We start from the raw sequence: 70,990 nt of genomic DNA, 5'->3' as shown, positions 1-70,990 counted from the left end.
AGGACGATCCATGACAGCAGAAAGACGAAGGCCTTGTGGCAGCAGTAGAGGGCAGAGACATCAGTGGCGGTCAGTTTCTTCAAGGCTAGGAGGTACAGGTAGTTGGTCAGTGTCCACAGGATTGAGAAGGGTGCTGTCCTCTTTACGAAAAGCTTGAGAGTCATCCCATCCTCCCCAAAGAGCTTGCTGCACTCCCTGTTAGAGAGAAACACCAAGGCCATAAAAGTTTTCAGAGATCCAGTTGGGGAGATGTTGTACTTTTCTTGAGTAACTGTGGTCATCTGTTTTCAAATTAAAGATTTATTTCAGAGGTTCACCTAAATTTCTGTATGGGCGTCTGCTTCTCCCGTGTTGTAACTACATGTCCCGAGTAGTATATGGGGAAGAAGAGGATGTTCCAGTTGCTGCTGAACCAGGAGATGAAGAACGGGCAGGAGAATGACTGGAAGGTCAGCTTCACCACCTGAGTGGTACCCACCCAGGAGGAGGAGACGCACAGCACCACCAGCAGACCACCCAGGACCTTCAGAACTGTGTTGGTGCATGTCTGGTAGGACCGGCTCTCTCCGCTGGTCTCGCTGCCTGGTGTCTCTGTCTGAGACTCTGAACCATCTTCTCCTGATGAGAGGTGAGAGAAAATCAATTGAAATCCACTGTAGCATCTGCTTTATGTGGGTTTTACTTCCAGCTTAAACTTCAATGAGGAATATATAACTATTTACCAACATGGCTTTATCACCTATAAGTTTGAATTGCTTCATCAAAGTAATGTAACGTATTCAATTTTATAACTTTTTAGATTTCTTTCCTAACGAATGTTTAAAACTGCGCTATAATGCTGAAAAGTCTTAAAATGTGAATTTAAACGAGGCCATGAAAATCACAAAACAGAAATCAACACTAATTACTGTCAAACCTTTATTAAAAGTTCTAGACTTGAATTGAGATTGGAATACTTTGATTTTAAAGCACAACCAGCAAAACAAATCACAAGTATGTAGATCACAACTGACTGCAGTGAAGAACATTTTTTCCCATAACCTCAAACCAAGTCTATATTCAGGGGAAACTGAGAGATGAGAGAACTATCAACTGAGCTCGGTACTGTTCACAATTGTTTTTTTAATGCTAGTTTCTGGTTGACTCTTTTTAAATATCTTTTATATATTTTATTCAACAACATGGCCAACCACCTTGGCATGGTTGCTTCAAACAAGAGAAACCAATCAAAAACGTAGATAGAAAGCATTTCTGCAAAGATACATAATGAATCTTATATTCTACATATTTTCCCGAAAAGAAACATTTTAAATAGTAGCTGTAATTTAATTACATATTTCTTAAGAAACTGCAAATGATTATAATTACATTTGTTTTGTAATTCAATTACATGTAGTGACAGTTCACTCCCCAACCCTGACTGTGACTCCCCGGATGTGGTCCAGCACATAAACTATTGATCAAATCGTCCTTTGTGATCACTACTTCAGTTTGCAATTCTTGTTGTAAAGGCACTCGCGAAGAAGCTTTGTTTAAAATGTGTCGGGTTAGCATGGTGGCTGTGCATGTCAGAAATAGCTTCGTCGCCTCATGATGCAGCATGTACTGCTCACCCGTTGTATGCAGGTGTGCACAGAAATCTGATGCCTAGAGAGCGAGAGTAAACCTAACCACATGACATTCCACTCGAAAGTCAAGTCAACCTTGGTACCGGTGGTACCGTTGTTGGTACCTTCCTGCTATGAAAAGGCTTCCTGCGGGTTATACTGGAACATACAAATAAGAATAGATGGAGCCTTTACTTTAATCTTGTGTCAGTGACGCATTGGTACATCTGGCCCTGTGCCCTAATGGACTGCGGGAGTAAGTGGCTTCTGGGCCTTAACTGTGCGGTATATGTGAAGTGCTGTGTGTGTGAGCATTTCCTGAGAGAGCTCAGATCCGTTCTTTACCTTTCAACAGTGTGATCAATTTACACCAGGGCAGGAATAAAAGATGACATGTGCTGGGTGTTTGCTGCCTGTGCTCTTTTTGCTAGCTCAGCACGTGACGCTCTGCCATTTCCACCATGGCTACAGACACTGGAGCTCCTGCAAATACTTTACCTTGTACTAGTTGTATCTCTGCAGTAGCAGTGCACCTCAGGGGTTCTCATTATTGTATCTTTTGTTTGCGATTTCAAAGAGACCTCAGCAGGATGTCATGACAAGTAGTGTCAGTGATGTGTAATGAAAGTGGATTGTGCCTTCAAGTAAATAGTTCTTTCTTACATCCAAAGACACCTCTTAACAAAATGTGTGTGGAGAGAGGAAAATGAAAAAAGTAAATTAATAAAAGAACTCCAGAGTCCAAACTTACTTTAAAAGCTTAATGAATGCATGTGATCATTGCTGGCACCCAGTAAGAGTACTGAAGAAAGGGGATGGTGGTAATTGTACCCAAATGATAATAAAATAACAGATTAGAGTCGCGTCAGTGCTGAGATGGGAGAAGTACTCACATCCTCCTCTGAAGTAAAAGTACCAATAACACAATGTAAAAGTGCTCTATTGCAAGTAAAAGTCCTGTATTTGAGATCTTACTTAAATAATAAGTGCATATTTATGATCAGCCTAATGTACTAAAAGTAGGCATTTTGCTGAAAATTCCCTGTAACTGATTTGGTATAAATTTTTTTGTTACGATTCATCAGTGTGTCCGTAGCATTTTATGCAGTAAAACCGTGGGTTAGTGGGTTTTGAATACTGTGTATTCTACTTTGTACACTGTGGTGCACTGAGATGATAAATATGATCTAATATTTGCTTAATTATGATATATTTGATCATTTTATACAAATGATGATTTCATTACATTACATGAGAGGAAATTGTTGCTTGTTGGAGCCACTAACAGGTTACAGACATCTGAAATATGACAAGTTTTTATGTGAAGCCTTGAGCTGGAACATAACCAGTAATCATAACTGCCAGATAACTGTAGCGGTGTAAAAAGTAATGACATGCAGCACAGTACAAAGTGCCACAAAAGTGAAATACTCTAAAGTACAATTACCTCAATTTGTACTTAAGTAAATGTACTTTCCAGCTTTGCACTGCAGCACTGGCCTTGAGTCTGTCCAAAGTGCTGACCTGAAAAATCCCACTTACTAAACTAAAAGAAGTGAAAACCTTCAGCATAAATAATGATTACTCCAACCGATAAAGTCAGACAGATAAAGTTCTTCAGTTCAGTTGATTACAGACAGTGAAAATTCTCAGAAAATAACCTCAGATAACATGTTTCACCTCACAGCTGGGAGCAGGTTTACAGTATGTGGTGAAACCAAAATGTTCAACAGCGACACAGTTTTGTTTCTGCAGGATCATCGAGGGATTTGGTCTAATTACATTCTGTCACAGCAAGGATTCTCAATCAACCTAATGAGCCTGGTGGTTGCTAACTGGAAAACTGAGATCTGATATTTCTGCAAGAGAGAGGCAGCTCTTTCGTTCCTTTTTTTTTTTTTTCTTTATGGCTACTTTTTTTCATCTACCAAGCAAGATGGTTTGTGTTTCATAGCACCGACAAAACCTAAAGCTTTTAGTGTTGGATGCGAGCTCTTCTGTCCTGAGGTAACAGCCACTACTGGCTGATCTTGTGCCAAGATGCAGTAATATTATAACTCCACTATTCCCCTGCCTCATAAAAGTAGCTTTCATGGCCAAAATTGTATTCTCATAGCAGACAGTGTTATTGCTGACGAGTGTCGGCGCTAAAAAGATGCAAGTGAAGCAATAATCTCTGTCACACACAGGCTGACAACACAATATTGAAAAATATACTTTACCAAAGCAGAAAAAGTACTATTTGAGCTCAATTTCAGTAGACTCAGAGTACTGGGTAACATATTTGGAAAACAAATATTACTCTTTAAAGTAATTAAGCACCAGCTGTCACAAATAATTTGCTGCAAAATTACAACTCCTGAAAGGTAACATTAAGAATACCTGTTTAGCTGCACAGTAAATTCCAAAGGTGTCTGTTTTTGAAGTGTGATTACATAAAAGTATTACATAAAAGTATGAGTAAATGCAACAGAGACAAGCTCCTTTCCACCTCTGTCAGAGAAGCACCCAGTGCATTTTAAGACTATCCTGTATATAGACTACAATGTTATATAATACAATATGTAACCCTTTAGAAAATATGGACATATCACTCAGGGCAGAACAGGTGTCGTTGGAAGTGTTACCATTTCATTATAGAAAACACTGTGCTGCATAGGATCACTCACTACTGGCACCTTTTTACAGACCTTATCTACTCAGTGTGACGCAGTATGCTACTCGAACCTCACGTTTCAATCCACTCTATGTTTTCTCCCCGCCACTGACGCTGCATGCCGGTGACACTGATTGATGGAGCCCTGCTGAATCCAATAAGAAGCTCACAGTTATGTCTGCAGTGGCAGTCAGGCTCACTACGAGTCAAACGCATCAAGTCTTCATCCAAATCAGCTCAGAAGATGCGGCATGGATATGGTGATGCTGATGAAAAGTTGATTAGCGGTATCATTCTTTCGCCTCCGTTGCAAAAGTTAAAGGTGGAGGGCTTTTATGAAGCTGTTGTAGAGTGGAGAGCAGAGGTGATGAGACGAGAACAGGCGAGCACAATTAACAGATGTAAAGGCAGCTAACTCGGGCCTACCACACGTCCTGCCAATGCATTTAGCTTCCAAACGCTAACAGGAATCTGAAATGATCCAAATTTGTTTTTACAACGTCCAGAGTAAAACTGTTAGATCGTCAGTTCAAAGGCAGCTCTGCTTTGCCAACTCTAAAGACACTAATTTCTCATCTCACACGATCCAAGTAAATGCAGCACACACTTCAGTAGGAAGCATCCATATCACGGCATCTGTATGGCACAGCATACTCTCTGTATGGCACTGGTGCATGTGATGCCTTCTGGGAAACCATATAATGTCACCTGTGGCCATGGCCATGAAGATAAAAGTACTTCATAGTTTTAAGCAGCCTATCTGAGCTAAGTCCATGCTAACACACACATAACACATACACAGTAGAGTATAAATGGCACATTGGACCCTCCCTGTTACCTTCAGAGATGGGGCAGGTCAGGACCTGAGTGCTGTATGAGCTGAGAGGAGCCACTCGGGCCGAGTGCTTCTTCATCCTCCACTGGGGGCACCACACACTGTCCTCCCCTGAAAGGTGTGTGTGTGTGTGTGTGTGTGTGTGTGTGTGTGTGTGTGTGTGTGTGTGTGTGTGTGTGTGTGTGTGTGTGTGTGTGTGTGTGTGTGTGTGTGTGTGTGTGTGTGTGTGTGTGTGTGTGTATGAGTGTAGAAGTGTGCCTGGGATGCTGGTGCTGCACGCTCAGCAGCTCCTCCTGCTCGCTCCGTGCATCCTCAGACTCCTGACTCCTCCGCGTCTTCTTCACCCTCTTGACTGCCCCCTCCTCCCTGATCTCTGTCAACTCTTCTGTCTTCTTTTCCTTCTACTCCAGTCCAGACTCTCCGTTCCTCTCCGGCCCAGCGCTCTCACTTTTACTGGTGCTCTCTCTCTCTCTCTCTCTCGCTCTCTATGTCTGTCTGGATAGTGACACAGCTCAGTGGAGATGGCTCAGTGGAAGGGCAGCGAAGTGGAGACTCTACTGTTGCACTGTCATGCCGTGATCCAGCACTGCCACTGTCTCCAAGGGAGACTGAGCTTCAAGTGTGTGTGGCATGGTGCAATCACTCCCCTCATCTCTTTCTGTCCTCCCCCTCCTCTATTCTCTCTGTCTCCCTCGCTTTTCTCCTCCTCTTATTTAGCTCCACAAATCAGCAGCTTTGTTTGGAAGGTAACCAAGCAGCCCAGGCTAATTATGCTGTGTTAGCTGCGCCCCCTCCTTTCCTACTTCCTCCCGCCCTCCCCTTTCTACCTGACCAGACTCTCCTCACTTCTTCTGTCCCCGTATACTCGTCCTCTGCCTTCTAATGACTCTCTCTCTTCTTGGCACATCTTCCTGCTCTTGACTACCCCTTGAGAGTCAGATTATTTGTCGAGCTCTCTCTCGTTGCCTCCAACAATGTCACATTAATCAATTGAACAATATGAAAATGACAAAAAACCATGTGCACATGAATACACGACAATCCCATAGATAGGTAATTTTAGTGCTCTCGGTATTTAGAAGGACAAGAGGCCTCTCTACCCACATAATCCTCACATCACTACTGCATGTCTACACATCCCTATGCTGCCCGCATGATATTTCCATATTCCACCCATACAACAAAGCAAAACCTCTACAAAACTTGTGTTTGTAGTGTACTTTAAGCTTAACAAGAACATTTACAACTTTCAATCAAGAATATTGATATGGACTTACTTCTTATAGAAACTATGAAATATAAGCAGAGCAGGAATGTTACTTTTCCAAAAGAGTTCAAACTAACCAAAAATAGTTTTAGAAAAGCAGTCACCCACAACATTAAAGCACTGCTTACTGCGTCAGCACCTTGACACTAGGAAATGTAATGCTTGTAGAGAGTTCAGTCAGCGATATTTATGTAACTGACCATTTATAGAAAGTGGTTGTCAAACTGGATTTGGCTGCAAAGGTGCTATAGGAGAGTTCTTGAGAAACGCTATATGTTTTCTTTTACATTAAATATTTACATTGTGGTGCTGATACTTTAATATAGCATTTCAATACTTTTTCCATCACTGTTACACGGTCAAGGGAAAGACTCCCATCAGCAGCCATGTGGACTTGAGGAGGGTCAGTCTGGGTGATGTGAGTGAGCCTCAGGACTGTGGTCAGGAGTTTCCATTTCAAGGAAAGCCCTCCGGTCATTCTATCTCTCGCTGTGGTTTATCTATCTTGAGATTTAATGGACCTAAATGTTGTTTGGACCTCTACAACAATAACATATCAATGCACAGTGCATGCAGTCGGACACCAGGCTTTGCAGACAGTAATATAATCTTAATATAGCCGATGTTATGCAGTGTTCACCAATAAAGTCTATAAAATTGAAGCAGGAGCACTGTGACCTGAAAAACAGAAAGTACTCGAGGTAAACATGCAGTACAGTAAGTGTGATAGCCTTTTGTCTAAGCTGGTTGGTTAAGAAGACTACTGGAGTGCTATTTTGCAGTACGTTTGCTCCAGGATTTCTGTTATTATAACAGCATCACCCTGAACCCCTCCCTTCCTGTCTGTCTCTGCTTTCCAATGCTCATCAGCCAAAGTTCTGGTAAAACTACAAAGCGCACAGCAGATCAGAGTATTTTTCTGTGCATTCCTCAGGCCTGTGAGAGAACAGAAAACAGCACAGTTACTGTTTGGCTGTTTGTTACAATGGAAAGAAATTTGGGGCCACGTTTGAGTAACACCATTTGTTTGAATGCAGAATTCAGTACTGGAGAAACACTTTGAAAAACCAACTCTCTGTTGTCATTTTTTTTAGGACAACGCCACGGCGCATACACATTTATTCCCTGCGGGCACTCGGTGTTACAAAACAGAATGAGTGTAACACCAATGCAAATGCAGTAGGCGATTACATGAGACTCAACAATGTTTGTGCATTAAATGTGTGACAAGCATGGCTGAATAATGTTTGCTCAGGTGTAAGCAGGGGATAAGCTGGGGGTATGGATCCCCCAAGGAGGGTTAAACTTAAAAATAGCCCTGCTGATGAGCGGAGCCAACAACTAGACGAGGAGGGGGCAGAAAAACGATGGAGTCAGCAGAGCCCAGGATGCTAATCGCTATCGGATTAAAAGAAATACCTGGAGCACTGGCACTACAGGAGGGCACATTTCAATCTCAAATATTAGACCAGGGACTAAAAGTTTTAAGGGGATTATTTCTCTCTCTATCCTGTCTTTCTACACTGTTCTGCATATACTAAAAACATCACAAGTTCAATTCCAACTAATGGGTTCACTTGTATATTTTATTGTCTTTCTGTTTTCTTTCTTACAAATCTGATCTCACGTCTGATAAAAGGAGAAGAGTATTGATCATTCATTAAAATGAAACACTTCTCTCTCTCATTGACAGTTCTGCAGCCAAACAGCGTCATATCCAACACAAACAAATGCACATCTCTACTGAACACAACAGAATCACAAACGGCAACTCCAAAATAACCGTCAAGTTTAATCAATACTTCTACTGAACAGTTTCAAAAAATTACTACCTTTAGGTGAAACTAATAAACTTAATTTTATTTATTAAACAAAATGGTCTGCATGCATTATAGATCAAAGCACAATATAGTACAGCATCCTCGCTCTTTACCTCCATAGCAACAGCGCATCTCCTGTGCACACTGACGCACTCAACCCATTCAGGCTCTTTTGTCATTTAGATTAACCAAAGCTCCTCAGTTTATAGTAGAAGGCTCTTTGTCTTTTGCATCTCTCTGTTACTCATCACATCTCGACAGGACCAGAAACAGAAAAGACCGACGCAGGATGCCGAATTTAGCTGAAATGGGGACTGGACAACCTCTTATTTCTGGCTGTCAGGTGTGTTTCCAGTCACTGTACCTCACACCATCAACTCAGCCCAAAGTAGGAAGAACACTGGAAGATGAGGACATCTAGTGGTAAATAGGATGGATTGCATCACAGTTGCAACAGAAGTGAGGTCTGTCAAGGGGAGGCTTTGCTCAAACCATTAAAGGGTCAGTTCGCCCAAATTAATGTGCCAAAGTTTTGAGAAAACTGCTCTTCAGCCATCGCCACGATTCAATCAAAGTTAATGGAATTTAATGTGTGGCACTGAAAACAACCCATCAAGTAGTTTTTGAATGGTGTCGAAGAATATTTAAAATCAGATACAGCCAGAAAGAACGTTTTTTCTGGTCATTTTTTGTGTTTTTGGGTAACCTGACCTTTTAATTTATGAAAAGTATTTTTATTAAAAGAACAGATGCACTGATTTTATATGCCGAGCACCAATTCTGACTTTATTAAGTAGATCACATCAGCCATCACATGACTGACCCACTTTAGTTTCTACACCGGTGTATGAGCATAGCATGCATAGTGTTAGTTAATGAGATGTTTGGCAGATATATATTGAGTCAGTTGATCTTTCCAGTATTCTGCATTAATTTGGCACTTTTTGTATTGTAAAACTAAACAATTTCTTTTTCAAAATAAAACATAACCTGAGTGATTCAGCTGTTCGTTATCTTTATTAATTCATATACAGCTGCATCAGCAGAGCGAAAGCAATTCCTGCCCTCATAGTGCGTCAAATAAAAATGGTCTCGATAACTTCCATGGAGTGGAGTACACAGATTTAAAGTTAGAAATGAAAAAAAAACAGCACTAGTATGGTATCACTGCTCGGTATTTCACTGATGGATGTGAAAGGTTTACTGTTGTTATTAGCTTTACAGACCACAAGGGGGAAGTGTTCGGTTGCTGAAGTGACTGCTGCTGTGGAGCAGCACTCAGTAAAACAGAAAGGCTGCTGCAAGCTGTACACATACTGCATTCTTATATTATGCAATATTACTTTTTGATTAGAGCAGGTTTATTGCAGGACACATGAATTGCTGCAGCCAACCAACATATTGAATCACCTGACACACAGTATGACCAGATCTGGCCAAAGGCACTGTGGCATGAGCACAGGTCAGCAGTTCTCCTGTAGAGAAATATTGCATCCATTACTTGCACGGCGTTTCAGCTAATTCCCAGGAGCACGTAAGACTAACAGCACTCCAGGAGTAATTCAGGCAAAGCTCATATCCCATTCGTCAGGCAGGTTATAAATAGCGCAGAGTGAGCAAGCATGGGAACGGGGCAGTCCAAAAAAATAAAGTATGTGCACGTACAGAATGTTTGAGGCCACGTTAGAGGAAGATTCACCTGCAGTAAATTGTGTCTGTACATGGTTTCAAAACTGCAAAGTGAACTACCAGGATCGGCACGAGCAAGTATGGATTCAAAAGCATCTTCAAATTGTATTTTTATGTCTCTGGACTTTCTTTGTGGACAGAAGTGCACATTAGACTCATTGCACTGTGATGACTGGTTACCTTTCCTGTCCTGCCCACATGATTTCCCTCAGTGTGCTTTGGGTGTGCTGCTGTCTTGCTGTGATGCCAGCGGTGAACAACACAGGCTCAGTGCTGAGTGGGACTGCCACTACCAGTACCTGTCATTTCTCCTGCACAGTGCCTAGTCACCCACCGGGGAGCACGCAAGCACTGTACACTTTTTGGAAATTAGCAATTCGAAGCAACACACTTCAAAATTGCTGTAATGTTTTTCTGGAGATGCAGGTAGAAGCATTTCCTGCACGTACCATTGTTGTCTCCTCCAACCAGGAGCCTTTAGTGAGCGCCGTTACAATATACTCATCCTTTCTTTATCTTATTTAAATTCAATTCCATTTGAACCTTCCCCTTGAGCACATTTTGTTGTTGTGCAATTATCTACGTAAAGTGGTGCGATGGGAAATATTGCACCTTGCTTGTTCAGAATTCAATTTGTATTCTAATATTCAAGTTTTGTCACCGCATATAAGCCATGATATCATAACTTTACTGTATGTATCACAGCCGAGACCCCAATGTAGCCCAAAATCTCCCTCAGAGGCATATTCTAATTCAACACAGATGGCAAGTGGTGATGATAACAAACTGGCAACAAATCTTACTAAATATATCATCACCCTGTAGGCTTGGCAGGATCAGCCTACTGTTTTATTTACGTACACCTGTGTCTTATTCTTTATGGAAAATGATGCTCACCAGCTTGAGTAACATGTGACTCTTGACTCAAAGTGTAAACAAAGCAAAGTACAATAATGTGATGTTTTCAGGCAGACGGAAGTTGTCAAGAAAGTGACTTTTTAAAATCCCAATTCTGAGAACTAACACACTTAAGAGGACGATGGTGTTGTGCATGAGCAGGTCAGTCAGACTCCCTCAGTGACAGCTCTAGCAACAGCGTGTTTACTAGTTATGCAAGCAGGAAAGATGTTGACAAGTGTACTGCCCTGAGGAATACCTTCTGTTGACTCTGGCATTCACACAATTCAGTTGATGGCGAGATGGAAAAACACAGGGCTACAGATGGCATATTTTATCAGAGAAATGGGAAACGTCTCCAATCAAATAACTCCTCAGCTCCCAGACACAGTAGGTTTTATGAGTTCAGAATGGCTATTACAATCCACACCTGCTCCTTATGCCTGAAATTACATCACACATGACACCCCGTCTTTTTATTTCTCCTGCTATGGTATACAGTAGAAAATAAGATGGGACAGAAAAGACTTGTAAACGAGAGCTCAAACTAACAGTTGTTGTTAATTATCGATTAATCTGCAGTTCCTTTTTTTCAACTAATTGATTAAACATTTAATTGGAATTTAGTAAAAAATGAGGGATATAATTTCCTACAGCTCAAAGAGATGCATTCAGATGTTTTGATTTGTCAGACTAACTGCTCATACTCAAACTTTCCAATAAAAAGCCTTTCAATAAAACAAGTAAACATTTAAATGATTGAAAAGTACCAGTGAACAACAGCTGAGTATTGATTCTGTCACACTTTGTGGGCGTGTTTTCAACTGGCCTCCATATTTAACATGACTGACAAACTGCACACATTCACCAGAACACATATCCTAATTTTCATTTTCATTGTTAGAGCCAAAAATTCAGTACTGATGACACAATAACCAATGAACTATTTAACCGGCTCAATTTTACATTATGGCTCCACATTTTCTTCCATAGATTAATGTGGACAAGTTGATAGGCTAAATTCTCAAATGAAATGTTTGATTGGATTCATGGTTAATCTGCTGCAGCTGACACTCCTGATAAACAGGAGGCCGTCAATGAGAGACGAGCTCATTTCCCTTCTCCTCAGCTGCTTTCTAAAAATCCATTGAGGTGCTCTGGGCTCGTGCGAAAGAGCGTCAGCTGGATAAGTTCTTGACTGAATGAGAGCTGATCTGCATACCCGCATTTTCTCGGAGATTTCAAACAGGTCTGTCAGAGTAATGCATGATGTCACAGAGGGCCACATTTTAGCAGTAGGTTCGCGGGGGAAAGTTATAACCTTGTGAGTATGTCTCTCTCCTACGGGGAACTTACATGACAAATTCAGTTCAGCTGAGGTGGAGGGTATATCAGCAAGGGAATCTCAAGACACAAACATTTTTTTATTTATTTCAGAAAAGTGCCAGGTCATTACTACTTTTAATAACAAATTATCAAACAATACAATGGATAGGTCAATTATGTGGCACAGAGGTGAGACTTTTATTCTGCTCTAATGCTTCATGCCTTGTCAAATCCTGCTCTGCACTCCTTGCCCCATTACTATAAAGACTTTTGTGACACTGCCAACTGTCTTTTTACAGTTTGGTTGTAATCCCGGCAGCGCTGCCAATACTTTTACAGAACTAGAAGGGCAAGTTTTTAGAGATCATCTCTGAACAAATTGCACCATCAGCTCTCTCTTCCAATCGCAGCCTTTATCTCAGCGTCAGCAGAATTCACCATATTGCACCACCAATCAAAACCACGTCGACAATTGAAAATTATAGAGAGGCTTAAAGTATTAAAGTGCTGCTATATCTCAAGCATGCCAGGAGATAGCTGGCAGTTATCGCACCCATCACAGGAGGAGCTGTGCTGTTTGCCATTTTGGAAATTTATTGATTTAATTACATATTTGGAATAAACAATTGATTTGCGATGTAAGTGACTTCGCCAACATGAGTGTCTGATGTTAACAACATTAGGCAACAGTTCAAACAATAAAACTCAAGATATTGAATTTGAAAATGGCAGCATAATTTGTGCATGACACTTTGCTGTGTAGTTGTATTGCCAGATTGAGTGAGATTAGTTCTCTCTCTCTCACATTGTGTCTGATAGATGGATGGTCCAGCAGATCATCAGCCTCCAGCTGATGGTGACAGTGATTGACATCACGCTGCTCCTTAATGACCATAATTAAAACCCAGTTAGCTGAGCTGGCAATAGCAGATTTTGTAATCGCCTTATTAAATGGAAAACTAATTTGCAAGGAAAGAAGATGCATTGTTTCTTCCACACACACTCCTGCCACAGCACCGAACAGCATCGTCTGTATTTCTATACAATCTTTTGAAACACTTTTCTTTTCTTTTTGACCACAATCATAAAATGCCGTCTCTTTCATCCTCACACATGGTCAAGAAAGGCGTGAAACTATCACATCTACTAATGGTTCATCAATTTACTTTGTTTTCACTCACTTCTGTGACTGGAGTATCCCGGGTTGTAGCCGTAGTAGCCGGTGATCCTCAGGATCCGGTCCTCTATGTCGTGCAGTCCGTTGGCCGTCACTTTGGGGATGCTGTCCGTCAAGACAGCGCTGCTGCCGCCGGTCGGCGTCGCCTTGCCCGGCAAGTGCGTGTTCTTCAGGGGCTCCAGGCGGATGCAAGGCTGGTCTCCGCTCTCCGAAACACTCTCTGTGCTTATCATTGTCGGGTCCGAGCGGGCAGACATCAGAAGAGACCGGGGACGAGCCCTGATCACCATGCGAGAGACCCTCGGGGCGGCATCAACAATTAGCAGCGAGAGGAGGACATCCAAATCCACATTCACATTCCTTTAGTGATGCTCCCGGTCGCAGTGCAAGGTTATCAATCTCCAGCAGGCTGGCAGACATGAAACACTAGGGGGCGTGTCACTACTATCACATGCTTTGTAGGTGTACTCAATTAAATAGAGAGAAAAACTTGGCTGCAGTCAGCAGTGAAGTAGAGGAGCCAACACTCATAACAGCTTTCATAAAAACAAGCTCCCAGTTCACAGCATCTCTATAACATTCAGTAAAATATCTTTATGTGGGTTTAATAATGAGTTACTCTTGGCTATATTGTATATTATTACTTATTATTACTATAATATCTGTCATTTTCCAGATTGTGATTATTACTTGAGTTTATTGAGGCAGTTGTAGTTTCAATCTTTTGTGGTGGCTCTTGCAGCACTCTGACATGCTGTTCTGATCTTCTGACCTTTAAGTGGCCTTTGGTAATATTCCTCAATGTAAGAGCCAAAATACGTCGCTGGAATAACCGCAATTTAATTGCTATTCAATGTTTGTACATTAGATGTCGCTGTACTAACATCCAGAGCTTAGGTGACCAGGTAGAAAGGTGTTGTTTTCAGTTGTTTATGACACCTGAAGGGCACGTGCTTTTTGACCGCTGTTGCGCAAAAGTTTGTTATGTTGTGACGCACGTTGCGTTTGGATTTATTGCAGGAAACTGGACACTGGACGTTTATGCACTGTGGAAACTATAAAAAACAACAACCCAAAAAACAGGGATTATTGTCATTCTGCAACCAAAAGAAACAGCCTGCTGATTCTTTCCTCAACACAACACAAGCAGCTCATAACGTCATCCAAAGAGGTCCTGACATCTCAGCAGCTCCAAAAGTACGCTATACAGTTACATGACCTTTACTGAATGAAAAACAAGCCTCTTTTTCTGTGCTTTCTCATCTCAAAAATCAATCACTGAAAGAATCAGTCTTAAATAATCAACTGTTTTTTGGAGCGACACATCAGAACAGTGACAGATTAAATAAATCCTAATTGAAGATTTAACCCATCTCACAAAAATAACCAGAAAGATCACCAATCATTTATTTTTAAGACTCTATTTACAGCATCTATTCACTGCTTCCTCCTGCTCGCTGATATTTGTGGACCTCTGATGTTTCCATTTGTTTTTCACAATGAAATATGTATGTGTGTTTGGGACACAAATGTGGCTCAGGTTTGTCTCACATGCTGGTTCACAGCTATTGACTCCTCTCCACACTTGAATGTGGGCCACAGTGTTGTTTTTAGTTTCAGACTATAAAAAAAAAAAAAAAAAAAGGTTTTCTGAAAGTATAATAGCTTTTAGGTTATGGAGTTTGTGCATGTTGCTTTATGCAATACCAAATGAAGTTTTTTTTTTCTCACTATTTTCAAGCACTTATTATGAAGGTAAACCCCAGAACAATCTCTTTTCCTCAGCTGGCCACACGTTCTCTTGCTGGCTCAGGGAAGCTCCACTTGACTGGATCCCCCAGCTTGCAGATGCATGGAAAAAAAAAAATGTAGAAAATTGGGCTCTAAATCCAATAACACAAGATGCAGTATTTCAGTAGCTCTCCGATACGCCTCTTTCCAAGTCCTCCCCTCTCTGTGTGAAATCGATTCTCAGTGTGTGGAGAATTTGTGCCCCTATTGGCATTGTTGTGCAGACACATGCCGGGGTTTATGATGCCCTTGGACGCCAGAAGTGCTTCCTCCCCCTGTCTTACTTACTAAACCAATCTCCACCTCATGTTCTTTTGTTTCAGTTTGTTTGTGTTCCAAAGCACTTATCTCACACATTCAGTTCAGGGACAGCTTTGTGGTTACAACAATGAAATGCCAATGCCCAGAAACTTTCTCCACGCTTTTTGAGAATTGCTAATTTATTATTGGACACTTTCTTACAAGTCTGTGCAGCTGCACTCCAAAAAAAAGTTTTCTTCATTTGTCTACTTTTGTTGTGGCGTCTACTTTTGTCTCAGTTCTGCAGTGCATAATGTAAGCAGTTACATTAGCACATTGTGCATCGGTTGCTCTCTTTCGTGTCTAAGGTGCCCGTCAAAGTTGCTGTTTTCTATCAGCTGCTAATGCATTGAAAAGAATTGAGCTCAAAAGGGAGAGTTGCTCTCTGACAGCAGTGGGCTCATTAAAAGTCTTTTCAGCTTTAACCCACATTAAAAAGGCTTTTTATGCATGAGCCGTGACAGTGCAAGTCCTGGCTTTTCAGATTTTTAAATGCTCATATACAGCACTGTGATATATTAAATTGTCATTGCAAAGAGATCTCCAAAGATCAATCCTCGTAGCAATAACTCAAGAGCTGAAGAGATGATACTCATATCTTCTTTAATATATCGCTAATTGTCCCCCAGAAACGAGGCTGACTTCAATCTCAGACAACATGATTATCATTCAGAGCGTCCCCAGATGCAAATATTCTGTGCATGATGAACATTGTCTCACCTTCCTTTCCTCTCTGCACTACTATTTAAGAAGAATAAATCAAAGTGCCTGAGTCTAAAACTCCAATTATCGTGTTCATTAGCTCCTCGAACATTCTCACTGTTTGCCTTGGCTGTGGTGTGACGAGGGATTTTACTGTTCCTATACAGCCGTGCTTATTCAGTGCAAAGAGTGGTGTGTGCAAAGAGTGTGGCTTTTATTTTTAGATCCCCGGGTCTCATTTATGATGCTGAGAGATGTATTGTTGTGTGAATCCCTGGCTGTGAATCTAATGACAGTTTGACCATATTCTCACTGTAATTGTTCACTGACTCTTCTCCTCGGTGCTTGCTGTTGGCACTTTACCATAAAACATAATCCTTTGCCTAAGTGGACTAAAAGGACATACTGAGGAGACAATATGTCCCATGTGACTTCATCCCAGGCCAACCCCAGCACACCAGCACCCCCCACAGTGGCTCGGCAAGTCACCTTTGAGATCAGTGACCAACTCCCTAGCCACCTGCTGTATAAATATTCAATGTGCACTAAAGATAACCTGGCTCGTGCACTGCGGAGAGAGAAAGAGGGCTCTACGGCAGAAGAAGGAGTCGTCATTTGGATATAGTGAGCTCAACTGTGGTTACATGGCACGTTGGCCTGCAAAGGTCACGTTTGAAAGCCATAAATATTTAGTCACTTTGATCACCAGGTCTCTCTGGTAATGTTTGGCCGTAAAGAGAGAATAGAATGTCAATACAATGAGGACTCAATTGTTTTATTAGAGCAGATTTACAGTTTGAAAAACATTTTTAGCCAATGAGTGTGTGATAATGCCAGTAAAAATGTGTATTTCTCCTCTTATTATAGAGATCACAAGAACAGAGAGTGTGGGTTTCTCTCTTTGCCTATTGTGGCTATTGTGGCTGTTTGCAAGATAAATGATGTCCTTTGAAGCCTCATATGACCTTACTTTGTTGTCTCCATGCAAAGAAAACACAATTACTGGCTTATGAGAAGCACCGGACAGCCTATAAGATTTCCTCCTCCTCCTCCTCCTCCTCCTCCTCCTCCTCGTGTCTCTTCAGCAGTAATAGTTGATTTGCCCCGAGAAGGCAATTGGCGAACAAGTCTGCTTGCTCTCATTTAAGGATGCCAGTCCACATATTAATAAAATATACAATGACCAGACTGCATTTTTAAAAATAGACGATGCACAGAGCTTAGCCTCAACCTCCTGCCAATCCCCTCTCCGCTACTGTTGTTTCATGCCTGTTTGAACATGCTTTTAGTGGGAGACAGAGAAGTTCTTACAGTACACACTGCAAACTCTACTTCACAGCAGCGCCTCAAGTCACCCCTGTCACATGTACCTCAGCAGGCAATCTGCCTCAATATCACATGTCAGATACATTCAACCAGAAGGGTGTTGACACATGCAATTTTAATTAGCGATTGTCTAGGTATCCACTTTACTGAAGGTCATTGTGTCCGTATGTGGCCATGCATTGTAAAGCATGTACACGTGATTTATTGTTGCCTGCCAGGGGACAGGGGACACACGTCACTGAGACAGTCAGCAAAATGGAAATCACAATATGTCTTAAACATGTGGCTTGTACATAAGAAAGCACTTAGTCTTTGACCTTATACTATACAGTTAAAGGACAATCGATATACCAATCCAAATGAGTGTGAATGTTGCAGTGAGTACTTCCATCTCATTAGACGGAGGCTGTCAATAAGAGGTATGGGAATGTTGCACGAGCTTTGTGATTATTCATTGTTGAGCTGGGCAAGATATAGATATTATACTGATATCAGGACTTGATGTCATCATGGAGTTTGGATATCATAATATCATGATATGGCATTCGTTTTGTCCTTACCTTGGTTTAAAGGTTGCAATACAGTGAAGTGAAACATATTGTTAAGTATGATTTTGTTAATACAGCCCAGCCTTAATTTGTGAATTATATATTATCATACTATATTATATTATCATATGTAACAGTCTGTGTGTCTGTGACTCAAATACAAGAGATATTCTTGAAGATGTTTGTGTTGTCTAGTTGATGTGAACACTATAAGGAGAAAGGAGCTTAGGTCAGGATTTTCCAGGATGAAAGGGAAATAACACACAACATTTTCGACATGTATAAATAAAATTGTCCATTTGAGATTTGCTGAAATGGTTTCTGGCCATTAAGGAACACTCCTTGTCAAATTGAGAAGCTGATTGCATCATTCTTTCAACCTTTAATAGCACAATTTATCTTTGAGGTCTCTTATGGACATAAAAACTATACCGTAGGTATCATAAAGCCAGTATCATAAACCTCTAAGTGTGGAAAAGAAGTGCAATATCACTGTGGTGCCATGCCCATGTGCATTTCTACCAAACTAGATAGCACTTTTTCTCATTGATATCTATACATGCCTTAGGTCACGTGTTCAATGATACATTTATGGTACAACGGCGGTCATTTCATATAACTGCATGAATGCTGGGTTCCTGCGCTTGAAGCTTAACTTGATGTCACCTGCTGGGAGGTGACCCCAGAAGATTCATGGCCTCTGTAGGTTACGAAGTTAAATCCCTCAGTGTAGCTTTTCTGCATGCTCCATCCCTCCTCACTGCAGTCAAGATGATGGATTGGGGGGGTTGAAGAGCAGCGGCTGGACCACAACAGCAAGGAAGGGACATTTAATGTGATTGACCGGACGGGATTGTGAGTAATGTTCACATCGATATTGGCCTCGGGGCTGTCTCACTCTCCCCCTCTCTGAATGTAGATCGTTTCAGGATGTTTTCTTACAACAGATGCTGCTCAACAGATTGCAGATCTACAGACATTTTTAATTTCAGTTGCTCCACTGGGGCTACACGACACGACTACATAAAAGGGCTGTTTTGAACTAAAATAGAAATATGGTATTTCCTAATGAAGGTGTCCTTGTACTGGTTTTGAAGATAGCTTGATTACCTAATTTATTAATGCTTATAAAATTATCCCTCTAATTCTTCCACGATGCGAAAAATGTCTTCACCTGCTCCTGTTTGGTGGTACATAGATGTAAATGTTGGTCATCCATTATTAAATGCTTAGGTATTGGTATTCTGCTAATGCATAAAGTCTTCAGTTATTTGTCTTAAATAATTAACTAAGAATGAGCTTTTAATCTATGGAGTCTGCATTCTGTCTGGTTGTTCACAAATAGATTTTTCCAACCAGTCAAAGGGATTTTTCACAACCTGCCGACCTCTGAGCGCTTATATGGCTTATAACTGATCTGTAAAGCCTCGCTACATTATTTTCAGCTCCTTTTGAGAGCACACCGACCTAGTGACATGTTCAATATCTTAGTTTATCACAGCCACATTTGCTAATTAGTACAGCTGAGGCTGATGGGAAAGTCATAGTTTTCTGTTTTTACAAACCAAAGCATTATACAAATTGAAACGTCGATGCAGCTGAAGGACTCAGGGATGACCAAAGTTGGTCACCAAGTCACAAGATCCTATGGGTCCCAAGGGATTATCGCCATGAATTTCTGAAAAAACCTAATGGCAGTCCATTCAATAAGTTTCAGGACCAAGCCATTCTTTCAGTCCAGCTGTAAATGTAGCTAGAAAAAGATGGCATCTTTAGACAGAATTAATTTATCAATATCGGAGGGGAAATCAGCCAGAAACTGGATGTGTTGTAACTCGGCAGGCCATCAATCAGGCCTCTAACCTCAATCCAATACACAGCAGCCATTGAACCAGAGCTGACTAAACTATCGAAGGTCAGTGTTTTGATTTTGTGACGTTAACGCTGTAGTATCCTCCATCAGCTCCAGCTCCAGTTGATATATATATATATATATATATATATATATATATATATATATCTCTCTCTCTCTCTCTCTCTCTCTCTCTCTCTCTCTCTCTCTCTCTCTCTCTCTCTCTCTCTATATATATATATATATATATGTAGATATATATCTCTCTTCTGCTCCACAGGCAGATTAATGGCCCCATTGAACTCGCAGCCTAAATCTCTTTGTTGCTCATTAAGTACGATCCAGTAACGGAAATAGAAGGTCAATTTTCAGAGTCAAACTCGTTGAACTGTGATCCAACAGAAGCACAGTGATTTCGAGGTCGTGATGGGTATTGACTGGAGGGGTTTCGGTACTCTCCATGGAGCCCTCTGTACCCGCCACTCTTATTTGTCCTTAATAAAGAATAGTGAGGGAGGCTGCCGCTGTTGTCTCCCGTGGCTGGTGCCCAGGGTGAGTATGTGGAGACACGTGCCCGTAATCCTCCTTTCCAAGTAGCTCCAGCTGTTACACCATGTCGACTGTCGCTCTATAAACTTACAAACACACACAAGAAATAAGTGTTGTCAAGAAGTGCTCATCAGCACACACTGTAATGGAACAAGACAGTTTTCTTTCAGCATACAACTCCTAGTTTCCCCTTTTTTCCACTCTTAATGACAAGCGAAGCTAACCGGCTGCTGACAGAAACTGGCCGTTCAAACATGGGTGGTATCGATCTTCTCATCCAACTCTAAGCTTATTTCACAAAATGTCAGACCATTCCTTTAATCTTTTAATCTTGGAACATAAACTTTTTCTGTGCAAATTATTTTACAACTGGTAAGTGAGCCAGAGTTGCACATCTGCATGGGAAGTTCCAATGGTTTGCTTGTGGGCTCTGCAGGTTCCAGATTACCCTCTGAAACCTTGATCTTCATCCCCCTCTGTCCCTGTGCACCCTTGAACATCACCCATAACAGCCTTTTGCTTATCAAAGCTCCAGATTGATTAACCCTCTTAGGTTATCAAGCTGCGTAGATGCAGGGTCACACGCTCTCTCTCACGCTAAATGTTATAGCAGAGAGAACTTTACAGAGAATCAATGCTCGCAAAGTCCCAAAGGAGTTTTAATAAACAGGAAATGGTCATGAAAAAAAAAATCAACCACTTGGCAGTCAGTAACCGACCAATAACGCTTCATGTTGATGAGCTTCTTGATAGATGACTTGTTTTGGCTGTGAGCTTGTGTTTCATCAACACTGACTATGATGCATGTTCGGAGAGTCAGTGTGTAAACTGGAGGTCTGACTAATCAATGCATATTTCCCAGCGAGCAAAGCTGCGAGCAGGAGACACTGATGCTTTTGAGGAATAATGTCACAACATCATATTTTTATTAAGATTTAAGATTTTGAGTGTAATACATGAAGACATTAAAGGAAATTAACAATATAATTTACAAAAGTTACTTTTGGCTACTGTAAACAATGACAACAGTGCATGAGATGTACACTTACACGGTGAATGTTCAAGTTCCAGTTCAAGAAGTTCTTTTTCTAGTTCAACATTAACACAATAAATCAACATTAAAATTTCACGAGAGCAAATGCAGCCATTACCATGTGACACCACATTAACTTTAATGAATAATAGCTTTTCTTTTCACAAAAGCACTGGATTGAAAAGTATGATGGACGCTGGTATTTTATATCATATCATATCAGTGTCATGTATGTGTACTTTTCTTACTTTGAAGATTACACTGCAGGTGTACTCAAAACATATATACGTTATTATATTTATATTGTATTGATGTGTTAACAGTCTGAGGATGTCTTTATTTTGATCTATTCAACTTTGACTGCAGTTGAATGATGGATTTGAAAATGCCTGAAACCAAGATGCTCTAAACGCATCAGTCGCTTTCTCTCTTGTTCCTGTAGTTTACCATGTAAATTAGACAGATGTCCATCTTATTCTGAGAAACCAAGTTGTTGTTTTTTATACACACCTTGGGTCCATAATGAGTGAGTATAATGTATTTGCTTCTGTATACTTAGCCACCCTCCTTATACAAGATTATGTTGGTTACCACTATTTGACTGCTGTTACCATAGTGCCACCCTCTGGTCAACCTGCTAATGTCACGAACAAGACTGCTCAGAGATGCTGCAGAAAATACACAGAGGGAAAGGTTTCAGAGTTTGTATTTAAGATGCAGGATGCAGAGGAAGCTCAGCCTTGTTTTGGTTTTGCTTTAATGGCTTCCAAAACCCGCTGTCTTTAATTCCTAGTTACCTTTCATTTGTAGATTGTACATTTTCTAAGATGACACTTTCGTTGTCACTTGAAGACAGTGGCAGAGCAACAGAGAAACCATTGTGAGCAATTCATTATATTTATCTCCACTAAGTGCAACATTATTTATGCACATCTTTTGCTTAGAATTGAAGAAAGAAAATACATAACTGTCTTGTTAAAAAGACTTTACTATCTTTGTGAGACAGCATTTTTGTCTTTTCTACACAAACGTCTCTTCTCTGAAAAATGTGTCATTTTGTGATGGCATGCATTTGTGTTTCAGGCCTGTAAATATGTCAAAGACTTGAGATATGTGCAGTAATCGGGTATACAAACACTAAATCTCCTAAAACTGTCTAATTCTTCCACTTTTAAATTCTGAGTCTACCCACAATTTGCTGCAACGCAGAGATTATATCAATCCCACTTGCTGAAGTTCTGGGACAATCAGTGCTGTAATTAACTCATGAACACACCACACAGCTTTCTATGTAAATGATATGCATGGGGAGTCCAGTGCAAGATTATCTACGACTGGCTTCATGAGACAGTTGCATTGCCCAATTTTAAACTTGTCAAGGCTTGAATTAATCATTCATTTCAATCATCACAATCAGCTCCAAGCATTTCCATTCATTTTAAATGCATGTCTTACACAAACTGTTTCTCTTGAATTAAGTGCTTCAGCGTGGGCTGATATATTCATAAAGTTATATTTCAGTCCACTCTGGAACAACAACAAAAATTCTAACTGTGTTAATAGTTTGAGCTATGCTGCCCAAAAATTATATGTTTCAATAGTGTTGTGTAATTTAGACTGAAGATGGACACACCTGCTTTACAAAGAGACAGATTTATGATCCTGCTGAAACATAAATAACTTTGTCCACATGATTAGAATATTACTGCACAAAGAGGGTTTTAAAGTTTCACATGTACAACAGGACAACCGCATGTGTTATTTAATCCTATACGACATGTTGTACGCAATAATGATATTCCCATGTCATAAATAAAACTGTCATCATCACTGTCACAGTCACACTGTCTCCTGAAACAACTTTTTATGGAATGGCAGATTCACTCTGGAAGACAGAGAGGACTCCTTTGGGGGACTTGGATTTAAAGCTTCCATTTTTATTGTATGAACAGGAATGAGAGATGCTCTAACTGCTAAAAAGACAGAGCACAGAGGGCACATAAAACACGGCCATGAAGATTGGATTCAAAGTTAATTCCTAGACTTTTATCCTTAAAAGAGCATCTTCTTCTTGCATCAACGATTAAGAAGCTTTATTCTTATCTTTCTCAGATATGTGCAAATATTTGCCAGTAGGTGTCTGTTCTAGTAGACTGAATTCAATTAATTCTGAACCCTATGACATTGTTTTCGAGGGCAGTTGAACCTTTATCAGACTTGCATAATCAGGAGCCTCATGACTGTGTCATCCGAGAGAGCAACGCTGACTCTCACCTCTCGGCCTGCAGCGTCAGTGCTCACTCTGAATTGACCAGAATTCCCTATGCGTGCCAAAAGTTATCGCATTGGCACCTCATGGAAAACATAATTTGCTGGCTGAACGAGTCGGTTTGCTCCAACTGTGGAGCAGGACGACATTTCTCAACTGCTTTCTGGGAGCTGAGATTAGGGGTAATTTCAGATGTTACAGTGATTGCCAGGTCTCCCAGAGCTGAATTGAATCCAAACTCCAATTTAAATGGAGATGAAAATCTGTCTATAAAGCATGGAAGAGGCCGATCAGTTCCACATGATCAATATTACTTATGACAGGCTGGGACAATTACCTTTAATATAGTACAGTCTGTTTTAGCAAGTACAAGTGACCCAGAAATACTCAAGTTTAACAATGTTAGCTAGATTGAGGCTATAATTATCATTGATAGCACAATTTCTCAAATCTCATTTGGTGATTTAAGTGTAATGCATTTTGAATATATCCTGGCTTCAATGCATGTACTTTATTTATGTACAGTACATAAAATCTCACTGCAGTACAAAAGATAGTATAACATCAGCTTTTTTTGCTTCTACTTGTTCAATAGCACAACATTGTGAACTGCTGAACCAAAAAAAATCTCTTCTGTCCCTAATGGCTCATTTTGTATTCTGTTAATAACTGTTGACGTATGATTGTTCGCTCCATTGAAACAAAGAAAAGTGTTTCACCAGTCTGATAAGGCCACCATAAGATTTTATGATTTCACAGCTGCTGGCTTTCAAAGGCTTTTGAATTCTTTGAACTACTGCGACACCATTGTTATTTTGGTTCAGACAGATGCTTGTGATATATCCTTTTTATAAGAACTATAAATGCTTCATTGAAGCTTTAACAGAGATTTTCTTCAAAGTAAAAACACAAAAACAAGACCATCAATGAGACACCAATCTTGTTTTCCACTTGCGCTCCAAAATCCAGTGTTCATGGTGTAATGTAACATCCAGTATGTTTCTCATTATGAAATCCAGTAAAGAACTACACAGTGTACATTTTCTGTTTGTCATCAAAGAGAAATCAATTCCTCAAAAAGAAACAGACACAGTGATGTCAGCTGATTTCCAAACTGACAGCTGAAAACTGCCCTAAATTGTGTAACATCTAAGCCAGTTCACAGGAAGGACAATTTTTTCCTGTTAATTTGAGCTTCTTCACTTACTTTACATTTCTCAAGAGGCCAGCTCTTGGCATGCATGCATCACATCATATAAGATACCATCTGCTTTGGTTCAGACAATGAGTAGTATTTTAGCTGCTATCTGCCTGCATCTTTAAAATGAACAAGCGCTCTCGTCTCCTTCCCCTGCTCCACTTCCCTCAGCTTCCATCTCATTTCCATCGCAGGAAATAAATATGCAATGTATCAAATGTCAGTTGTGTCTTTTCCAGGGTTAGAATATTGACATAAATAAGACCGGATTGCTTCCACCACTTTTCTCCATTCAGAAATCCATTTTTTCCCCATGTCATTTTAACGATTCATGCAGTAGCAGTCTGTCTCTCAGGCTGTTACATGTAAAATTCAGCAGTCTCAACTGTCCACTATATTTCACTGTTACTTATTTCCCATGCTGTAGTTTATGATGTCGCCCAGCTGTTCAACATCTGCAGAGCTGTGTTTCCTGCCCAGAGTAAAAAGGTCTGTCGATTCATGAGCATGTTTCCCAAGCGTGCATGCTTAGCCGGTTCCTGTTGCGTCTATGCTCTGTGCTGTGTTTGCATGGCCTGTAACCTGATCTTGTAGTACACCATCCACAATGCCACAAGGCACCCTGTCTAATAGTTACAAGACATGTCCCCCCCCCCAGCACCGGCAGACCAAATCCCCTGTCACTGTCGACTGAAGATGAACAGCAGTGTGCAGGCTCTTCAAGTTAAGCTGGCATTTCCTTCAGTGACTTCTTCACATTGATAAGAGCTTTCCCAGGAGACACTGGGAGCAGAAGGTGGGGGCGGAGGTGGGGAGGGGGACATATAATTGCTGTTATCATGCGAGTGTGTAAAACCCGCTTGCCAGAACCCATGTCAGAGTTTATCTGTTATGTGGAGAACTGCAGAAAGATGGGACAGTGGTAGAAAAGGAGTCTGTCCCTCAGGACGGCGACCCCCTCTTCGCCCCCGGCAGAGCGGGGTATCTCTGTGGTAAAAGTGGACAAAGTCAGGACAGAAAAGACCCGGATTCCTTCTGGTCACAGTGTGGGAATATTGTCCTCTCAGGAGGAAGCAGGAATAATAAAAAAAAAAAAAAAAAGAGGAGGGAAACCACAGGGAGGAGGTCAAGAGGGAGGGGGGAGCCACTTGTAACTGCACCATCAAAAGCGGCAGATGTGGGACTTCTCTTTCCCCTCAGTTCCCCTGGTTGAGAGGAAGAGGGAACCCCCTCTGAATTGAAACCTAGCATTGAATTTCAAATAATGGCCCATTTAGTCCCCTGCTGTAGTGTTTCAGGCTATCCCGCATATACATTTCTGTGTTATGACCACAGTGTCACAGTTTCCCATAAATCACCAGCATTCATCTGCAGTGTGATTAATCTCTCCATCTGCAGCGTGCTGGATGTGCAGGTGCCTGTGGGCTGGTGTTTCTTTACAGCCAGGTGTAGTGGAGTGCAGACGGAGAGAGCCCAGAGGTTACAGTGGAACATTAGAGCAGAGTGGCAATTGTTCGCTTCCAAAATATGTCAAAATGATAGATGAGCTCACTACTAAGTGCTTGCTTTTGTATGTTGGGACAATACAGGATCAGGTGTGAACAATAGGCTGTGATCCTTTTCTGATCACTTGCACAAAGACACTTGATGATTTTCAGGCTTTTTTAACTCCAGTTTCTCAGTTTAAAGTGTTTTAATTTGATATTTCTTTCATTACATTCTCACAGACATTTACTTGGATTGATAGGTCTTTTCAGTACTTTATAATTAATCGTTAAATCCTCCCCATAGTGAATGGTTAATGTCATCTGTCAGGAGACCAGTCTTATTTCTAAGGCTCCAACCTGTTAGTCTGTTTCTTTTATTCTGTATTACCAGTTTAACAATCAGGGTCGAACCCAACCACAGATACATGTTTAATGTCCCATTAAATATCTCTAAAATCAGAACTATCCCTGATGTCCCACAGCTACAATTTTGAAACCACAGCACTCTATCTTATAAAAAATGTCATATTATTGGTTTGGGGACCTATTTTATTCGTGTAGGAATCTGCCATTGCTCAATACTGGTGCTCATCCTTATTTATAAGTAGTATCTGTCAAATTCACACCACATTTCTGCATTTAGGATCTTTTACTTTGATTACTGATGTCAAAATGTATTGTCTGAAAGGAACAGGAATCACTGATGTAATCACAAGCTTGTTGTCCTGTGTGTAGCACATTTCTGCACTTTTACTGAGCTCATGAGGTGTGAGAGGAGATAATGTGACTTTCCTTGTAAACCAAGTTCCATTAGTCGGTTTTATTTTGACTGAAAATGTTTTTCTGTGAAGTTTACCTGGTTGTAAATGTTCTGGGTTTTGGACTGTATTTACAAACTGATAAGTCTAATTAATGAGGGATCTTGTCTGCGGCTGATGTAGACATGCAGCCCTGCTGATATGAAAGCACTCACATTGGCATCAGTCTGTCATATGTATGTGTGTGTGTGTGTGTGTGTGTGTGTGTGTGTGTGTGTGTGTGTGTGTGTGTGTGTGTGTGTGTGTGTGTGTGTGTGTGTGTGTGTGTGTGTGTGTGTGTGTGTGTGTGTGTGTGTGTCTGTCTGCCATAAAGCTACCGCAAGCCTCCTTTTAATCCCAGGTCATTCAGGTCTACTTAAACACAGAGCCACAGAATGTAAACACAGCCTTATTAACACGGCCAGACTTGGTAATCTTCCTCCATAACCTTCAAGCATGACTCCAGCTTTAGCCTCAGATGTGCTTTCCTCATTACAGCAACATAGTGAAGTTTATAGTCGATGTTTTTAAAAGATTTGATTGGTTTCATTTTTAACACTTCACAGTGTGCCGTGTTAAACTGTCATTAAAAAACTTGAAACATTTGTTTTTCAAAAGTAGATATGGATGATGTGCATTAGTGAAGAGATAGTTGAAGAGTATTTACATACTGTGTGATGGAATGTAAGCGCGGACCACTTTGTGCACAGATGCCGATAAGGGTTATAAATAGGGTCCCTAGCAAACAACTCCAAACACTATCTATAACGGTGTAAACCAACAAGTTGACATATCAGATGTTCCCTGATGCTTTGCTAAACGTGCGGACTGTTATTCAAAATGCCCGCCAGCGATTTTTCTCACAAGTTCATGCCATGATTGTTTTCAATATGCTGACCCCTTTAACCCGTGAGACCCCGGTATCAGGACCAAACTGTATCTGTTTGCAAAAAAAAAATAAAATCAAAAGGCATTCTTCTAAAGGCTGACAAGCACGCCTGTTGCTACTATACCTGAAATGGATGCAGCATTTCTGGTGCTTCATTTGTGTTGCATCAAATTTGGTCGTTGATAATCTTTAGAACTGATTCAATGAAACTGACTCATTGTTTTAAGGCTGTTATTTAGTCTCTTATTTACATTTTTCATTAGGTAGAAGTAAAAATGTCAATAATTTAGTTTTTCAAATATCATGCTGTCCTGGTGATGAGGATTTACTGTATTTATCATTTCTGTCAAGGAGCTTCTATCCATAGAGCTCTCCGGTTCTGGAGCTGTAACTAACCCAATTTGGGGATGTTTTTTGAGGTGGAACTTTCAAACAAACAGTCAAGGGCTTAAAGGCTTAAATGAGCCCTTCACTCAATTTATTGTCCGAATTGATTCAGCAGATCCAAAGATGTCATCTTTTTTTATACCACAATGTATACATCCTTCTCAAAATTTGGTGTCAAAACAGTCCGCAAAGCAAATTGATCTCCAACATGGTGTTCAGAGATCCGAGTGTGTTAATCTTATAGTTAATGTAGCCTTCAGATGCATTGATGGAGGCTAAGTCCAGATGTAGCCTAAAGATAGCCTCGAGCATAAATTAGGAGCAGGCTACAGAAGTCTGGGAACTCCACACCCCCAGATTGTTGTCAACTCACAAAATTGTGTAGAATTGGTGGAGTTGCCCTTCAATTACATCAGCTTTTGTTGATCGTCAGCGTTTGTACTGGTCAGGGTATTTGTTCATTTATCGCCGAAGAGTCTTCTCAAACTGCAGGGTCAGCTAAAGAGCAGCCTCCTGGATGCTCAATGTCCTGCTCAAAGACACTTCAGCTGCCAAATATTTGTTAACTTGGGGGCTTTAACCTTAGAGCTTTGGTTGAAGGATGACCTTTCTAACCACTAGGCCACCCTGCAAACCTAGCTAGCTAAACAATCTCATACCAAAAATCCTTATCTTGGATGATGGCACGGCAACTCAGACATTTAGCAGGCAGCCGTAAGCCATATATCTTTTTCCTTTGCTCTCCCGCCTCAGGATAGTCAGCTCGTCTCATCTCCACTGGGAGCTCCTGTTCCTCCTCCTGCCGATCTGTTTACAGACCACAACCATACACCCGGTGACTGGCCCACAGTTCGTCTCTGTGTTTACGCTGCGAGCCACAGTACGCACGTCAGACCGGAGCCACAGGAGCCAAGGAGCTGGACTCTAGGGAAGCTGGAGATAGGGCCTAAGGGAGTGGCAGGTGCATTTGGCAGAGCCAGAGAGGATTTATTGTAAAACTAATGGCTCCAGAGGCACGATGAGAAGAGGGGGAGTGGACCAGACTCTCCTTTCTGATGTCCATAAGTCCTCTTCCCAGCAGAAGTCAGGGGTCACCCTGAATCAGCACTGGGAACAAAATAGTGAAGTCAAAGTAACTCCAGTTCACCTAGCGAGAGCCGGCTAGCCAGCAGCTGTCCATCTAAAGTGGGAGTTGTCAGAGCATGACGTTTTTAGCAAATCGTCCTGTTTGCCTTTTTCCATGAGAAAGTTACGAGCTCTTGGACCGGCTCCATGTGCTCACGTCTTTGTACCTAAAGGCAGTGCCTCCCACAAAAAAGGCTCCTTCGTCATATGATTGGGCTCAAGGACAGCTGCCCTTCCCATGGTGCTCATGTTCCTCCCCCATCCCTGGGGGGAAGGAGGACCAGGTTTGACTGCACGAGGGATGGAGACAGCGAGACAGAGTCTGTGTGACAGCGAGACAGTGAGACCGAAAAAAGAGAGACATCTGCTTCTCATCTCTATGGGAAATTTCCCTCAATCCTGGAGATTGGGACGGAGTCCCCCAGACAGAGTACACTGGCTCCTCTGAGGCTCACCATTTGTAAGCAGACTCCCTCAGGCCTCGTTGGCTTTAATCCAAAGTAATCCATTTGAGTGAACGAGCCTCTGCCCCCAACACGCCACTGATATACACAAAATCATGCAAGTCATATTTGGTCCAGTTGTATTCATGCTTCCACACACATTTCATCTTATTTTGTGGGGAAATGGTCATATTCTTCTATTTCCAAGAGGCAAAACATGTTAGAAACTTGGGTTGACTGTGTCTCATGATGTCCAGGCTACCCTACCCTGCACTCGTTCCTCTTGTTACCGTGATGCCCGAGGGTGCAGCTCTGTTTATTTTCACCTGATTAGCACTGCACATTTTCACTCCTTCTCGGCTCAGGGTTTGGGGAGACGGTCGGTGGTCTGTGTTCATTCAACACCAGTTCTTTCCACCGTGGTTCAAAGCTTATCACAACACCTTCTCACCCCTCCCCTCAACAACTCTCTCAGATCTGCTCCTGCACACCCAGACGAGACCCATGTAGTGAACGTTGTTGATCTTTTACCGCCGGCAGTCGTTTGGTTTCAGTTTTCAATCATTTTCCAAGCAGATCATTGAGGGCATAAAACAACATTTACCACTGGTAGCACAGTTTTGTATAGTCTGAAATGAACCATGCATGTAGTCACACTTGATATTTCTGGGGTATCACAGCCTTACAGACAGGATGGATGCTCTGTTCTCCATCAAAGATGTATATTGGAACCTCACGGTCGGGTTTTTAGAGAAAAGGGTCTCCGCTCTGCGATAGATCCGTCAGCTGAGCACAGTGGATTAATCCAATGCAGGAGTTGAATGGTCTTACGGTGTAATGTAAGAAATGTAAAGGTCTCATATATCATATTAATGCTCAGCTTCTGTCTGGGTATGGAATCCAGCTTAAAAACAATGAAATTTAATCACCAAATCAATCATATTATTAATCATCTCTCAAGCATTTCCAAATATTTGAGGGATATGTGTGGATTAGTTGAAGGCTTGTTCCTGTACGATAGAGATTAAATCAGAAACTGCAGAGCAAGAAAATAATTACTTGTAACCTCCTTTCTCACAGCCCCAGCCTCACCATCCTGGAACTTGTGTGTTTATTTGCTTATTTTCTTTTTTAGGGCGATGGAAAATTGCACTTCAGCCTCTGAAAATGTTTCCCTTAAAATGGGAAGTCGTACCAGTTTTGTCACAGAGTTCGCAATCGAGCAAAGTTAGAAAATCAGTCAAGACGCGCTGGTCAAGCTTCTTTACGTTTGCTCTAACTTTAGTTAATATAGTGCTCGTTCATCCTGTCGACCCTGTGTCACTGTCTGGCTGTTTCATCCACCATGGTGGTCCTCATTTATCTGTCCCCTCAGGGCATAGCGCCATCTGAGATTGGTTGTCTCCACCAAATCCCTGACGGCAACACTTCATGACCAGACACTTAATCGCAGGAGTAAAACAACAAACGTGCATTGTCCAGAGTAATTAAAAATGTCCCAGAAAGTGTACGGTAGCTGTGGCTCGACGAGGTGCTCCATTTTTATGAAGCAACGTGAATCATTTGATAAATTGCACCGCTGCCAAATTCCCATCAGTCGGATGTATTATTTATTTTTTCAAGTTATTAACTTTCCCTAGCTCTTTGACCTCCACCCACCCTCTCGCTGCTCAGCTCCCATTTCCTTGTTCCTTGTTCGACAAGCTAATGCTATTTGAGTAAATGTATTTCTCTACACATAAATAAATCTCGGTGTGCAATTTTGCTTGGCTACAGTTTGTGTAAACACTTGCGCACAGATGAACTTCACCTAACACTTGCTCAGGCCATGGCCTGCTTCTGTACTCTTCCTCTTCGGGTTTCGGTCATTTATACCTCAAAGTAACTGCCTTTAAAAATGAGTCTCTGTGGGTTTGTTTTTTATTAACTTTTTTAGATCGCTGTGTGTAATCGTGATTATCTGTCACTAGTCCTTTAATCTGAATCCAAGCATGTATTCACTTATTGGATGAGTTTGGCAGATTGGAAAAGTGTTCCTCATGTTGTGTCTTTTTTTTGTTTTTATTAAACACACAAGATATTACATTTTGATTTGTGAAAAGATGGATGTAGTCAACTCAGGACAAAGCCGGGCAGCTTTTCCCCCTGATTCTAGTCTTCATGTTAATTTAAGCAAATAGGCGGCTGGCTTTAGTTATCTTCAGATTTAGAAGTGAGAGTGGAATTGATTATCCTGTCCAACTCTGAACAGGAAAGCAAATAAGTGTATTTTCTAAAAATCTTGATATATTGCTGGAATAAATGTGTCCAGGGATGAATCTTCAGTCAGACTATTTGGAGACTAACTAGGATTGGTTAGTTGTTTGGTTAGTTGTTTGGTTGGTCATTCATTTATTTATTTATTTAAATAGATCCTTTTAGCATCCACGTTGGCCACACGTGACATGCAGTCTGTTTATGAGTTTTTGAAACAACTATGAAGCTGTCCCTTTCATCCCTATTCTCAGTTTGAACTCATTAACCAGGAGCTAAGGGACATTGTGCTGAAGTGCCATCTGAGTGGTTAACTGTTGTAGTTAAAAGCGGAACCAACACATAGTTTTATTTTTGCCTGTATGAATGTAGCCTATGTATTCATGGCATGTGGAGGATAAACCTGGTATCACATCTAAGCATGTCATATACCCTTTAGTCCACCAGAAGGTTCCATGTCAGTGTCACGCTGTGCCTCATGTTAACTGAGGTGTTTTAGGTCGAGACACCAAAAACCACGTGTTTGGTTTAGCAATATGGTTTTGGTTGAATGCTATGTGTTATAAATTATGAGGTTTTTTTTGGCACAAAAACGACTTTATTAAGGTTATAAAAGATCATGGTGTGGTTTAGTAGCTCTACGTACAGTAAATAACGTTACACACTTGGTTTACTGAAAAGAAATCTGCATCAATTTTCATTTTCACGTTGACTTTAAGGACAGTTTCCCATGTGAAAGTCCTGTGTTTGTTCTGTTGCTTCATCACATGACCTCTGTCACACAATCTCCTTCTTCAACCCTGGTCATACATGCGTCTATTCTTCACGCCTAGGCGAGGTAAAGTGTGACACTGACACGGTATCCCATATAGAAATAGTCATTACACATTACAGTCATTACACAACGAGCTGCCACTTTCCTTACGTTTGCTTTATAAATGTGGCTGATGTGTGTTTTCTGAGAAAACCTTTTAAAAACTCTCACATAGACGCTGAGGGCGATAAACTAATTTGAGGTTTAAAAAAACAAAACACTGTACCCCGAAAAAATAAACTGCAGCACTCGTGTGATTCAAGTCCAGTAAGCCTTGCTGCCTGATTGAATTCATGTTTACTTTAGTGTCTCCCACTTCTAGAAATAAGTCTAATCTCCCTGCCAGTCAATCTCAATGCAACATTTACTATTAAAAGGTATATTCCATTAGCCTCTGCCTACTTTATCTCTTTTAATAACATGTCAGATAGCTGAAAAAAAAAATCTTGTAAGTTTACAGGGAAGCATGTTTACTGAGTAATCTGCGGCTCGGAGCAGGACACCTGCTGCAGCTCGCAGAAGCGAACATTATATTTACAAAAAACATCATGTTGGGCTTATTTGAACAGTGTTTTAACATGCGAGAGATGTTAAAAACATCTCATTTATCTGTTTAATGGTTCAGGCTGAACCACCACCAACCGCATCAACCCATGAACTCCTGAATGTGCTGCACATGTGGGACCCCTTAATGTAGTTTAGAGTATCACTAGAGGCCTGAGTTATAACCTGCTCTCTGACTGCGGGACCACTTCCGCACAGTTTCCACTGCTTGCTCTTTATTTATCAAGCCAACAGCTTTAACAACTGGCAATGACAGAAGCCATGATAACTCACTCTCAGTGTTGTTTTTTCCCATTCTATATCACGGCAGCCCCCTCTTCCCCTGCAGCTTCTGGAGGTGATGAAATTTTATCTTAGACAAACACTCAGTTTCCTTTCAGAGTGCTGATGCTTCTGCTGCTGTGCTCCTTTCTGTCTGTGGATGGTGGTGAATATGAAACCAGTCTTTGTCTTATATATGAAGACAAAGTAAATGCATATTACTTCAAATGTGCTGTGCTGACGAGATATCATTCAGAAATAACATTTTGTGCATAACAAGTCTCTGGGAGGAAGTTACCTGCTGTAGCGAGTTTATCTGTCCACCATTTTTACCACCACTAGCGCTCCGGCGCCTAACCCCCTGTAAAGCCACGGCCTTTCATTTCTTCTGTCATTTCTGTTTAAACAAGTATATACAATACTTTATAGGCCTCCTGTTGCTGGTTTTTTTCAAACTGGGCTTGGCTAACCAGCTTACACCTTTATATGGAGCTCCTACTTACAGGACCAGTGTGTAGGATATAGGGGGATGTATTGTCAGAAATGGAATATAATATTAATAATTGTGTTTTCATTAGTGTATAGTCAACTAAAACTAAGAAGTGTTTGGACTGTCATGTTCCTACAGAAGCCCAAACACTGGCTCCAGAGAAAACCTTCTGCGTTGTGCAGTCATTGTAGATTTTCATACACACATTTCGATGGGTGATGGTTTGAGGCGAAGGGTGTTCAATCGCTTACAATCTGCAACCTCACCGTTAGATGCCACTCAAACCTACAAAATGTTCCTTTAAAGCACAAACATCAGAGTGGTATCAGTCTTGCCATCTGACTCTCAGAAAGAAAGCAAATATTTCCCAAAATGCCAACAGCGGATTTGAGCACAGATTTCTCGAAGCTTGTTTCGTCCTGGTATTTCTCCCACTGGAAGCTTTTGTTCGTGAGTGAGTGAATGCTGTATGGTTAGCAGTGATTGCACCTCAAATTAAACAGAATAACAGAGTCATATTTTCTCCTGACATGAAGAATGAAATTATCATTTAGCCTGTGGCTGCCACAGCCAACTCACACAGCGATGTCCAACACACTGCTGTATAAAGTTAAACAGCATCTGGAGATTTCGGCAATGACTGATTCATGAGATATTCAGACTAAAATAACTTCCAGTGGTCTGTTAGCACGTTGACTGGTTTCCGAACGAAATGAAACAATGCTCACGAGAACGGACTGGCAATGAAAACAGGATGACACCTGACAACCTTGGAGCAAAAATGTGTCTGGAACAAAAATATGTCAATGTAACAGGGAAGCATAAACAGGATTTGACATGTCCGAAATAAAAGAACTTGTTATCGTGCTAATCACCTTAGGAGAAGGTAAGCAGCTTGTTACTCATAGCTGAAACACTTCTTATTTACCAGTCATTTCAAATATAGTTTTTCTTCACAATAATACAGTTGGTGCAGGAACAAAACATCCACAGTTCGTCACAGCCAGTAAAATGACAGGAAGAAAATGTTTTGTCAAATATTTCTGTATCCTGTTTGGGGCAGCTGTCCAGGTGGTCCATCATCAGTAAAATCATATTACATCATCTCCCCCTTGTCAGGTTGTCTTCTCCTCTTCTCTTCTTCTTTTTTGTTAGGGTTTTAGATTTTAAGACAAGTGTTCAGAAACATTCACAGGTTTGAGCAACATGAGTTAAATAGGAAATGATCTATACAAAATGAGTTAGTTAATGCGATTTACAGTGACACTGTGATTAACTTCTGTCTTCAGCAGAATTGTTGGTCTCTCAGTAGGCCTCTAACTAATGTTAATAAGATCCTTCAAAGTTAGGGGCGCTCTGGCTCTCCACCTTCCCCTTAAAGGCCCCACTGTGGAGGAAACCGAAGCCGCCCCAACAATGATGAATGGACATCATTAATGTTGTTCATCTGTTTACCTTTTTCTCTGCAATCTGGGAAAATGAGGGGTCAACCGCAAAAGGGAAATGTTAGTGAATTTTGCACTCCAGTTCCTGAGAGCCACCCATTTGGTCCCCACAACAATAAGAGACACCGCAGACTGCGAAAGATTTATTTATTCGACCAGCTGACCTTCCTTCAATCAAAAGGCCTTATCACAAAACCCAATTAAAGAGGAGGTATAGCTGACATTTTGCCCTCTATATTCCTGAATCAGGTGAACCAGTTTCAATATTTATGAGCAATATTTCTGTAAGTCTGTTTTGTCTTTGACCATAATGAGCCCATATATCTGTACAGTAAGGCAGGAAACAGTAGCCTATGTCTTTTTCTTTTTTTTTAAAGCTTGATTTCATTAAATCATTTAATGGAAAGTGTCCCTTCAGAATACATCTTTAAAAGAGTGAATATTAAATCTCAGTGGGAATGGCCCTTTTTCTTTTCCAGACACATTATTTGACACAGAACAAGGAGAAATGTGGTTAACACCATCGATATCTGGTTTTAACAGAAAGCAACGAGGGTTTTTCCACCGTGTGACAGCAGAGCGATCCATCCCCCCTGGAGAAGCGCACGTTATCACTCAAACTAGGTTTGCTTGTCTTATCAACATGTATTTATAGTGGAGGCAATCTGAGTGATCTTATTGGGCACTATCAGTTGGTGCTCCTTTAAAGACACAGATAGATCACTGAGTAGATGGCGAGACAGTTGTGAGAGTCTGTCTCTGTCCTACGGGCAAACAACGTCTGTGTGGCTGCTGCAGCTGGGAGGAGAAGCAATCGTCTTTAGCTCTTTTATTAAAAATATCTTTAGAACAAAACATGTAACTCACTTGCACTCTATCATTATAACATTACATAACCATCTAAATGTGGACGTATCAATTTCACAATTTAAATTTCTTCTGGGGCAGCTTTGGTTCATCTGCCCTTGCAATACTGCAGCAATAGGATGGATAATTAGACAGTCAGAAAAAGAAGATTGATATTGCTGCCGAAACTTTCACTATCCAGACAATGGCAGTGCATTGAGAAAGCCAGAGCAAAGACTAAAACAAAAATAATTGTAGAGTCCAGTTCCCTGAATAATCACTTTGCCTTCATTCTGTACTCTTTCTGAATTTTGAAGAGCATCCATCATTGCCATGCAGAGATACAATTAGGAAAAAGACAACCGTGATATCGCCCAGCATAATTAGAGGAAATGCCTTTCATCATCTCTGACTGCAATGCACTCACTGATACTCTGGCAAAGCTGGTAATGGGGCGGGGGTGCTCAAGTGTCTGAGATGTTTAGGAAACGCCACACTCCTGAGTGTGGTGTGCTCAATAGCAGAAGGCATCGCAGCTATTCGGCACTGTCAAAGGAATGTGTGGAAGCCCACAAGGAATCCTTTCGTTGCAGAGTTTCTGCAAACACAGAAGTTCCTCACTGAGGAGTAAGTCTGTGTCAACAGAACTGGAATCTCCCTCTCTGTCTCTGCAAACTTGACTAAATGCTAAAGCCTCTGAGGAAATCCTCTGTGTGCACCCTGGAGCCCGAGCCAGCAATGAGTATACCATCCATGTCACCAGTGAAAAAGATCTCTAAATGTTTACCTTGCCTGAATAGCTCTCCAAGAATGTCCCAAGCACTCAGAAGATGTAAGTCTGTGTATATACTCTCTGCAATGTAAATCACCTGTGAGTGTATAGTCTGGAGCTCACAAATAAAACATCAGCAGCGGAGTCACAGGCGCTATGATAACCTTTTACAGCATCACATAAATGAACATTATATGTCGCAACTTAAAGGGACTGTAAAGATCTCATCAGTGAGTTCAGGGAAGACAGAGCTGAGAGGAAGACAGGGAAGGGGAGGAGATTTAAATAGGCAGCTTGTGAAAAGGTAGTGTGTGGCAATTAGACGCAAGTGTTTCTTTCTCCTCCCGACTGGAGCTCAGAGCAGGACTGAAAACTGAAACTGACCGTGCAACTTTACCCATGTTTGTGGAGCAGATCCAGCAATTGAAGATTTTGGACTGAACCGACTGCTTTTGGGTTTTTTTTTCTTTTACTTTGTGCACTGAATTTCCAAAACTGGCTGCCAATATCTTTGGAAGCAGCGTGCTTTGATTTTACAAGAGTTTAAGTGTGAATACTTAAAGATTCTTTCGTTTTTGATAGCATTACTTTATTGCCTCACCACTTCGCCTCTGGGGCCCTACTCATTAGTAAGCACAATCCACTTCATCAGGTTACACGCGGCAGCGGAGCTACGTGACTCCACTCATTCGCAGCTAAAGCGGGAGCAGATGACTTGGAAATTCCCGGTCAGCATCACTTTTTTTTTCTTTTTTGAGTAGTTTGGGAACTTTTGTTGGATTTTGTTTTTGGATTTTGGTGCACATCGGGAGCCATCCTCTCCTCTTTGCGCGCAGATATCGCGAAATGAAACTCGGCTGTGTCATCGAGACTGTGGTGGCGCTTTATCTGCTGTTCTCACCTGCACAGGTAAGAGGTCACACACGAGTGAAGCTTTAGGTACAGAGGCAGTTGAAGGGGATTTGTGTGTGTGTGTGTGTGTGTGTGTGTGTGTGTGTGTGTGTGTGTGTGTGTGTGTGTGTGTGTGTTCTGTGCAAAATGATTCGATTTTCACACGCGTTGGTCTGCTATGTGTCTACTATTGAAACAGCAAAGCAGTTAACAATTCACATTTTGACAGAATATTAAACGATGTGCCCACTGTTGGATCAGTATAGCGTCAGTCCAACAGGTTTACAGGACATGGTTGCTTCGTCAGAACCCTGTGGGACCTGTGGTGACACTCCATTGTGCTTGAACACCTTCGTAGCACTTGGAATGAGCGCCATCCAGCACAGTTCATTCATAAGATGGAACGTGACAAACTGCATCACTCTCTCTGTGGAGCACATGATGCGAACTGACTCACTGTTATATTTGGCGAAGCTACTAAGCTTATAATTACAGCCACATCATAGTTTCACAGACATGGACTGGTTGCACTCTTGAATCTTTATTTTTTCCAGTTAAGATTTCCATCAAGGACGCACTCTGATTACCATGTTGGCGAGACTTTCTCTAAATGGGGAATCTTCAATAAACATTTGAATGCTCATGTCTGTTATTTTCCAATTTTGCCGTAATTGATGGTGAGCTGCCTTGTCTGACAGATTGAATGTATTGACAGTTCTGTGGGATACAACTGAATAATTATCATCTGCACCTGCAGCTTTTTCTTTAAGCTGCATGTTTAATGGATGCAGGCAGCGTCAAGAATAACTGATGAAGATGGACCAGTGTATGTGTGTAGGAATCAATTGAAACTTAATTTCAGGCCAGTCAGGCGACAGTGGAGCAGTACAACGCTGGTCTGTTCTTTGCTGCTTGGCATTGCCTTTACTCTCTTAATGAAAATCTGCCAGAACAGGACAAAGTTGAAACTGGAGTGAGGACTCATTCAAAAGGCCTGTGTTGTGCCAGAAATACTTGTAAGAGGATGTGTTATTGGACAGCAGGAATTGTGCTACCTAATGCTCCTGCTCATGAACCTATTCAGTCTCTGATTTCCCCCCAAGTTGGCTGGCAGATGTCTCTGATAGCTCTCATGTTTAATGCAAAATCAGGCCATTCCCTCATCCATTCACTGCCACGGTCACACTTCATACACTGCTGCTGCCTGTTGAATCAAGTAACACCCCTTCACCAGGCTGCAGGCCAATAGAAGTATTGCATGCCGACTCAGCCGGGCTCTGAAAGTTGAAAAAAGCTCCTTGTCCCACCAGTTTCTCAAACCGGAGACCTTGCAGCTGTTGCTAAGTTGAGAGTGAGTGGGAGAGGCATGGGATCACCGCATTTCCTCTAATCCTCATAATCAGCTCATGGCCTGCTTAGTCAAAACAGGAGTGACAAAATCCAGGGCCCTCAACATGTCGCAGGTTAAATGCCCCCTGCTGCCCTGAAGACGGATGGCAAATGTAAACAGCACAGTTCTGATGTTCAACATCCAATCTGTCAGATCGCATACAGTCTGAGGATCTGAGGTCTGGATCCTTCTTTAACCCCACAGTTGCCAATAACTATTGAAGGTCAGTTGTAGATTTATTCTCCTTTTCTGCTTCAAGCAACTTAGCCAAAACTAAAACCTTACATAATTACTGACGACTCTCAAACAAGCTGCTGTTTGCTAGTCTTCTGGTAGGTGTTTGTCCTGCTCGCTCCCACAATAAACCCTCACAGTCGGTTACCACAGTGGAAAACACAGATGTTGCCCATGTGGCTGGGTATTTTTAAACGTAGTATTTTCCACATATAAAAAGGTGCACCTTGCTGATAATGATTATTCCTCCTAAGTTTCACAGCTGGAGCTGCCGTCAGCCGCCTCGTGACTCATACAGTCATTCATGTCTGCTATGAAACATGGAGCGGCCAGAGGGTGGAGTTAACATCAACTGTTTAATGAATCTGCTGTACAAAGGATTGACAGCATAGTGCAGTGTGTGTGTGTGTGTGTGTGTGTGTGTGTGTGTGTGTGTGTGTGTGTGTGTGTGTGTGTGTGTGTGTGTGTGTGTGTGTGTGTGTGTGTGTGTGATACAGCAGTGTCTTCCTACAGTATGTCCCACCATCGTTGTTCCATATCTAGGTAGTTCATTGGAAGTAAAACCAGGATGTGTTTTCCTCAATGTTATAGAGTACGTTTAGAAGCCAGAAGAGCAAGAATGACCAAGTTAGGATAAATAAGAAAAACAAAACAAATTCACAGAAGTCTTACTTCTGCTAATTGTCTCACACTTGGTTATCAAAGTGGAAAACACAGATGTTGCCCATGTGGCTGGGTATTTTTAAACGTAGTATTTTCCACATATAAAAAGGTGCACCTTGCTGATAATGATTATTCCTCCTAAGTTTCACAGCTGGAGCTGCCGTCAGCCGCCTCGTGACTCATACAGTCATTCATGTCTGCTATGAAACGTGGAGCAGCCAAGAGAGGGTAGAGTTAACATCAACTGTTTAATGAATCTGTTGTACAAGGGAATGACAACATTGTGTGTGTGTGTGTGTGTGTGTGTGTGTGTGTGTGTGTGTGTGTGTGTGTGTGTGTGTGTGTGTGTGTGTGTGTGTGTGTGTGTGTGTGTGTGTGTGTGTGTGTGTGTGTGTGTGTGTGTGATACAGCAGTGTCTTCCTACAGTATGTCCCACCATCGTTGTTCCATATCTAGGTAGTTCATTGGAAGTACAACCAGGATGTGTTTTCCTCAATGTCGTAGAGTACGTTTAGAAGCCAGAAGAGCAAGAATGACCAAGTTAGGATAAATAAGAAAAACAAAACAAATTCACAGAAGTCTTACTTCTGCTAATTGTCTCACTACCCCTCAGATCCCACCAAGCCAAACGTGGCGCAAAGAGAAGGTTTGTGGGGAGCAATGCTCAGAGGTAGTCAAACAATAATAATTAAAAAAAAAGGTAGAAATAATGTTGGAGAAAAGATCACATGTTGTGATTTGAGGAAATGGCTACAGCTGCATATACAAATGATGCACCACTGTTGAAAGGGTTGAGTATCACACCCGTATATGTTCGTAAAATGTTTCATTGAACCAGTAATGCTAACTCCAATTTTTGGAGTCATCATAAATCAATAGCAGCTGATTACAATGCATATAATCCTGAATCCCAACTCGGATGCATTGTGCTCTGATTTGTTCTTTTGAAATTGGCCTCTCATTTATTGGCACTATGTCTCTTGTCTGCTGCTGGAAGCACCTGGACTTCCCTTCTGAACAATAGTGGACTCTTGGTCAACCAAAGCTGTCTAATGGACAATATAATACATCCACCAGGTATTTCCACATGTTCCTTGACACTATCCATTCTCCTATTCACTGTATTATTAGCACTTATGTTGCATAATAACCACACACTTTATGTGCAGTGTATGTGTTTGTGTTTTAGTAGCGTGAGTATCACTGTTCACATCCCATCTACACTGCCCTCTGCACAGTCAAAGAACTTTGCCAAAGTCTACAGTACCTGTTGCTTCCTGCCCATTTGGCAACTTTGTCCAAGTTGTATCAAAACCACAGGCACGCTCTCTGTACAAAGTTTATCCTTTACTCTCAGGGATTGTTCATGTGAAAATGCTATTATGCGGTTACCAACGCTGACTGGCATTAGTCATCTTTCACAGAAAACTCGCTCATGAGATGAAGACATGCACATTTGCACAAGTCCTAAGTTGTCAAAAAAAATTCTGTTTACATTCTAAAAATTTGCAAATAATTGTCATCTATTAAATTACTTGTTTCTGTTTTTAAATACAGTAATTGAATTGGACAGCTCGATGGAATTTAGATATGGGAAAACCTAACTCATTTGACTTTTGCCAATTTGACTCATCACTAAACCAGTAAAGCATGTTCCTTATGTCTCCAAACAAAAAAATAAGACAGTGAGCCTTGACTTCTGTTCCTGTGACTGAGGACACAACATTACACAGGTGTTTCCTTTGCATCACCAGCAGCAAAACAACACTTGACACTGAACATCTGTGTCACACACAAGTGTCTGTGTTCATGTTTTGTTTTTCATTCATGTTCATATTTAGCCAAGTCTTGACATCACATTTCCAGTTCTTGTAATGGGGTTTCATAAACAGTAAACATCAGGTGCTCCTGTCCACATGTAAGCTGGTTATCAACAGTCAGACATTAATAAATGGTGGCCTTTGCTCTGCTACACACATTGCACATATTTCTTGTTCAGATGTGCGCATGTGAGGCCGTGTAGTATGCTGACCTGCTGACTGACTGATAGGGCTCCTATTTGCGTTGTTATGGGATTTCTCTCGTTGTTATGTCCCGGCCCAGGGGAGAGTCGCAATCGCAATCAGGAAATATGGATTTCTCCTTCCTCCTGCGGAGGAGGAGGAGGAGCGGTGGTGCTCGGGGCAGCCGTCTACTCGGTGAGCTTTAATCTCCCATCTGGATGTAATTTACTGTGGTTTACAGAACAGCGTTTACTGTAATAGAGACCACAATTACCACCGGTCAGTCTTATCTCAAGACTTGTGTTGTGTGTGTGTGTGTGTGTGTGTGTGTGTGTGTGTGTGTGTGTGTGTGTGTGTGTGTGTGTGTGTGTGTGTGTGTGTGTGTGTGTGTGTGTGTGTGTGTGTGTGTGTGTGTGTGTTGGCATATGGGGTGCACAGTTTACACAGTGTTTGTGTGTGTATCTTTAGGGAAACATTTGTGCATGCATTAATGGATTTATACTGAAGAAATAGTATTTATCTAAATCATAATTTATATGGACCTTTACCTCTCCCCTGTCACTTGACCCTGTTTTAGTGTTTTGTTTTTTAAACTACACAACTATGTCAAGAAAACATGTTTGTTTTTAATGTGACTAAACTCACTGTAGAAGATAAAATAGTCCTATTAAAGGATATAATTATATTTATCTTGGGGGAAAAAAGACTCTGAGATTGTTTTTATATCTATATTTTGAAAAATAAGCCTTGTTAAGAACTGGATGAAATAAGTAGTACCAATCTTCGATTATCTTGCAATAAAATGTTTGAGTTTGTCAAACTTTATGGTTTATTTGAAATACACTGTATTTATTTCAAAATCACACCGTAACGCATGTTTATTTATGCTCCTTTATGGCTTTGAATCTGCATGAGCTATCAGTGTGTCAGTTTCTGAATGTATGGAGGAACTCTGGATTTCAAAGGCTCCATTGAGCCAGACGACTTGAGAAACCATTGTGGCACATTTACCATATGCTCTGATGAAGTTTGTGTGCGTTTCGGCGGCAGCCTGTGATCACAAGCCCTGACCTGACCACCCTGGAGACCCAGCTGGATACCGTCAGTCCTGTAATGGCACCACTGTCATTGTAGGTTCACCTGCCTCGTGTATACAAAACAGAACCCGTCTTTCTTTTGTAGTGGTGGAGAATAGATACAGCGACCTTCAGGCCCCACGAGACGCCTAAGAATTAATGTCGTGGTCATGGTGTTGATGATGTGGAATCTGGCTTGCAATGAGGGATGGATGAAGATCAGTGATGCTGTGTTTCTCACTTGTCGAGCTGTCTCTGTGTTTGTATTCACTTGTTCTGCTTTAGTGCTTTCTCCCCTGTGTGGTCTCGTGCACAGAGTCAAGCTTCAGTCAGACCAAATCCAGGACACAATCCTCTCTTTGCCCTATTTATGCTCCTTCAGAAACACTGAACTCAGTTCAAGAGCTCTGTTCACAGAGATGACCAAAACCACAAGTCATCATCACATTCATGGACTGTTTATCCACACGACCACTCTCTGAGTGCAGCTAAGTTTGAAAGATGATGATGCTGAATTAGGACCACAGGGTCATCGTCTCCCAAAGTCTAGAGAACTGAAAAGGGGATTTTCCAAAACTCTGCCAGTCCACTTTTCCTTAAAAATAAACCAAACACACAACACTATTAATATTCACTAATCTAATTCTCTCGGAGTTTGATATGTCAGCCATGTGACCCAAAATGACAGATGTGATTAATGTGCAACTACTGTAGTTTGTCAGGATGGTCAGAGATTAAGATGCCTGGTTAGAGGACTACAATACACAACTACAGCTGGATAACATATGCCTGCTGATTATAATTACTTGTTTGTCGTTTACATTTTTCACTGTTATTCGTAAAGAGCTGAAAAAAAAATCCACAACTATACACGTCCTCCCTCTCTTGCTGAAGAGATCACTGAATCCACATTGAAACTAAATATGGTTGCAGTTCTTGCTGAACGTTGTGTTGAAAGCTGCTTTTTTTAGCTAAAATGTGACGACTGGTAGCTGCAGGGTGCTGCAGGCTGTGATGCGTAAAGATTATATTGGTGAAAATACAAGTATGTTGTGAAAAACAAAGTGTATGAAATCACATATCCATCATTGGGAAATGTCAACACTATATTTATGAAAATGATTGTTCTGGTTATTATTGAATTATTATTATTATTAAATTTTAGGTTTTTTTACAGCTGTGAAAAGGAAGGTGTTTAATAGAGATGAATGGGCCTCTGCAGAAATCTTTCATTTCAAATTGCTGGGAAACAAAACATGCCTCACCCTTTACTGTCATTGTTTTGAAATTCATTGGAGAAGAAAAACTCAAAATGGTAAAGAAACCTCTGCATTTCATTTGGAGTTGCTCCAGCTCAAAGCCTCCTCTGTTTCCCTGTAAAGAAATACTGGGATATGCTGGCTGATGTTCATATCTTTTTTGGGCAAATATCCATGGTACCTACTGTTGAATTACCCGTCACCTCCTCCCCCGCTTGACCCTCAAAGTTGAAAGTTTTTCTGGCGAATATGCTGGGTCCCCGTCATGTTTTAGTTTAGCTCCCTGCTCATGCTGCCCTTCCTCTCACAGATGGAAGAAGCAAGGAGGTTAAAGATGACGCAGTTCAGCTGTGTAGAACTGGAGAGTAATGAGGCTCAGGGCCTCTGTGGCCTGAAGGAAGGAGCCCAGGGACACAGCAGGTCCTCTTATCTGACCCAGAGTACAACACAAACTCTTATCCAGCAGAAGACTTGGTTTTTGGAGTCGCTTTGCAGTCAAGCACCTGGTATCCTAAATATTGTTTCTGTATAAAGTACAGACATTTTAATCTAGTCACTTGTCCTGCTAACTGCCCCTCAATCTGAAAACCAATCTGGTTTGCAGAGAGGCACACTGTGTTGTATACCACGATGTCTTTAAGAACCAGATGTCCAAAATCATTTGCACAACAGTGAGACCAGAGAAGGGTGGGTTACGGATCCACCCTGTTAGTTATGCGATGAGAAAAGCTTCTCTACAGAAGTACTCTGGCACATAGAGAGCACAGAAAATATTAAATCAATATGGAAGTCATGAATTCAAATAAAATCCCAATTGTCAGCTCTGTTTAAAATAAATATTTCCATGCTCTCCCCAATTTGACAGAACAATTTCATACCACAGTTGAAAACACTGAAAACGTAAAGTGATTGTTGTTGAAAGAATACTTTTTTCGTTTTCAAAATAAAAGATTCAATAGTTTATTAAAAAAGCCTGCAGAATATTAGATGACAGTGATTGTTAATTTCAGGTCTTTGATTCTGCAGCACAACATTAACATACTGTTAATCAATGAAACATCTGTGAGTTTTTGCATAATACCAAATTTTCAGACTGAAATGGAGAATCTCTGAAATTGTGATTAAATCCAGCGACAGTTAATCTGCAGTTTATTCCACCATAAGAAGCAATCATCTTTTAAAGGAAATAAAAACTGCACATCAAACAAAACTGGAAGAAGGGATTTTTTTTTTTTGCTTGTTTGTGGTGGTAAACGGGCATTTTTTTATGTTGTCATGTTTTTACAGCAGCTTTTGTCATTTGCAAAAAGCAGATGTTGTACATACAAGGGAAAATCATGATGCAAAGGAAACCGAGTAGAGGTATTATGTTATTAACCAAAGAATTTATAGTCTGGTCAAGGACAGTTTATTTATATTGCTCTTAATCACATTTAGTCTCAAAGGTTTAAACACCCACATTATGAAAACAATAAATGAAAATGACACATGGGAATGTTAAAGCCTCGCTGAGGGCAAGAAAAACTCCCTGAAAAAGATCGTCAGGCAATAAAGTGCAAGTAACTTTGAGGACTACTCGCATAGTGATCCTGCTTCTGGGATTTGTTTGTCAAGTTTATACACATTTATCAATGTAAATCACCCCACACACAAACTCACACCCTTTCCACAAGAGCCAAATTACCTCCAGTCACCATTAATCACACAGTTAACACTGTTGGAGCACAAGGAAGAGGGAATGACTACGTGAGAATCCTCACGAAGCCTCGTATAATCTTGCAACTTCTTTTGGGAAGCTCACTTCTCTGTTCTCAACCATAAGTGGTGCCAAAGATGTTTCCTTGTCATGTCAAGGCTTAACCCATGACCAAGTTCAGAAAATCCTCCCCACCTCACCACATTCTGGAAGGCGAGTGAGACCAGAGCCAAAAAGCCCTTGTGATGTGGCGCAGCCTCTCCTCGGCCGCATCAACACCCGTGGACGAGAAAAGAGAGAGCAGATTTTTAGGCCAATTAACACAGGAAAAGGACTTATTTTATCAGCCTGGCATTGCTACAGAGGATACTAAATAATCAATGCCCCAGAGAGTGGAAGTGACTTTTAACAATAACTTAAACTGAACTGTGGCTTTCCCATGCTGTGCATAAAGAATATTGTGCAAGTGGAGTCTATATCCTGCTGTGTTTTTGTGCGGCTGACACAGTTCAACGGCCGCCACTCTATAGAAGAACTCTGCTGTCAGAGGAACAGCTGTACATTTTGGCTGGATGACCAGCCACTTTGGAAAAGGGGGGATGCCTCAGCAGTTGCCCTAGCATAGGGAGGACCGGGCCGAAGTGGTTGACTGGAGGCTCTTGTGCAGTCATGACTTTTTATAAAGTCTGTCATACAGTACGTACTGCAGCAGAGAAGACAGTTCTGCCTGAGGGTAATCGCAGTAACACTCCTGAAATGTAGGAAATGAGTGTGAATGCATCATCATCATCATCAAATCAGGACATTCCTCTTAAATCACGTTGTTTGGAGGAAAAAAAACAAAAAAACACTGAGTGTAACAGAGTGCTGACAGACGCTGTCCTCATCCTCAAACTAATTTTGGCGCATAACAGGAAAAGGATGCATTTCAGCAACAGGCAGATGGTGTAAAAACCAACAGCCTTTCCTGCCATCGTTTTGAGAAAATCCTTGTCAATCTCTTCGCTGTTGCATAACAGCTTTTGATCAGGCATGATTTGTCTCCCTATCAGTGTGTACGTAGACAGCGTTACGTTATAAATATGACCAGGCATGTGTCACAGAACAACTGAAATATTACACCGTTGATGGGGAGCGATTGCGGAAGCAGATTGTCTGCCGCCTGTCCTGCGCTTCTGCTGGAGGGCATTTTATCAAACATAGATTTCCCTTCCTGAGATGGAGTCACCCAGAGGTTTTGTGTTTTCCCAGGCGAATGAGAAATTCACTCTGTTTATCATGGGATGATGGGAAAAAATCAAGACGGAGGGGGAAACCATCAATGGGAAAATAAATAGAGAGCTGAATCTTACACCACAGGAAACAGGTTTTTGAACCTAAACAGTTGGGCACGCAGAGGAACGTGATGTATATGAGAGACTGGATCTGCTGCTTGTCTGAAAGACTTGTCCACTGCAGGGTGGAATAAAAAAAAAAAAAAGGTGTGATCATCCACTTTTGTTTCACTGTAGTTCCAGCTGTCACCAGCAGAGGACAGAAATACCCAAACTTTCAGCATTTAGCTGCAGGCATGCTGGCCTTCTCTGAATGCAAATTTGCACGTAACATGTTTAAGCTTGACATGTGGGGTTAAGGGGAGTAAAAGGTGTGAAGGGAAAAAAAACAACTTAAAAAAATGTTTTGCCATTAAAACTCTCTCATTCTCGTTCCTCTAAGTTTGAATGCTCAACTAAATAAATACAGTTTATAGCTCGCCATTACTTATAGTCATGAATGAAAATTTTTGTCCACTTTTTTTTTCTGTTTTTCAGAGTCTACCCTTGTCAAGCATAAACAGTACGATGGAAGGTAAGAAACCTTTGCTCGTTTTATTTTGGAAATATTCTGTAAGTGCTTGGGATGTTACTTTTTAGAACAATATAAATAGGATTTACTTTTTAAAAACAGGAGTTCAAGCTGTTTTGTCGCACTGCATTTTTACAGTATTTGTGGTAAAAAGAGATTCTGGTGGTTGCCAGTTCAGACAAAACACCTTTAACAGGAGTATATTCCTTTATACTGTGTCATGCACTGTTCAGAAATATCAATCACCAAGCTCTCTAATCTTACATGGGAGCCAGGCAATGAATTTAATATGGATTTAAAGAGCAGCAGGGCATGTCAGGACTAGAAAGGGCTTCTTAACTGCTGACCTTCTCCCCTCATATCCTCTTCCTCTCTCACACCACTATAAATTACTGCTGCTAAAAGGGAAATAAACTGAATGAAAGACTTGTAGAACTTGCAGCCAGGATCAGGGCGACGTGGAAAAGAAAAGGCCAGAAAAGCAGGAGACGTTACAGTCAATTCAAGGAGCAGTAACTGGCCAGTGAACTGTTCCTTTGCGCTGTACAACATTACAGTCCGTGGCATCATCTCCCTTCCATAGATGCTTCCCCAGTCTCCTCCCAGCCTGTCTGCTTTTATAAACAGCTGTTGTGGTGTCGGGCTCCATTTGGTGACCCCTGGAGGTCACTGCAGTCCCAGAGTTGCCTGCGGGGCAACTGAGCTCCAGCTCCAGCAGGGTTCTGTTCATGGCCATGTTTCCAATGTTTGTTTTCTTTTCCTTCTGTGTTTGGCCAAAGTCATCCCTGTTCCTCCCCCACAGTCCTCCACAGCAACTGGGACACTTTCACACATGTACTCCCACAGGAAAGCATATACTGTACATTATACAAATATTTTTTTTCTTTAAAATGAAAACAGGATACACACTGGCATATCGCAACTGGCTTTAGGTTTCTTTGCACACGGTAGAGAGCGCGCCATTGTTGGACTATTGAGGCCATTATTGATACTGTTTGTGTACAGTCGGGGAAATGGCAGTTTCTCAAGCACATTTATAGTAGATTGTCTTTTCTAACGGGTCTAATTAAACATCACAAACGCCTTTTTAAAATGTGCTCTGTACTGTGACCACAAAATAGAAAGACTGACAAAATATGCTGCTCCTACTGTCATTTGCAGTGTTGATGTTTCAAGAGGTGTGGGGTCGCAGCTTCTGCCGGACCATCGAGAAGCTGGTGGAGGTGGTGCAGGAATACCCGACAGAGGTGGAGCACATCTACAGCCCCTCCTGCGTGCCCCTGGTGAGGTGTGCTGGTTGCTGTGGAGACGAGAACCTGGAGTGCCATCCCACTCACACCACCAATGTCACCATGCAGGTAAGATGCGCGCACAGCTGTAACTGTTTATGTGATCCGGTGCTGTATATGCAATATAAATGCTTCTTTTGATCATTTTAACACATTTTATTCTCCAGCTGTTGAAAATCAGGCCATCAGAGCCCGATCAAGAATATGTTGAGATGACATTTGTGGAGCATCAGACATGTGAATGTAGGTAAGAAAACAAGTCATAATTTGTGACATGAAACATTGATAAGTATGAGTATGCAAATATCAACCAAGCCTCCTAGAATTTCCATGTTTCCCCGAGAATACATACATGTTGTTTTTAATAAATGTGTCAACCATGTCTCTAAATATTCACACTGAATATGTATGTACAACATATTTAATTTGTTTTCCTACAATACCTGCTCCGATTGTATCTGTTTATAGCAACTGAAGTGCGATTAATGTTTAGGAAAGATTGTGCTCTTGGTCAAATATTGAAAATTCAAACATGACCTGAAGCATTAGTTGGGACATGTTGAGCATTAAGTCAAAACCACAGTTGTTTCCTAATTTTCTTTCGCTATAAAAAATATTGCCAGTGAAAATAATCTGTCAGTTTGTAGTCCCTCCAATCATAATTGATAAAAACAAATGAAAAGGATATAAATGTAATTTCTGGGAGACTGGGTTGGCAACTACTTACAGTGACTTTTGAATAAAGTTGCACCTGGGTTTATTTTCTAATTTGTTGAAACCTTATTCCTCAGAATCAGGAAACCTGTTGTGAAGGTTGAAAGGTAAGAGCACGATGTCGTAGTATTACTTTTGAAATTGTTGAAAACATTTTTAGAACAATATTGTCTCAGAGAATGGAGGCGTGTTGTTATATAATATATGTGTGTATATATTGTGCTTTTTGTGCAGAAAAAAGCAAAGAGGAAGAGGAAGGAAGAGAAAGGAGAGACAAAAATCGAAAGACTGTGACAGGTAAGGACACAGTTGTGGGTGAAAACATTCACATTCGCATCAACTATCATTTACTGGCATTAAAGATGTCGGGTTTTTTTGTGTTTTTTTTCTTGTGGTGCCTCAGGTGTCAGATCCCTCGCAGGTAACTGCAGTAGCAGACCCAATCCCCTGCTGCAGAGAGGCTCACTATTTATTTCCAGCCCAGTGACAGCAGAGTGTCTTTCACTCATCTATCAATACTGTGTCTGTGGCCAGAGACTCAAACAGCTGGGTTGATTTGTTGACATGCTCTCCTGCTGATGGGCAGGGCGTTTGTAAGGTTCAACAGGAAGTGTGTTTTAACTGGTGGAAACACTGCAGTTACACACTCGACACAATGGACGTCCCTGGGAGCCAGTGCAATGTAGAACCAAACTGACTGATGTCTTCTTTTTATACTAAGTATTACTGTATCAGTTATTTTAATTTGTCAAATTCTTTGGTATTTAAAGGTGGTTACACTTGTTTAAAAAAAAAAAAAATCTATATTTATTGATACAGCTGAATATAGTTGGACCAGCAACCTTTTCAAAAGTTTGTCATCCATTGTTGAAACATTATCCAAGAACACCTTGACTTGTCATGAGGGCACATGTTCTGAATGTACAGCTACTTTGTACATGCAACAATGAAATGTCTCCCTCTAGTGTTTATTGAAACGGTGTTTAAAACGGCTCTATTTTAATATATGTTTAAGACTTGGGACAGTATTGTTGATCACAATCAATAAGATCAGCAGCATATTGAAATCTTCTACCTATCATTTATGAGCATAACAATCCCTGAATCCCTTGGTCTGTGTAAACCCTCTCGCCTCCTTAACATCATGGGACATGTCATGAGTTTTACTGTTTAGTCAGACCCAAATATGAACAACGGTTATGAAAAAACAAAAATATTGTGTATAAATAGATAACTATCAAATTTTCAAAATTAGAAACTGTTGAACAAAACCTTTGTTAAATGGAAACTGATCCTTGATGAATCTTCTGTGAAAAAATAAGCAGGTTAAAATGCAAATGCTCCTAATGAGTGTCTGCGTAGGCTGTAGGCCTCTGAAGTGATGGGTCCAATAGGAGCTGCCAGATTCATTTCATAAAGAAGCAAGTACATGCAGGTTATTTTTCGAATGTGATTACAAGGTTCTCGGATATATAAAAAGTATTTCTGTGCTCTGTGCAGTGAAACAGCACATTTGTGTTCACTCTGCTGACACAAGACTCCCACAATGCCACACCACAGGTGACTTCCTCTGTCTGTTTTTGGAAACACCGTAGTATTGAAGGGACCAGTTGAGGTAGTTATGTAAAAGGATGTTCTTTTTGTATTTTTTTTCATGTACTACACAAAGAAAATCTATGAAAATGTAAAAAGCAACATTTTGACTGTTAGTGTTTTTATTTCATTTGAATATTTATTTTGTAATAAAAATTGCTATGGTTGTCAGATTGTCTTTTGTGATTTATTTTGTTGAATACAGTCATAATTTTAAATGAATTGCTGTCATTATCATTGAAAACTTTCACAAACAACAGCCCACAATATAACATTGATGTTTGTGTTATAAAATTTCACACATAGTATAATTTAAAAAGATGTTATTCAGAAGCCTGGAGGGGGTTGCACACAATGCAAAAACAAGGACCCGGTATTGTAAAAACATCATCTGGATTTGACCCGTTTCCCTGGCAACCTCTCTGCACAGTCAGGTGTGGAACAACATATATGCCCTTAGTATTGTCTTACAGGGACTTCCCAACTCTCAGCCCCTCACTTGAAACCACTTTAAAGTGACTTTTTTTTTTTTAAATATATTTCGGAGGACGTACTTTGGATATTTTGGATGACTTTTTTTTTTTTTTTTTTATCACTTTTTGGATGCAACTTTTTCTGAACTGACATGCATGTCAGTGTTACTTCTCACTGCTCTAACCAGTGCACAATGAAAAAGAAAAAAGTCTCTTGGACTTTTTTTTTTTCCAAGTTGTTGACTTTTGGTTTTAGTATGACTGCACGTACAAACCCAAAATCTGTGTGGCTTACCCTTATAGGGACTTAGCCCCCGTGAACAATGTGGCTTACCCTTATAGGGACTTAGCCCCTGTGAACAATGTGGCTTACCCTTAGAGGGACTCGCCTTAGGAGGTCTCAGCCCCCTTGAACCACGTGGCTTACCCTTACAGGGATTTGCTCTCCGTGATCGGCGCCCTCCGTAAACCATGAACCGTGTGTGTTACTTTTGCGGGGCTCGAACCTGTGTCTTCGTGAGGTCGTTTCCAGCTCGGAGGACATGATGCAGCAGGAGAAAGTGAATTCACTCAGAGCTTTCAGCAACTCACCGACAGTCTGGTTAACTCAACAGGTAAAAGATTCTACTTCACCAAAGTTGCTATTAATGGTTCAGATTCCACCTGTTGATGGTGATTCAACTTTTAGTGAAATTTAAATGTTTGGAGAAATTAAAAACGTTTTGCATACACTACACATTACAGGAAGATATTTAATATCATTGCAGACCCCCTTGAAAACACGTATATCTACTATCCAAAGAATGTCTGCGGCAATTTTGGTCGCATTTGAATGAATATTTTGTCACAATGCAGACTATCTCCTTTGAAGATTGGTGGCACAGTGGTTAGCTCTGCCACCTCTTGGTAAGAAGGGTAGAGTTTGAAACCCACTTTGTTATGACGTTAAAAAAAAATCATACTATGGCATGTCATCCAAATTATGAAAAAAAAAATCATACTACAGCAAAAAGTGACCTAAAAGTCGTTTTTTATCACATTTTTTAGCATGACTTTTGGGTCACTTTTTGGCCGCCACGCCACGGGCGCACCGATCGACAAAAACGAATTCTTATGATAGCTTTTAATTCCAAACATGTTATGAGTGCACAGAATAAATTTCAAGTCGGTCCGACAAAATTTGAAGGAAGAGTTTGTTGTTAAAGTACAACATGTGCGAATCGCCAAAAAATGGCGACAGCGAGCCATTTGGCCACGCCCACTCTAAAATACCACATTTTCCGCCGGGAGAGACGGGTGTACCGACTTCCATGGGTTTTTGAGTATGATTAAAGCCTCTAAAAATGCAGTTGTTTGCGGAGAATCATAATAATCGCTTGGACAACAACAGGGCTTTCGCACCATCGGTGCTCGGGCCCTAAAACCTGCCCACTGGGTCAAGGCGAGCATGTCATTGTAGGCTGCCTGTAAGACTGCGTTGAGGGTCGCAGGTGCTCAATGGTTGCAGCTAACGTTAGCTGGCCAGAGTCGAGTGGCTTTACCTACAGGGGGGGGCGGGGGGGAATACCGTCAACGTGGATAAACAGATATTCAAGCAAACGACAGATTGGTAAGATTTGCAAACAACAACAACACCGGTGACGTCACAGTTGATCGGTAGTCTCTTGATAACCCGGTTGCCGAGCTGAAACTGCGTTAAGCAGGCGTCACCGAGCTAAGTGGGCTAACAAGAGCAGGATACTAAACAAGAAAACATGCTGTCGTAGAAACGAACAGCTGATGTTACACTCCACATGTTTACTGCTGCAGCACCGTCGTCGTCTCATCGAGTTAAAGTCAATCTGTGTCCGGTAAATTAACCGTCGTCAGCGGTTCATCAGCGTTGACTCTGCGTTGCGTATTTATTTATTTATTTTTATTTTTTTTAACAACAAAGAAGATGTAAAAACGCTGCACAGGTCAGACTCTCAGATTTAAGATCTAATCCATCTGATTTTGCTTTTGTTTTAAAAAAAAAAAAAAAAATAAAAAAAACCCCACTTCAATATCTTGTTCAAAACATTCGCAGCGTTGTGCATGATCTTTAAACAACGCAGGTTCATTACAATGTGGATTATTTAGTAGAGCTCGAAGAACAGGCCTAAAACGCAAAGTTTACAACTATTTGCTTCAATAAAACATAATATGCAAAGAAGGGGGTGATTACAAACTTGTGTTTCTGATTTCCTATGTCTAAACTCTTTATTCCCCCCCCAGAAGAGACCAGCATGAGCAGCTTCAGTAGACCCGACAGACGGCGGACGCAGACGTTCACCAGGTCGCCCCATCTCGGAATATCCAAGCATGACCTGGAGAGAGATTCTGGCTTCTCAGGTTTGACTCGCTTACATTTCTCTGAAGTGATATAGATGTATAGCTTTGTGTTATTGTGCAGTAGGTTTAGTGTTCTCTACTCGGTGCACATGTATGCAAGTAGAATTTAAATGAGTAGAAGCAATGAGTATCAATTCATAAACAAGGTAAGCCCTAATCAAATCTGGAGATCTAGGTCACATTTTCTATTTAGGCTATGATCTATTGGGGAGGACCTTTAGTTACACTACGAGGGCTGCCCTGGATTCAGGTTCAGCCCACCTCATTAGGTTGATGGTAACCTTTTCCAGACACTGGAGAGATGCTTATCTGCATCTGCCACTGTTTTCATAGTCCTAATGCTCTGTCTCTACAGTGCGGTACATGTTTTTCTTTTAAACATAATATGACTCCTCTCGTCCTCTCGTCCTCAGACGCCAGCTCAGAGTACCTCAGTACAGTCGAGCTGACCGACTCTGAGGACGCAAGAAGAAATGGACCAGCAGTCGGCCAGGAACCACAGGTGGCTGTGTTGGGAGGCTCGTACGCCGGACTGTCTCCAATGATCATCATGAACAACTTTGTCTTAAAGCAGGTAAAGTACGGCAGTGTTGTCAGACTCTGCACTGTTTATTTCGTTACGCTTGGAAGTGAAAGAAGCCTGCAAAGGGCTTCACTTACGTCTATAACTTTTGCCGTTTTTAAATTGCATTATCACCACTGATGTGCCTATTTAAGTGTTTAAATTCCCTAAAAACAACATTGCTCAAATAATCTAGAAATCAAATACTCAAACGTGATGAGCACAACATCAAAAAGCTATTCTTGACTTTATAATTAGGCTACTAACTTCAATATTTCAATACATTTTTAAATTAGTTATTAAGTTCTAGCAGTTATTAATAAGACATCATCATTTGTAAATAATTGACAAATTATGAAATAATAATCTGTAAATAATCTGCAAAATATTTGTATACTTTTTAGGAATGACACCAAACATGTAAATTAATCAAATTATATTTCTTCACGTTACATACATTTCAAAAATGTTTTGGATTGGTATACATTTTTGTTTCAATATATACTCGATATTCAATTTCCGCAGTGTCAAATTTCCACAGTAGCTGCATCACTAAATTAACGTTACCAAAGTAACACAGTGTTTGTGACGTTGTCCTGTTTTCAATGGAGGAGATTTGTCTCCAGTATATTGTTTTTCTTAAAGGGGAATTCTTTGTTTTAAGATTTTGTCTAACCCTTATGTTTAACAGATAATGTATTATAGTTAATGTTTCACAGATTCTAGCATGATATCAAAGGTATATTCTTTCTCTAGCCAGCCTCCGTGGCTCCAGCAGAAAAACAGTGGGGCTTTCCTTCACCCTTGGAAGTGATGCCCCAATCACAGGTGGTTCTTCTTCAACCCATGGTATCCAATGGCAGCGGCAGCAGCAGCTCTCCTAAGACTGGCTCTGAAAATATGCGACAATCAAAAAGCTACATGCCCATCCTCAAGTCGTATCCTAAAATCGCCCCGCACCCTGCGGACGCACCCAGGAAGAGGGTGGGACCCTCCAGGGTGAGGGGGAGTGCAGCATCAGGATATGACCAGCGACAGAGGAGGCGCCATCATGGCCACAGGCTCTACAGCTCCTCCAGCCCGCTGCCAGCACTGCAGCCTACAGCCCAACCCATCTCCAACTTCGAAGCATCAACCAACCGAGCGCAGGCAGCCGAGACTCAGGAGCAGCTCAAGGACATGTGTCTCTCCCCACTAGCAGGAAGCAGCTGTCTCGCATCCTACACGGACCAATTCAGGACTGCAACAGACCGCAACGGGATGCAAGCTGACAAACACCAGGACGCCGTGTCGCCGCACACTAACAAACTGAAACGATTCAGCAACACCTACAACATCCTCAACCAGTCCGGCTTGCTGGGCATCACCATGCGCATGAAGCAGCTGATGAAGGAGAATAAGCGCACCCAGGGTCAGCTGCAGCAGCTTCAGGAGCAAACGGCTCTGCTGCTGGAGGCTCTGGGCAGCGGAGACCCTCAGCTCTGGACTAAACTCCAGCTCTCTCTGCAGGACACAGGAAAGGAACCGTGGGGAGCTAAAGCTCAGAGAGTGCTGGCGTAATGCGTTTCCAGATGTGACCAGCAGTTCTGAATCTGGGGGATCAGTCAGGAGGTCACGAGATGATTTTGTGAATGTGAAAGAAATACATATCAGATTGTTACAGTAAAGCTGAACTAAGCCAGAGGCTTGTACTACGAAGCAGGTTCAACATACCGTGTATTTTTCAGTTACGTGGCTTAAGGAAACCTAAAAAACTAGATCGCACCAAGGGTTTACACAAAGCTTTTAACAACTCGGTAAGTCAACCCAGGTTTTGCTTCAACTGACCAATCAAACATGGACACGTGTACTGAAAGCAGAGCGGCATATTTTACAAATGAGGAGAAAACTACAATCTTAGACAGATGTGAAGAAGTTAAACATGAAATCCAGGCTGAAAGCAGAACAGCTGCAGCTGGCAAAAAATAAATTAAAAAAAATCACCATGTAAGTTGCATCTAATATCACGATTATAAGTTTTCACATACAAGAAATTTGTTTTGGTGCAAAACAATCTAAAATTATAAAGTACAGGAGAAAAATCAAGTAATGAGGAAAATACAACCCAGTCAAATACAGGTGCTGTCCAAATATTAATTAATGATAGAGCATTCAAATAGCTGATGTAGCCTAATACAGTGCAAATATACACAGTATAAACAGTATTCGTAATATGCAGTTTAATACTACAGATGGTCAACTAACAATTGTGTTAATGTAATTCGCTGGAGATATGATGAGTGATTGACAGTTTTAGTCTTGTTTTTTTTCAGCTGCATCCCTGGACAAATGGACTGGGGAGAAAATAAGAAATCAATATAAAACATACTTAAAAGCATTATGTAGGTTTACTATTACAAAGCTTTAGGGCTTCAATCCGTCTCTGTTGTGGGAAATCTCTTATCACTGTGTCACTGTTTGCACACCGAGCTCCACGGGATCTTCTACGATCGGTGATGCCATTTTTTTTCCCCAAGAGAGTTGATTGGTCGGGCGGCGCTTTTATGCGTTTTCATCTGTTATTTCGAACTTATTCTGCTCCAGAGCAGATTCGGTCTGCAGCATAAGTTACCATGGCAACGTAGTTCTGAAAACCTACAGGTAAAACCTGACGTAACCTCGATAACTGCACATCCAGCTTCGTAGTACAGGCGTCGGAAGCTTTCAGAGGCGTTCGGGGGCATGAATCATCTTCTACAGGCAGGGCAGGAACCCAGAAACATCAAGAACTGCTGATTTGATATGAAGCACAACCACCATAAAGAAGTGGGAGTTGGGAAGCATGCTTATATTTCAAACCCTCGCCTATAATGAATCTTCTTGCCACTGCTGTTTCAAAAAATAGCAAGTGTCACTTGCAATAGGGCTATGGCTTCTACTATATATATCAAACTCCTCATTGCATTCATGCATGCCTTACAGCAAATACGAAGACACACAGGGTCAGTTCTTTAGAAATGCCGTGAATGTTGTTGCTGTAGAGTAGATAGGACCATAATTTGTACTTTTTAGATCAAATAGAAAAACCTGATGCATACACGTCCATCCTGCATCTGTAACCAGCAGGTCAGTGTCTTGTTCTCGAGCCTTTGTTTCTGAATCAGATAGTAAACGACGCTGAAAGAGCAGATGCCCTCTTTGTTAGGAAGTGTGTTTACTGACGACTTGTGTTCTCAAACAGCAACTGGATCAGACGACTGGCGAAAGCAGAACATTTTTAGTTTTGTTTTTATATATGTATACCTTCATTATTTAGTGTCAGTATTATTTATTTGCAGTAACCTTTCTGACCAAGACTAAAGCTGTGTGAATAATGTAAACAAACCCAGATTATGTCACGAGGATTTCATCGGCTCACTGGTGAAGTGAAAGCTGAAATTGTAGCAAGTGAAGTGCTGTAGCCATAAAACTGTCTTGCCTTGAGATCTGTTGCTGCCATGTTCATTCCTACCGTAGTTTTAGGCTTGTTATGATGTAGTTATTCATTGAACTTTTAAGACAAGGAAAAGAGAGCTAAATGTTTTCCCTCAGTTTTATATTGCAGACTCTTCTTGCACTTTAGTCTTTAGATTCTCAAAGTGAGCATTATGGTTTGATAAAATAATGTGAATATAAATGTTCATGGGATGCCTGTGCCTTTTAAGGATGTTCATGTTTGTACTTCATATCAACGCTTGAGCAGCTTCTTTATCTCTTAACGAGCTTCATCTTGAAGAAAGTTGAATGTACTTAAGGCTCTCCAAAGAATTAATATTCCTATTTGAAATTATAAAACAAATCATTGCCCTGGCTAAATGATACATTCAGAGTCATGAATGCTTCAGTTTGAAATGTTAACTCCAGATATTTATTTCAGCAACAAAATACTATGATTGCAATATTTTCCAATCATTAGCCATTGAAAACTAAGACATAATAAAAATCAGTCTGGATTTGAAAAGGGCAAAAGGAGGGTGACTAAATTATTTCAGATCATGTTTTTTCCTTTTATTTTGAAGTGTGATTTCTGTATCTTCAGCAGAATTGACTCATTTAAACTGTTGAAGACCGCTTTCTTCGATTGTACTTTTCTAGCTCAGAATGTGTCATGATTAAAGATGAAAACTTACAGCTTGGTGTGATTTGAATAATTTTATTGATATAACAGGAATAGACAAAATATCTCTAAAAAGTATATTTATTGAAACCCAAAACATCTTTGAGATAATGTTCAGTATGTCAGCAGCTGTGGCCGCAGCATAACAGTGAAAAGTCATTATTATTATCATTATTATGCAGAGTGCCCTATCAATAGCAGTGGAGTTGAGTACCTCATCTTTGGGGTCATCTATAAGCATGTAAGACGTGACTTAATGGCACATAGTGAACAATACCCTGGATAATAATATAGTTCCCCCCACCCATTCTTATAGATGAGCATATGACTGTACCTTCATGAGTCAATGTCCAACCTGGCAGTTTATGCTGGAGACGTCCTCGAGTTCCCTTGTCTGATAGCCCTTAACGTCAACGTGAATTATTGTCATAAAAAGCGACTCTTGAGTTTCCTGAATGTCACATTGTAGCATTCCTGCAAGGAGGTGTGGAAGAACAATGCACTTTGACAGATAATCTCAGAGCACCGCATGGCACAGGCTGTCAAATCATACAAAACTGCAAAGCGGTGAAGGCATATGCAAAGCCATCTTTACACTTTGTGGCAAGCATTTAGTACTGCATGTAAAACTACTGGATGTCCAAAATGACCAACTTATTTGTCTTAATATTGCCTTTTTAAAAAGCTACTGAAAGAATACACTCACACTATGCACTTATTTCACATTGCTTGTATGGCTCCTGTCCTTAAAGGAATGTGTGCTAACAGCTAGTTATTTCATGGACTACTTTAAACGTCATAAAGCAGCCATTTAGTTTTTAAAATTGACCACCTTGTTTGACTTATGAGGAGCTATTGTTACGATATGTGGTCATCATTCAGTCTTGTTTCGGTGCATCTGTGTCTTCAGAGCATGTCTCCCCGGTCTGCACAGGCAGGATAAGGCCAAGGATCCAGCGGGTACCAAAAACATCCTTTAGGTTGGCTTTCCAGGGGCTGCGATTCTCCACAAGCTGCCCTCTCTGCATCTGACACCAAGTCTGACCCCGGGCCACCAGCAGCACCTGCTGGCAACAGAAACCTGCACAGACCAGACCGATGCCCAGCCACACGTAGAGCATCAGCACCAGGAACAACTGCAAGCCTGAGGTAGTTCCTGTGAGGACGAAGAAGAAAAAACCTGAGTGCTTCAGCAAGCCAGCAAGTATGTTAAATTGTCAGCTTTAATTGGAAAACTCACCCATGAAGAAGTAGCCAGTGGAGAGAGGGAGGAGCGTCAGGAAGGTCAGCGGGTTCTCAAAGGAGATGGAGTACTCCACCGTTAGGAAGGCCACGCCGAGAACCAGAGAGTACAAACATGTGCACGATGTATAGATGCAGAACATGATGAAGTAGCGCATGTTCTTGTTGCCGATGCAGTTTCCAGTGAAGAAACAGTGGTGATCCCTCTTGAGAATAACTTTCTTGCACAGTTTGCAGAAGTGACGGCCGTTCAGGAGGTAGTGTGCGTCCACTTTGTCCGAGCAGTACGGCGAACACACCGGGATCACAGTCTCGTTGGCACTTTCAGCAGGATATTTGATAGTCATAATGTAATTCCCTAAAGCGTTGAACATCAGGAAAAGGAAAACCACTGTGTGCAGAGTCGTAGACTCCCTCAGCGATGTGCCTGGATTTGGAAAGATTGTTGGGATGAAGAAGCCAAAGTGCAAAATAAAGGTGACTGCCGTAGCCATGAAGAAGTACGCAGGTGCTACAGCATTGAGAAGTCTCAGTTTTAGCATCCGGGTGAACATGGCTGTGTGAAGAGTAAAAAAAACACACCGTGAGCAGCAGGGGTGGTAAAGTACAATTATTCAACGACAGAACAATTTTAATATTCACACAAAACATGTCAGTTTATAAGACAATGTTATAAAACGACCAGCAGTGGACAAATTAGTTTAAATTAGCTCCAAATACTGTTCACATATCAAATTGTACCACTATTTGTAATCCAATAGTAAAATATAACACTTTTACTCTTTTTGCTGAAAATACTCGCAAATTTAGGACTACTGGTGGTGAAATATTATTACATTGAGGTGCCTGAAAATAAAAGATCAGCATGTTATCAGAAGCTATTAAGTAGCAGAGGTGAATACAATGACAACGGTTCTTTAACATTAGCAGATAAGAGAGAATGACCCTTCAAGGATATGATTTGGTTGAGAGCAACTTACGTGGAGCATCTTGCAGAAACTCTAATAACGAGAATATAAGTCTGCTGCTGAGAAATAATTAATTTCTGAGCAAAGTAGGGTCTAGGGACTCTCAGGGACCACTGAGAATACCAAGAATATCTTATCCGTCTCTCTGTGATCTCCTAACCTAGCACCAACAGATGTGCACATCACAGGGCATCAAAGCAAGTAAAAGAAGCTCCCGCGGACTGAAACCAAAACTGCGTTCTTCACGCCCCTTTTTTCATCGACACATAAACACCGGGAATCCCCATTGAAGGCCAACGCATGCTGACACACAGCGTTTACAATACTACCGCAGTTTCCTCTCCTTCCCCTTCTCTTGTTTTCTTAGACAGTGTAGAAAATCCGTGCCGGTGATGGCGTCAATCATTTTAGTGCAATTATCCCATCTCCATAGCGACACATCTGCCTACCTGCAGATGTCAGAGAGCGGAGGAGCTGTCCTTTCAGCACCGCCGAGCCTCGGCTCACAGATCAGCAGCCTGTCTCCAGCGCAGGCGAGGTGTCTTCGAGTCACTTTGACGTCTTTTCTTTCTCCACGGGGTGTCTCGTCCTTTGTCTACCGCCGCCTGCTGGTACGGATGCGTCAGCTTTTCTCTTTAATTGTATTTTTCACTTTACCTGCCTTCTATGTTTTTTGAATATTCACTCATCTTTCTAACGAACAGATCCATTTAGACTGATGCTCTTGTAACGGCACTGAATAAATGTGACACCACTAATTATTAATTCATGATTTTTTTTTAAAAAGTTCAGTCTTTCTGTTCTTACATCAGTGCATCCGGAGTATAATGACAATGTATGATAAGAGAAATTCCACTAGGTGGCAATGCATCCTCAATTGGTTTACTTTGTCAGCGTGCTGTCAGGTTTGTGATGTACAGATTGTTTATGGCAGCATCAGATAACGACAAACAAGGTTTAATAAAAAGGGATACAAGACTGCTTTATATCTGTCAAAAATAAATAGGCAGATTAAAAAAAATAAGCACTAACAGCAAATCAAAAAATAACAAGGAAGGCTTGGACATACAAAGAACATGTACTCAAAGCTAACAGAAGTTTAAGAAGTGACTTCTTGCAGTGTAAGTTTGTAGGAAGGCTTCAGTTTTCAACAGTGCTCTCTTCACAAATCAAAGCTACTGCAGGAATAGAACAAGAAACCGTTCATGTTAGGTTGATGTTATATACAGACATTATTCTATCCATGAATTGAGAAGTAACACAAAAATCATTTGAATAAAGAGTCCATTGCTTAAACTTCTTTAATATCTCTCAAGTTTTAGTCCAGTTATTATGCTCAACAAGGACATATGTTTCCATTGGAAAATCATTTCATATTTACTTATAATAAATAAGTCACTGACACACTGAGGTAGTCTACTGACTGAAGACAATTCTGCTTTAGGAAATCTTTCCTTCAGTAGCACTGAAAATGGTTGAGAGCAGTAGCAGATCTTTGTATTCACAGCTTCAACATCTCACCTACTCATTTGGTTTAGTCAAACCCAACATGTGACCTTTACACACAATGTAAGACCACTGTCTCAGAGTAAAGTTTGTGGATGAAAGTGAACACATGAGCCTGACACAAAGTCATATTTAGTGTAATTAGGTTGCATATCCTTGCAGTGAGCGACTGGCTGAAGTCTTCAGAGGCAAACACTAGATGGAAACCACATAACATCCAAACACACAGCCAATTACAGCAGAGTGAGTGCGTCCACTCGTTGCCGTGGTAACCAGTGGCAGTGGCTCATTGACTGTATATAAACGGCAGTGGATAAAGCCCTGCTACGAATGGTATGACCTGATTAATGAATTAGCTGTACAAAGAATAACAATGTGAAAAAGAGTCATTGGCCAAGTCTATATTTAACATATCTGGTCTAGTGTTGGTTTTGCCCGTGGTTCAGTGTGTGTCTCCAGGGGGATGAAGGATAGCCAGCCATGGGCCCTTTTTGTTGTTGTTGTTGTTGTTGTTGTTTTGCAGCCGTGGTTCTACTTAATACACCCATCAGTGGTAACTGAAAGCAGCCGTACACCGAGTTAACGACACAGAGAGCGTGAGTCAAAGCAGGCTCACCTGAGTTTGTTGATATTTATTTATTCCGTGGAATATCAGTTTTTAACAAAAGTGAATTTGATATTTCATTGATAGGCCATCTGTACTATCAGAGGCACCAGTCTGTCTGTATAGTCTGTACTCTATCTCTTTTTTTCTGAGCCTGATGCTTTGATTTCTTTTCCTTGTTAGTTTATGGTATAACAGCAAACAGGCCTTTATCAGCATGATAATTAATCAAAGCAACAAACATTTTTACTTTGATTTTACAATTTTATTTTCAGCTTGGTTCCAAATATAATATACTTAATATATATTTTCTCTTTTATACACACATGCATGCGCATTGCATGATCATTGTTGTTTGTCCAGGTGAGTGGATTTGTTGGATCATGCAACAAGGCTACTTCAAATGATATATGCCTTCATACAGTACATTGTACAGCTTGCAATGTACTGTGTGTACCATATGTTACTTTTAAAGGCAGCATAGTGCATTGTATTATAAGTGCTAAGCAGAGTTTTAACGTAGGCAATATTCCTTTCATTGGCCTATCTCGTTTCAATGTCTGAATCAATCTGCAATACAGTCATGAATTAATCAGCTAAATTAGTAACATTTACTTGGACAGCGTGTTTATAATGGCTATTTCACGCGAAATCAAAATCCATGCTTTAATATTTCTTGACGCTCCCTTCGCAGCCTCTGAGGCAGGTGTTGAATTGTCAGACGGCCCCTGAGAAGGTGGGAGTTTCTCTTGTTTCTTGGTGTTGCAGAAGATGAAAAAAAGCCCAGCAGCATCTCCAGCACCAGCGGACGCCAGCGATCATCAGGAAGCTTTGGAAGGTGAGCGATGCGCATTTGAAAACCGTGCGTCCGTTCGCTGATCTGAACGAGGACTGGAGGGGGTTTATTTGCGCTATTTATGGCGCAATCGTTTTCATCAAGTTAAAGAGCTGGATGGAGGTGGGTGAGCAGACTGTTAGGAGTGCTGCAGCAAGCGACGGAACGTAGGGTCGCCAATAATTGTCTGATTGGAGAGAAGAGCATATTTTTTCTTCTAATATAACGATATCAAAATGTAGTAAACGTTTAAAAGTTCATGGTGCGGTGTTGTTGTGGTCGGTGAGGACGAGCGGATGTTTCTGGCAACGTGTCAGACCATTACACCCAAACCAGGTGCATCGTTTCCTCTCACTCCAACACCTTTTGCTGCCCGTGGAGTCGCTTTTGTGGTAAACCTTGTGATTCCCATTAACTGTAATTTGGGGCTCCCGTTTATCAGATGAGAAACCTTTGAGGCTTCCGTTCATGCTGTGAGCACACTACCTTCTCCCCTGGTGGAGCATGCTGTTGTTCAGTCTGGACTCTGTTGGATTCACACACATTCAGACACAAAGCCTTCACTGGTCAACTGAGCAAGTTGTTCGACCTGTTGCTTATTCTATTGCATATTCAGAAGGTTTTTTAACACTGCCTTAAAAAAAATTAAATATATATATATATTTCAGACGTTATTCTTGAGGTAATCTGAGGTCAGAGCTGTTTTATGGTAAGTGAATATACCCTTCATTGTCTGAATTGTTATCCAGTTGAAAATGTGTAGATCTGGGTTTTGTTTTTTTCTGTCTTTGCTGCCTTGTACTTTGAATGGAAAGAGAGACTGGATGAATTCACAACTCCTGCTATTTGCATCCCACTATGATGAAGGGAGGTGGCTTCAAAAGCCCCAGATTTATTATGGACTTTTGGCATTTCAGTGGGTCACTAAGAGTATGTCATATCATACTGAGAGCTTGAAAAATGCCTTTTTTTTTAGTCGGGAGGGGAATTTCGATTTTACTAAGGATGCTGAGTCATCTAATACAACTCTATACACAGCTCACCACATCAGATAACAGCAGAGAAATGACATGATGGTTATTAATGTTGTTCATTAATCAGAGAGGATCTCTATCCTGCAGGCTCCCATTTAAGCATTTTCTCTAAATAGAGATGTTACACATGTCAGACATGCGTTTCAGCAAAAATCCTGAGTTACTATAACTCACTCTTTGGAGAACACAAACCCCTGCAGGTCTGGAAGGTTACTTTGGAAAAGCCAAGAATCCAGTATCACCGCAGAATCCTTTAATAAAGGGAGAGATTATAACTTTTTACTTCAGCCTTTTATACAAACAGGTGGAAAACGTTTGATAAGTCCCATTTCTACATTATCTAATGCATACCTGGTTGACAAAAACATTTACGAAGTTTACCTTCATTAAATGTGTTAAATCAAAAGATTTCCGTGGGCTATCACTTTAATATTTGATCTGACACTGCAAAAAGGAAGCGTGCACAACACACTGGTCATCTTCAAGTATCACACAAGCATTAATATTTCAGGCGACTCGAGGCTGAGATTGAAAGAAGAGCTTGCAGTAGTGAGATGGATGTGGTGCACTTGTGCAGCAGTCAACAGCTGCTGAATCGAGCTGACAATATTGAGCAGGCACGTTCGAGAAAGTACTGAACAAACTTAAGCCTCTGTCCATTACGTGAGGCTGCTGTATGTGTTTGCTTGTTTCCTTCCGTTTGTTTCTGCACCTCGACCAGGTGGACGGCTTCAGCTGCACAGAATGATTAAACGGTGAACACGGTGGAGCTGATGCATCGAGAGCCTTTGTAGCTTTTGGAGTTACCACTTTTGATAAAAGCGCAAAACTTGGAAATAATCTGCTCTCTTTAACTTGGAAATACTGAAAGCACAGAATAGTGTCCATTGAGTTTTAAGCGCTATTGATATAAAAAATAAAAAAAACTACCAACAATCTTTTATATGTAGAATTCAGTGAATTAAATATCAAACCAATCAATGTCTTTGATATAAAAATGTTATAAAAATCCAAATCCAAACGATGTGGCTGACGGCCTGGTGCACCCAGAGATATCCAGGTGACGGCTGATATACAACACATACCCTTTGTGTTTATTTTCATCCAGTTTCATTGTGTGTCATGTCTTCTGTCCAACCCTGCTAGAGCTGGATGTATCGTTGTGTTGCCTTGAGTGCAGTAATGAATGGGGGTTACACTTGAGTCCAGACTTACAGTAGGATCTGAGAGGACAGCTGGCACACACGTCTCTGTAGCACCACACAGGCATCGTCCTGTGGGCTATTTCCCTTGTTCCCTCTGGTAGAGGTGATGATGATGATGATGATGACGATGATGATGGTGGGGGTGCAGGTATATGTGTGTCTGTCATGCGTTCATGACTGCAGCCTGTATAAGATGTATTTCTGCGAGTCATCTCTCCAGCCACATGTCTCGGGCTGCTGTGTATAAATAAAAATGTCAGAAAACACTTTGGTTGAAACCTCTTGACAGAGAACCGAACACAAACAGAATATCAGTACAAAACGCGGCCGATGATGCCCTGGTTAGCTGTGAAACCTCCATTTATATTCCACCTGTCATCTCACAACAACAGTTACGTACCATCGGCTCGGCTTTGTTCTTTTTATGTCTTTGGCGGAAAGTCGGCTCCCTGCTATTTCAGATTCAAGCTGTGAATTTTCTTGCTATCCCGCGGGGGTCCATCACAGGGATGCCGACGCATGCGGCATTGTCACTGGAGTATCGTAGAACAGACTCTCACGAAGACCACCCTGTCAGAGGCGTACCGTACCACGTCAGGAGAAGTGTGAGTGTCGTGTTTTGCCTTGTTTCAGTGTGAAAAGTACACGCAAGATGAAGATGTAGGTCATGTGACAAAGTGCAAAAGTGCCTTACCAGGTTTTGTTTACAATGTGTTTTTTCATTCCGAGTAGAATGGCCGGTGCTTTGGCCTGATAAGAGGTTGAAAAAAGGTTGTTGTTTCATAAAGAAGTAAAAATGCTGAATAGCTTGGATACGGTACAAAGAGAAAGACCGCGAGAAGAGTGTGTATTGCTGCCATCTCTACTTCTCATTAGGCTTTATTTGATCAAATGCCTGATTGACAGTGCGCCCGCACCCTGAGATGCGATGTTTAGGGAGTGCATGTTACTTAAATGTTTGATTAAATGACGATTTAAATGCTTGCGGAGAGAAAAAGATGCATCTGTTTGGATGAGCAGTGTTTTGGCCGATCATTTGGACTCGGACAGTTTTCTCGCAGGCTCATTTTTAGGATTGACTCCAGCAGGTTTTGCAGAGTAAGAAGCTGGAGGTGGAATCTTCCAGAATCTCTGCGGCATGCAAAGAAAACGCAGATCACGCTGTTTTCTGTGGTCTGGTCCAGTTCACTGTCATCCAGCATACATGTTCGACTTCAGCATCGTTGATGCCAGATGGGTCCTAATGAGGAATCGGCCAGTCCACACAGCAGCAGCAGGGCAGACACGCAGAGCTCCCCTGGGCGCCTACTGAGCATGTGCAGCCAGACAGGAAGCAGGTGCTAGATTTGTTGAGCACTGAGCGCGCGTGCAGTCATCACTCCAGTCATGCTACGGCTCATGCAGCCGTCAGAAAGAGGCTGGCTAGGGGAGATGCTGCGTTAGCTGTGCGCTCCGAGCGGACACACCTCAGTGATCTGTGCTTGAGTGTGGAATGATGGAGAGCGAGTTGTGAAGAGAGCGCAGCCCCCCTCCCTTCACCTAAACCGAGCAGGTGGTGAGCAGATTGTGCCAGAACCTCCGCCCCGTTCTCCCCCTCAGGCTGAGTCTGATTAGGGTTGCCCATCCACACGTCCAACACCACCCTCCAACCGAAGCCGTCGCAGCAGAGGCCCGTAGCTCCTGTTGAGCCGAGAATAAGATGCGGTCACACATGGCATCCCCAAATAAACGACAGATCAGATGAAACACGTGAGAGCAGAAAGGTTTTTCCGTCAGTCCACTACTTTGCTTCAGACTGATATATCAAGAATTGAATTTGGTGCAGAAGCTCCGACAGTGTTTCCTCATTACTCTCGTGATCCTCAGAAGTATTGACATTCCCTTCAGCCTCAGTTGTACTGTTTAGTGCTAATCAGCTCATGTTAACATGCTGACACACTAAACTAAAATGGAGAACATTATCTGTGAGCATGTCAGCACTGTCCCTGTGAGCATGTGAGCATGCTGATGTATTTAGCTCAAAGCACCACTAAGTGTAGCCTCACAGAGCATCATCATACCACTGTGCACAAAACCACATCTATTCGTTTTTCCAGTTTCCCCTCCATATTGAGATCAGATGAAATGAAACCAGGCCTTCTCATCCAACACCAGTAACCCACCTGACTATGTTGTTGTGGCTCAGTGGGAAGAGTCCCGACAGCCAGGTTCCCAGAATAGTGGATGTTTTAACAGCAGCATAATGATGCTCAGGGTTTTAGAATGAGATGTTCGACAATCATGTATATGTTTAATATTAAGGTGTCCAGACGCTTCTTACCAGAGTGAGAGGTATCATAGTAAATGTGACTGAATGAGGGCATAGAGAAGTCTCATTACACCCCTCGCGTGATTTTGCCAATGCTCTCTCAACACCGGCTTCGATACCACATTATCAACCATTATTCAGCCTTTTGTGCATGTGGATTATTGGAGGGTTTACCCGGGAACTGCAAGAAATGGAAGAGGCATTTTAAAACCTCTCCACAATATTTAAATAAGACTCAACTATAGGTTTTGACTATTCCAAAAAAAAAAACATTTGCTAGTGTTTGCTTACAGTGGAATGATTGATTTCAGATGATTTGGAGATGTTTTAACTCCCAAGCCACACCAATAGGCATTCACAACCTTTTACTAAAGTCCTTGGAGTTCTTTAGATCTTGGCATTACTTCAACAGCAAAGAGAATAACAGGCTTCGGATGTCAGAGGTTTAAATAAGACAGGTTCCACCCATCATTTATAGTAGTAGGTAGTTCAAAAGATTAACACCAAATCTGGAACTGCTGGCTCTTAGTCTATGGATTTGAAAGTGTGATTAATGCATGGGTCCGATCTGAAGTGAGGTAAAAGGAGAGCTTCCACACTGAGTCCTCTCATGTCACTGGAGTTTTATTGCCTTGTTAACAGTCAATTAAAATGCACTGTTTTTACGGGATAGTTTAAAAGAATTTTTTTATTTCAATACGCATTTTATCACTTTGAGATTATGATGCAGAACACATACATATTGTACCAGCTCAGAGCTTTAGACATGAAGCAGATGACAAGGCAAACATCAAACCTGGGGTGTCTCAAGCAGAGCGAGCAATCTTTGCCAACACAAACAGGACAGTTGGGGAAAAGTGCATATTTAACAAGGTTGCAGGCAGTGCAGTAAAAAAAAAAACACGCTCTGAAGTCATGATTCTTTTATTTATGGTGATTGCGAAATGTCCTTGAGGTTAGTCTTTTATTTGTCAGTGACTGGCAGTTGATTAGGTGCAGAGGTTTGGAAGTCAACAGAAGTTCACATTTTATTTATGGTTCGTTTCTCGAGCAAAACATGGCCATCTCTCTCTCAGTCCCTCAGGCAGGTAATGAATCTGGATCCAACTAAAAGTATAACGAAGGGAGAGAAAGCTCGACCAGGGCTCTCCACCGACTGCTTTATGGAAGCTATTAGACTTTGGTGCAGCTGGGAATTAGAATCCAACCCCTTTAAAACATGTTTAAATGTAAAGATACTGTATTTCCTGTCATGGATGTTTTATATGATAGCAGCTTCTCATTTCAACATGGCAAATCAGTTGTAAGAAGATCTGATAAAAATGATTTAAAGGATAGTAAAAGCTATAGAGGATTCCAACACTTGGTTTAAATCTTGGCCTTAATGTTTTTCATTCTATCTCCACAATGTGTTTACTCAAGGCAGCAGCATGGCTCTAAGGATGGCGGTGTTGGTCCATCACTTTGGGCTAGTCTGAAATATCTCAACTGTTTTGGATTGTCATTGAATTCATGGTCTTACAAAGGACACTGCATGTCCTTCCCCTGCTCTTTTCTCCACATTTCCTGTCTGTGCTCAACTTAACTTTTAATATCAATCCATCATATGAACAAGACATACAGAGAGATCGAAATATTGTTTCTCACAGTCCCATGATGTGCAAAATACAAAGATAA

General features: G+C 41.2%; 5 protein-coding genes across 11 annotated transcripts in view; 3 read left to right on the top strand and 2 right to left on the bottom strand.

The window, feature by feature from the left end:
- The window catches only part of slc35f4 (solute carrier family 35 member F4), a 15,337-nt gene extending 1,691 nt beyond the window's left edge, over positions 1–13,646 (bottom strand). Inside the window, exons 1-3 of one of the 2 annotated variants that reach the window (XM_069714869.1) lie at positions 13,279–13,646; positions 318–618; positions 1–195 (exon numbers count right to left, since the gene is read on the bottom strand). The exon at positions 1–195 is cut by the window's left edge and continues 25 nt beyond it. In XM_069714869.1, coding sequence (XP_069570970.1) covers positions 1–195; positions 318–618; positions 13,279–13,564 — 782 coding nt within the window. In that variant the 5' untranslated portion in view covers positions 13,565–13,646. Of the gene's footprint in view, positions 196–317; positions 619–5,101; positions 5,684–13,278 lie in introns of those variants that run through there. The other variant, XM_069714870.1, reaches the window with a different exon arrangement.
- A 24,226-nt stretch (positions 13,647–37,872) lies between these two features.
- On the top strand, positions 37,873–52,179 carry pgfb (placental growth factor b). The gene is made up of 7 exons (XM_069714871.1): positions 37,873–38,324; positions 48,439–48,475; positions 49,634–49,830; positions 49,929–50,008; positions 50,553–50,582; positions 50,710–50,772; positions 50,879–52,179. Exons 1-7 carry the CDS (start codon positions 38,262–38,264, stop codon positions 50,898–50,900), a joined length of 492 nt encoding a protein of 163 aa, XP_069570972.1. The 5' UTR covers positions 37,873–38,261; the 3' UTR covers positions 50,901–52,179.
- A 1,689-nt stretch (positions 52,180–53,868) lies between these two features.
- Positions 53,869–59,623, top strand: cipca (CLOCK-interacting pacemaker a). Of its 4 annotated transcripts, none has more exons than XM_069714909.1 (4): positions 53,869–54,150; positions 54,798–54,914; positions 55,328–55,488; positions 56,233–59,623. In XM_069714909.1, exons 1-4 carry the CDS (start codon positions 54,039–54,041, stop codon positions 57,034–57,036), a joined length of 1,194 nt encoding a protein of 397 aa, XP_069571010.1. In that variant the 5' UTR covers positions 53,869–54,038; the 3' UTR covers positions 57,037–59,623. The 4 variants fall into 4 exon arrangements, with proteins under 4 accessions (XP_069571010.1, XP_069571011.1, XP_069571012.1 ...); XM_069714910.1 differs by having other exon boundaries at positions 53,870–54,150; positions 54,801–54,914; XM_069714911.1 differs by lacking the exon at positions 53,869–54,150 and adding an exon at positions 54,189–54,391.
- Positions 59,624–59,678: 55 nt separating this feature from the next.
- Positions 59,679–62,363, bottom strand: zdhhc22 (zinc finger DHHC-type palmitoyltransferase 22). Of its 3 annotated transcripts, none has more exons than XM_069714913.1 (3): positions 62,271–62,363; positions 60,852–61,409; positions 59,679–60,767 (listed from the first exon to the last, which is right to left on the bottom strand). In XM_069714913.1, the coding sequence occupies exons 2-3, from the start codon at positions 61,405–61,407 to the stop codon at positions 60,490–60,492; spliced, it is 834 nt and encodes a 277-aa protein (XP_069571014.1). In that variant the 5' UTR covers positions 61,408–61,409; positions 62,271–62,363; the 3' UTR covers positions 59,679–60,489. The 3 variants fall into 3 exon arrangements, with proteins under 3 accessions (XP_069571014.1, XP_069571016.1, XP_069571015.1); XM_069714915.1 differs by lacking the exon at positions 62,271–62,363 and adding an exon at positions 62,151–62,154; XM_069714914.1 differs by lacking the exon at positions 62,271–62,363 and adding an exon at positions 61,834–62,130.
- A 2,336-nt stretch (positions 62,364–64,699) lies between these two features.
- The window catches only part of tmem63c (transmembrane protein 63C), a 25,638-nt gene continuing 19,347 nt past the window's right edge, over positions 64,700–70,990 (top strand). Inside the window, exon 1 of the mRNA XM_069714904.1 lies at positions 64,700–64,769. The gene's annotated coding sequence lies outside the window, so the exon portion shown is untranslated. The remainder of the gene's footprint in view (positions 64,770–70,990) is intronic.

The sequence above is a fragment of the Brachyistius frenatus genome, unplaced genomic scaffold, assembly GCF_029030835.1.
Source record: "Brachyistius frenatus isolate BFR_SWC_R1_liver_20210118 unplaced genomic scaffold, ASM2903083v1 Contig_136, whole genome shotgun sequence".
Taxonomy (NCBI): domain Eukaryota; kingdom Metazoa; phylum Chordata; class Actinopteri; family Embiotocidae; genus Brachyistius; species Brachyistius frenatus.
Note: the sequence above shows the minus strand (reverse complement) of the source record. Positions and strands in the feature narration are given on the sequence as shown.

Excerpts from the sequence above, each read along its gene's own strand:
- pgfb (XM_069714871.1), top strand. The coding sequence starts at position 38,262 with ATGAAACTCGGCTGTGTCATCGAGACTGTGGTGGCGCTTTATCTGCTG. Across the intron at positions 38,325-48,438 it reads TGCTGTTCTCACCTGCACAG|AGTCTACCCTTGTCAAGCAT; the intron begins GTAAGAGGTCAC and ends TCTGTTTTTCAG. Across the intron at positions 48,476-49,633 it reads CATAAACAGTACGATGGAAG|TGTTGATGTTTCAAGAGGTG; the intron begins GTAAGAAACCTT and ends TGTCATTTGCAG.
- cipca (XM_069714909.1), top strand. The coding sequence starts at position 54,039 with ATGGTTGCAGCTAACGTTAGCTGGCCAGAGTCGAGTGGCTTTACCTAC. Across the intron at positions 54,915-55,327 it reads GAGAGATTCTGGCTTCTCAG|ACGCCAGCTCAGAGTACCTC; the intron begins GTTTGACTCGCT and ends TCTCGTCCTCAG. Across the intron at positions 55,489-56,232 it reads ACAACTTTGTCTTAAAGCAG|CCAGCCTCCGTGGCTCCAGC; the intron begins GTAAAGTACGGC and ends TTCTTTCTCTAG.
- zdhhc22 (XM_069714913.1), bottom strand. The coding sequence starts at position 61,407 with ATGTTCACCCGGATGCTAAAACTGAGACTTCTCAATGCTGTAGCACCT. Across the intron at positions 60,768-60,851 it reads CACTGGCTACTTCTTCATGG|GAACTACCTCAGGCTTGCAG; the intron begins GTGAGTTTTCCA and ends TCGTCCTCACAG.